General features: G+C 41.2%; 1 protein-coding gene across 1 annotated transcript; it reads left to right on the top strand.

Annotated features, from left to right (window-relative positions):
* Nucleotides 1-30,860: 30,860 nt before the first annotated feature.
* On the top strand, nt 30,861-65,461 carry GRAMD2B (GRAM domain containing 2B; the record flags this gene model as incomplete). Its single annotated transcript, XM_082013227.1, is given in 16 exon segments — nt 30,861-30,928; nt 32,394-32,454; nt 32,458-32,522; nt 46,525-46,647; nt 48,725-48,812; nt 49,125-49,191; nt 50,152-50,255; nt 55,134-55,229; nt 56,185-56,256; nt 56,377-56,457; nt 57,157-57,268; nt 58,997-59,119; nt 59,314-59,401; nt 59,844-59,945; nt 61,658-61,751; nt 65,420-65,461. Coding segments are annotated over 16 exon segments (1,386 nt in total).
* Between the last annotated feature and the right edge of the window lie 6,628 nt (nt 65,462-72,089).

Here is a 72,089-nt window from a genome sequence, read left to right as displayed (position 1 = left end):
GCACTCCTTGCTAATATCAACCAGCATTGTCTGTACCTTTAGGATTGTATCACCTCTCCTATTTATCCAGCTTGAAGTGAGGCTGCATTCAGCTACGCAATCTCAATGTTTCCAGCAGAATATTATTGCAAGATTAACAATCTGCTATTTTACAGCCAGAGATTCAGTGTGTCAACATGTTCTACCACTGTCATACTCCTTCAACCTTTAGCACTAAGGGGAACAAGGAAGGTAATAAATAATAATCAGAATAAGTGCATCTGTGTATATGAAATCTAAGATGGACATTCCATATTAAACAGGTGAAAAGCTTCACACTATGAGGTATAACCCTACAGGGGAAAAAGCAACAGAAGTCAGATCACCAAATTACTCCCAGATATCTCTCAGCCACCTCTATGTCCTCCTGTTCACGTTTCTGTCCACCGTGCTGGCAAATTAAGTACTGCTATTACTGGGCCCTCTCTAAGTGCAAGCTTGGCAACCGTCTCCACACCAGCTTTGACCCACTGTCAGATTACCACATTATCTGCATCTGCAAGCTTATATCATAGGCAGTCTGGATTAGCATTTGTCATTTTAACAAGTGTATTCCAGAAAGCAGACAAACTATGGATTACACAGTTATCACAAAGGGTTTGTGACTGACCATAAATTTCCTACAATACACAAAAAGACGACTTCTTTCTAAATCCAGATTCCAGAGCTAAATCTCCTTTGATTACACTTTTTTCCCCATCGTATTCAGGACATATTCAACTCTCACATTCTGCGGTCAAATCAGATTACGATCTCGTATGCGTTACTCTCCATGATTCATTTCAGATGTGTGAATAATATACCAAACACCTAATATTTTAAAGTTCTTGCACATGAATTGGATGACGAGAAATACCCTCCCAGAGGACCAGGGAGGAAAAAAAAGCACCAGACAAATAAACCCTGCAAGGTGATGAAGCTAAAACAGAGCACAAGACTCAGCCATTCTGCAGCTAAAGTAGCCTTCTCAGAACTATACACTTGCCTAAGTGTTTCCTTTCCACCCTTTTTCTCTTTTTTTGAAGGCTCAAGCTATTAATTCACAGAAGTTAGCTTTTATTCACCACAACCACTAAGCAATGTTTGTATTATTCACCATAACTTTTATAGCTTCCCTTATAATTAACAAACCACAAACATTCACATCACAAATGAACCTCAGCTGATTTAGTAGGATCTCACTAGTACTCACTCATATCAGGTGGACACACATTCTACTCTGTTATCCAATAACCTCAGATGTAGAAAATGCAATATTGTCACAGAATGTAGACAACGGTGAGTAAAGAGCAGCATAATAAACATTTTTTAAATACAAAAATATGTATGAGACTTCCTTTGATTTGTAAGTTTCTTACTTTCTGTCATTTCGCATTAAAACTAGCAAATAACTCACAAGTAAATTGCCAAGCACCTGTTTTGACATCTGGCTGCTTTCAGATCTCAACTTGCTCATTTGTTGCATCATTTTTGGCTCAACCCCTTAAAGTAGCTTTTACTTCTATTCTTGCAAAGATAAACTACATCATTTTATGAGAACCAGAAGGACTAATAGATCACAGGAAAAAGTTTTGTTTGGATGACCATTGCTGAAAAGCTGTGTTAACTATTAGTAAGTACACTGCAGAGATAATCAAGAACATTTTCAAATGGGGAATATGTTTAAAGGATGCTCTTTAACTGAAATGTTATTAGAATAGTTTTTAGAACAAATAATAAATGGATTATTAAATACTGTGAATTCACCCCAAGTTGCAGAAAATTTATGCACTAGATTTTTGCAGTACTGTTTTCAAAACTGACTGCAGGACCCACAGATTATCATTTGTATTAGCAAATGGGAAGGGGTAGCTGCAGCACCAGCTTCAGAGCTGCAGGTGTGGGGTCCCTGAACTGGCTCAGGGGGAAGCAAAAAGCAAACAGCCCCCAGCCCAGGCCGGCAGGGTGCCAGGACCCACTAGGGGGTGATGGCCTCCCACATATTTAGCGACTTTGTATTGGAACTTAAAAAAAAATAAGAATGGGAAAATATACGGGGGGGGGGGGTGGTGGTTAAGAAGAAAATAGTATAAAGCTTCATGAGAATTATTCTATCAGCTTTCTCTGTATCACCTGTGTGAGTAGTACTGTCCCTATCACATCTTTTTCTTGAGGCAACGTTAGATCAGAAAATTAAACTTTGCCCTAGTGTTACAAGCTTGGAGAAGTGCTTTCTTTCTTTACCTGTTGTTCCCTAAAATCATTCAAGGCTTGGGCTGCTCTAGTGATAATGTATATTATTCAACCTAATACTAAATCATAACATGGGAAAGACCTCTGATTTTATTAATGCAAGAAACAGTCAACATGTTTGAAAATAATTTACATAGAAAATATAATTTAGATTGTAGGCAACAGAACCAGATCTTTTGTTTCCTGAACTTTTTCCAGTTTATACACTGATAAATGTCACAAGTTCACTGCACACAAGAGAAAGACTATTTTTTCCAGATGGCCTATTCTATTTTGTCTTCATTTCCAAGTAATAGTCTATGCCCTTCTATAGCCCTGGAAGGCATTCTGGGGTGTGGGGCTCGTGAGAAGATAGTCTTTTCAGAAAATTTTGGTGTAAAGATGGCAGCTGAACCACAAAAGAGTAATTTTCTCCTGGAAAAAGAGAATTACATGGGGGGGGATGTATAAGAGTTATACACACATAGGATAACGAGGGAAGGAATAATGGGTTGAGTCGTGGGAAAACTTTACTGCAGCGGGGAGGGAGAAAAGTGTGGAAAGTATTAAGCCAATAAAGCACAGCAGACTGCATCAGAAAAGGTTAAGAGTCGTAATAAAAACAGTGGAGATTTAAGCATTTACAGTTTCAATAGAATTTAGAAAAAAGGTGTCTTATTACTGAAGACCTAAGTAAAGTTAGAGGAGAAGAATTCAAGACAGCAATTGCAGATGGTCAGTAAAGAATCACATTACAATCTACCTTTCCTAGCTTCTAACAGAAAGCTCAGAAACAAGTATGAACTCAAAAGTTAGGTTGAGCATATCTTAGGAAAAGAACAAATCCAGTGTTTGCCTGAACAACAATACACAGAACGCAATCTGTGGATGCAAACTGCTATTATACATGCAAACTTACCATCACACCCCAAGAACCTAATATAAAACAGTGAGTTTTAACAGCATTTTTAAGGACATGGCATTAACATTACATTAGAATAGTTGACATAAAACCAAACTTCTTGAACTAAGCAACAATTCTGATTATAAATCAAAGCTGATTCTAAGTATGACTGCAGAGATTTAATTTAATCTTTTAGATATAAAACTGATAAAAATGTTAAAGGTTACCAACAAAAGTAGCAAGTGAGCAAAACAAAAAGTATTTGTGGTATTTTCTGTCTTTCTTTAACACAAATAATTTACTGCCAGATTAAATCACTCAGAAATCAAATTAATAGGTAATATTTATTATAATTTAAAATTGCTAGTAATTAAAAATAATGTTAGGAATTTAAAGCTAGATGTTATAAAGCCTAGTAGTATTGTTTCCAATTTTACTGCAACACTGGAGTATGCCTCCTGTTTAAGCAGAAATAGACTTTGTTCACTTACAGTACTACTGTATTATTAATAACAAATTGATAGCTTGGCATAGTGAACTGACCTGCAAATCTATACCTAGGTGTACACATAAAAGATTGTTCTGGACACATCAACAACTATTTGGGCTTCTTATGCTATTAGCTTACTAGGTAGCTTTTGATATTTTTGGTTTACTAAAAAGGTATTTTTCAATACAGCATAATACAGAGTAACAGTCTGGATGGAAATTCTAACTACTCTAATTTCAAATTACAACCTATGTAACCACTGCAAGGTACAAAATGTTGGTTGCATAATGCCAGATTTAGTACAGACTTTAAAAGTGCCTCCTTATATTTTCAAACATGTTTCTGCACATACTAATGATTAATAAAAATGTTTTTTTTCCAAGTAGCCAACTTTGTTGCATTAGTCCTTTTTACTCTTTGTTTACTCTAATTCAAGGTATAGGAAAAATTGCCATAAGAACATTAAAACAGACATGTAAAGGAGGTTGCTGAAATCCTAACCCCAGTTACCACCATCCAAGGAATGCATGCAGAGATGAGCAGACCAAAATTACCATGGTTCGGCTCCTTTAAGAATGTTGCCTACTGCAAATTGAGCCAAACAATAGCTTTATGTAATTCATTGGGAGCATTAGTGACCCCAAGGATACAGTCCTGTACGGCTGGTCAAATTGAAGAGCTGAAGTTTTGAAGGCTCTCCGTACCTCGCTTACCCAAGTGACATGGGTGGCTTGAATAGGCTTCTCTAACACTCAGCATTAACTGGTAACAGAGACTAGATCAAAATCAGCCGAGTTCCTTTAACCTTCCCCAAATGCACTCACATCTTCAAGTTTCACTTAATGTAACTGTAAAAGCTGATCTACTGTTATTCAACTCCCAAGGGTGGCATTAACTTCATTAGGTGCTGTTTGTACAATGTTTTAAGCTCCTCATTAGAACATGCACGGACGTATTTTAGACTACTAAGGCTCTATTGTTATAACCTATCACTGCGTAATTGCCATTTCTTTGTTAGTAGCTGATGTGGTGCAGAACTCTCTTAAATGGTAAATACTGGCACAACAATCAGTTTTCATTAATCTGTACTTTAAAGTAAATCTTCCCATTCGGGTGCAGACTATGCCTACTAGCTTCAGGCAAAAAAGATTTAAAAAAGAAAAAAGAAAGAAAACTACACATGTGACCAACACATTTGCAGAAGAGTGCTGCAGTCTCCTTCCTTCTCTGCGGCCCCGCTATACAGCCTGACCTGCTGGACTGGAAGTGCAGAAGGAGCAGCAGCAGCAAGGCTCTACAGCTACCGCTGAGATGAGACTCCAGCTCAGCCCGCCGGTGTTTTCAGTAGCAGCTTTCACGGACACCCTTCAGCTCAGGTATTTCCCAGTCTCCCCTCAGGCTAGACGAGAAGCAACGCCAGAGGCCTGGACAGACAGCTCCTCTCTCACAAGTGCACAGCCACAAGCGCTCAATGGTGTTAGCGCAGCTTGTCCTCACGGTGGCAGGAGGGACAGATGTAGCCAGTCACCTCGGCAAATGCAGCAGCTCATGCTTCTAGGCAGGACGAGTACATCCAGCAACTCACGCACGACACCTCGGAGTGTTTTGGAAAGAAAGTAGCTGAGCAAATCAAGGGAAAAACAAAAGCAAAATCAAAACAATGCCCAGGTTGCAAGCAGGAAGTTTGCTCCTGAAACAGTTTTCTGAACAATGGAATTTCTATGCTCTTCTTTGCCTTTCACGAAGGAAAGATGTGAGGCTTACATCACTTCAATCGTGTACATAGCTAAATACAATATAATCTTCATGGGAAAAGAGATGCACCTAAACCTTAGTTCCCTTTTTGCCCTGATGTAACCAAGGTGGAAGGGAATTAAAATAAAATAGGGTTAGAAAATAGGTTTGTGAATTTGTAGCAAGTTGTAACTATAAGAACATTATGCACCAGCAATGCTGCTCGAGAACCCACCTAACCCTTCCCATCTTGATTTAATTATCAAGGAGTTAAGTGTAACATTGTGATCATGTGTCGTGGTTTAGCCCCAGCCGGCAACTAAGCACCACGCAGCTGCTCGCTCACTCTCCCTCCCACAGTGGGATGGGGGAGAGAATTAGGAAAAACCTCGTGGGTTGAGATAAACACGGTTTTAATAGGACAGAAAGAAAGAAGGGAACAATAATGATAATACCAACAAAGGAATGTACAAGAACAAGTGAGGCCCAATACAGAAATTGCTCACCACCCCGTGATCGACAGCCCGTCCCCGAGCAGCGATTTCCGCCCCCCGGCCAACTCCAGTTTATGTACTGGGCATGACGTCGGATGGTAGGGAATATCTCTTTGGCCAGTCTGGGTCAGCTGTCCTGGCTGTGTCCCCTCCCAGCTCCCCGTGCACCCCCAGCCTGCTCGCTGCAGGCCAGCACAAGAAGCTGGACTGTCCTTGACGGCTCAGCAACAATCCAAAACATCAGCACATTATCAACAGTTCCTCATCCCAAATCCAAAACACAGTCTCACACTGGCTTCTGTGAAGAAAACCACCTCTATCCTCGCTGAAACCAGGACAGTATCCACCCCTTATTCCATACCATTTACGTCATGCCCAGGTCCTATACTTTTCAATACATTCCAATTATTCATTATTACTCTTCCTGTCTTTTAATATATACACACAGATATCACTTTCTTAGTCCATGGGCCATCACTTTAAAATGTCTATGGAGTTCAGTCAGTCCATGACTCTGGGCTTCATCCATCATAGCAGTCTCTCAGGGCAGGGGAGATGGTATGTGGTGTTGGATTGTCATCTGGCACGGTCCATGTCCATGATCTGCAGGTCGAAGATGTCGATCTCGAGGGATTTGTTGGGCGCAAGCTGCTGAAGCCAGTTCTGGTTTCATCACTGCTGCACGTTGCTTGGTTTCAGTGAAGCTCATTCTTCATCAGTCTGGGTGATTCTTACTATAATACCATTGATATGGTAGATAGCAGCCATAGTAGTAATGTCATACTGAACAATTAACATAATACAATTCAAATCATTGACTGTTTTCACCCAAAATCAAGTCTCCTTGAGGTACACATCGGACTTCCCCATCCTTCCGCATTACCCACCAAGTGCACCCAGGTCCCTGGGCAAAGGCAATCCCACGAACGGGTTTGCCTTTTCCTAATGCAGGAGTAACCCAGACTGTCTTCCCCAGCATGTTTCTCACATGCACCACAGGGACTTTATCCCCTTCTACAGTACGTAGAAGTTTTGATTGGGCAGGGCCGGCTCTATTAGTAGATCCCCTAGTGTTGACTAACCAGGTGGCTTTGGCTAAATGTTTATCCCAATGTTTGAATGTCCCGTCACCCATTGCTCTCAGTGTAGTCTTTAACAGTCCGTTGTATCGTTCAATTTTTCCGGAAGCTGGTGCATGATAGGGGATATGATACACCCACTCAATGCCGTGCTCTTTGGCCCAGGTGTCTATGAGGTTGTTTCGGAAATGAGTCCCATTGTCTGACTCAATTCTTTTGGGGGTGCCATGTCACCATAAGACTTGCTTTTCAAGGCCCAGGATAGTGTTTCGGGCGGTGGCATGGGGCACAGGGTATGTTTCCAGCCATCCGGTGGTTGCTTCCACCATGGTAAGCACATAGCGCTTGCCTTGGCGAGTTTGTGGAAGTGTGATATAGTCAATCTGCCAGGCCTCCCCATACTTATATTTCAATCATCGTCCTTCATACCAGAGAGGCTTTAACCGCTTGGCTTGTTTGATCGCAGCACACGTTTCACATTCATGGATAACCTGTGCAATAGCATCCATGGTCAGGTCCACCCCTCGATCCCGAGCCCATCTATATGTTGCATCTCTTCCCTGATGGCCTGAGGTGTCATGGGCCCACCGAGCTATAAATAATTCACCCTTATGTTGCCAGTCCAGATCCACCTGAGCCACTTCAATCTTAGCAGCCTGATCCACCTGATGGTTGTTTTGATGTTCTTCGGTGGCCCGACTCTTGGGTACGTGAGCATCTACGTGACGTACTTTTATGACGAGATTCTCTAGTCGGGCAGCAATATCTTGCCACAATTCAGCAGCCCAGATGGGCTTGCCTCTGCGTTGCCAGTTGCTCTGCTTCCATTGCTGCAGCCACCCCCATAGAGCATTTGCCACCATCCATGAGTCAGTATAAAGACAGAGTACTGGCCATTTTTCTCGTTCAGCAATATCTAAAGCCAGCTGGATGGCTTTCACCTCCGCAAACTGACTTGATTCACCTTGTCCTTCAGCCACTTCTGCAACTCGTCGTATAGGGCTCCATACAGCAGCTTTCCACCTTCGATGTTTGCCTACAATACGACAGGACCCATCAGTAAACAGGGCATATTGCCTTTCGTTCTCTGGCAGTTCATTATATGGTGGAGCCTCTTCAGCACGCGCCACCTCCTCTTCCGGTGATATTCCAAAATCTTTGCCTTCTGGCCAGTCCATGATCACTTCCAAGATTCCCGGGCGATTAAGATTTCCTATTCGAGCCCGCTGTGTAATAAGCGCGACCCACTTACTCCACGTAGCATCAGTCGCATGATGTGTAGAGGGGACCCTCCCTTTGAACATCCAGCCCAGCACCGGCAGTCGGGGTGCCAGGAGGAGCTGTGCTTCAGTACCAACCACTTCTGAGGCAGCTCGAACTCCTTCATATGCCGCCAATATCTCCTTTTCAGTTGGAGTATAGCGGGACTCAGATCCCCTATATCCTCGACTCCAAAACCCTAGAGGTCGACCTCGAGTCTCTCCTGGTGCCTTCTGCCAGAGACTCCAGGTAGGACCATTCTCCCCGGCTGCCGTGTAGAGCACATTTTTAACATCTTGTCCTGCCCGGACTGGCCCGAGGGCTACGGCATGAACTATCTCCTGTTTGATTTGTTCGAAGGCTTGTCGTTGCTCAGGGCCCCATTTAAAATCGTTCTTCTTCCGGGTCACTTGGTAAAGAGGGCTTACAATCAGACTGTAATTTGGAATATGCATTCTCCAGAAACCCACAACACCCAGAAATGCTTGTGTTTCTTTTTTGCTAGTTGGTGGAAACATAGCTGTTATTTTGTTGATCACATCCGTTGGGATCTGTTGACGTCCATCTTGCCATTTTATTCCTAAAAACTGGATCTCTTGTGCAGGTCCCTTGACTTTACTTTGTTTTATAGCAAAACCAGCTTTCAGAAGGACTTGAATTATTTTCTTCCCTTTCTCGAAAACTTCTTCTGCTGTGTTGCCCCATACGATGATGTCATCAATGTATTGCAGATGCTCTGGAGCTTCACCCTGTTCCAGTGCAGTTTGTATCAGCCCATGGCAAATGGTAGGGCTGTGTTTCCACCCCTGGGGAAGTCGATTCCAGGTGTATTGGACACCCGTCCAAGTGAAAGCAAACTGTGGCCTACACTCTGCCGCCAAAGGGATCGAGAAAAATGCGTTAGCAATATCAATGGTGGCGTACCACTTGGCTGCCTTTGACTCCAGTTCATATTGAAGTTCTAGCATGTCCGGCACGGCAGCGCTCAATGGCGGCGTGACTTCATTCAGGCCACGATAGTCTACTGTCAGTCTCCACTCTCCATTAGACTTTCGCACTGGCCATATGGGGCTGTTAAAGGGTGAGCGAGTCTTGCTGATCACTCCTTGGCTCTCCAGCCGACGAATCAGCTCATGGATGGGGATCAGGGAGTCTCTGTTGGTGCGATATTGCCGTCGGTGCACTGTTGTGGTAGCGATCGGCACCTGTTGTTCTTTGACCCTGAGCAACCCCACAACAGAAGGGTCCTCTGAGAGACCAGGCAAGGTGGACAGCTGTTTAATTTCTTCCGTCTCCAAGGCAGCTATACCAAAAGCCCACCGGTACCCTTTTGGGTCCTTGAAATACCCTCTGCTGAGGTAGTCTATGCCCAGGGTGCATGGAGCCTCCGGGCCAGTCACAATGGGGTGCTTCTGCCACTCATTCCCAGTTAGGCTCACTTCGGCCTCCAGCACAGTCAGCTGTTGGGATCCCCCTGTCACTCCGGAAATACAGATGGGTTCTGCCCCTATATGGCTTGATGGCATCAGGGTACATTGTGCACCGGTGTCAACTAAAGCCTTATATTCCTGTGGGTCTGATGTGCCAGGCCATCTAATCCACACAGTCCAATAAACTCGGTTGTCCCTCTCCTCCGCCTGGCTGGAGGCAGGGCCCCTCTAATCCTGCTCATAGTACTCGTTACCCACTTCTTGTAAATAGGAATCAGAAGTCCCTTCAAGAGGATCAGAGGTGAGATCAGCTCTTCTATTTTTTCTGGGAAGCTGCCCACTGGAAAGTGGAGCAACGATTTTCCTCGAGGAACCTGAACCCCCTTTTGTAATTGTTTTTCCTTGCAGCTCGCGTACTCGTGCCTCTAGGGTCGAGGTAGGTTTTCCATCCCACCTCCTCATGTCCTCTCCGTAGTCACGCAATTGAAACCACAGGGTGGCTCGTGGTGTGTATCCTCTATATCTTCTCTCTTGAACAGAAGAGCGCTTACTCCTAATGGCTGAGACACTGGTCCGTATGGGTGGAGGGTAGGGCATATCCTCTTTGAATTGCCGGAACTCCCGGGACAGTTTCTCTATAGCAGAGACGCAGGCCCGTAGGGAGGAAGAGAGACTTTCTTCGTATTGCCGGAGTTGGCCAGCCAATTCATCCACCGTTGGTCTCTCTCCGTCCTTCCAGGCCATTACTGCTAATGAGTTGGCATATGATGATGGTGCACTCCGTACAAACTTCCGCCACATAGGTTGCGTGCAATTGACTTCATCTGGATCTTTGGATGATTGTCCATTGTCCAAGTCACCATAAATCACTTCCAGCACCGCTAGCTCCCTCAGGTACTGGATACCTTTCTCCATGGTGGTCCACTTGCCTGGGTGACATAGAACATCTTCCTTGAAGGGATACCTTTCCTTCACACCTGACAGGAGTCGTCTCCAGAGGCTGAGGACTTGTGCACCTTTTCCAATTGCTTTGTCAATACCCCCTTCCCTAGAAAGGGATCCCAGCTGCTTGGCTTCCCTACCCTCTAATTCCAGGCTACTGGCCCCATTATCCCAGCATCGGAGCAGCCAGGTGACAATGTGCTCACCTGGATGACAGCTGAAATCCTTTCGCATATCTCGCAATTCACTCAGAGATAGAGATCGGGTAGTTACCGTCTCTTTTATAAGTTCTTCCTCTTCCTCCTCTTCAAGTGATGACTCGCTCTCTTCCCTCTTCCGTGCTTGTGATGGCCCTGCTTCAGAGCACTCTGCCTCCTCACTCTCTTCCTCTGGCTCCTTCTTAGCAGAATCTTCCTCCTCCCTTATTAAACGAGCTGACTTCCGCTTCCAAGATTTCTTCTTTTGTACAGGGGCAACTGATACCGGGATGGGCTGGTTCTCTGGTTCAGCTGCAACAGTCTGAGTAGCTACAGTGCCCGCCGTGGGGGTTGGAGTAGTGGCAGTGCCCGCCGTGGGGGTTGGAGTAGTGACAGTGCCTGCCACAGGGGTTGGAGCAGTCACAGTGCCTGCCACATTGCCATCAGACCCAGAGAGCCTCTCTCCCCTTTGCACAGTGTTAAATAGGGTTCGGTAGGCATGGGCCAGGCCCCAGCACATGGCAATGATTTGTGTCTCCTTGGAGCTGCCAGGCTGACAGCATACTTCTTCCAGATATTCTGCTAGTTTATCAGGATTCTGCACTTGTTCGGGAGTTGAAGCTCCAAAACACCGGAGGTGCCCACCGCCCCAGGCATTTGCCCATGCTGTTCCACACACCCTGTCATTCATAACTATCCAGCCTTGGGGCAGATCTCCAGGTGATATTCTTAAATTGCTTGCCAACCTTAGACAAAACTGAAACAATGTTCCCCAGAAGTAGCAATAGAGGTATTTTAACTACCCAAGGGTGTTCAAAATACTGAAAAATTATTGTGATGAAGGAGGAAATGTTATGATAGAGGGTAGCAAAGGTACCACTCTGCATTTCCTCCATAAAAAACCTTTCAGAGGCAGAAGTATAATTGCTAATCGTCTCCACAAGACTGTAGCCAAAATACAGTAACGGCTTTAGTACAGAGCTCAGATGATACCACATTAAGCTCAAGGTCACTGCTCTAAAAACAAAATTCACAGGCGAGACATTACTAATCATTGCAGAGTACAGCAGCCCGCAGAAACCAACACCGATCCTTAACATGTACAGCAAAGACGAGAGCATGATGCAAATCAAATAAACTGATATTGTGACCTGCAACCATTATTATCTCAAGCCTCGAGCCCCACGTTGGGCGCCAAAAAGGACTGTCGTGGTTTAGCCCCAGCCGGCAACTAAGCACCACGCAGCTGCTCGCTCACTCTCCCTCCCACAGTGGGATGGGGGAGAGAATTAGGAAAAACCTCGTGGGTTGAGATAAACACGGTTTAATAGGACAGAAAGAAAGAAGGGAACAATAATGATAATACCAACAAAGGAATGTACAAGAACAAGTGAGGCCCAATACAGAAATTGCTCACCACCCCGTGATCGACAGCCCGTCCCCGAGCAGCGATTTCCGCCCCCCGGCCAACTCCAGTTTATGTACTGGGCATGACGTCGGATGGTAGGGAATATCTCTTTGGCCAGTCTGGGTCAGCTGTCCCGGCTGTGTCCCCTCCCAGCTCCCCGTGCACCCCCAGCCTGCTCGCTGCAGGCCAGCACAAGAAGCTGGACTGTCCTTGTCGGCTCAGCAACAACCCAAAACATCAGCACATTATCAACAGTTCCTCATCCCAAATCCAAAACACAGTCTCACACTAGCTTCTGTGAAGAAAACCAGCTCTATCCTTGCTGAAACCAGGACATCATGGTATTATGTTTTGTTCTAATAACAAGTAGTCAGAAAGAAGGAACACCTTAGTCAGTTCTACGGTCCGGTGGGTGGGTAATTATTCATTCTATAGTCCTGTCTTAAAACAAAGGACTGTGGGGTGAATGATTGCATATTGGACCGATAGCCCGTGAAGATGTATTTAGTGTTGCCAAGTTTAAATGAACTTACAGGGAAAGGTAATTCCGGCAGGGGGAGATCGCGACCACCAACTCAGAGACCACCCACTCAAGAAACCCTCCGACTCAAAAGATTAAGGAAGTAAAATCCCAAGAAATTATAGTGAGCATGTGTGGTCATTTACATGGTAGGCGAGGAATACTTAACCAATCATTGTATGGACATTTGATGAATATGTATTAATCTTGCCTATAAATGTTCGATTTTTGAACTGATCGATGAACACGATTTAGGAGGATCTATCCCCCGTGTTCCCGGCGCCGTGATTAAAGAATGCCTGCCCTTTAACACTACATTGGTGTTACGAGGTTTATTCCCGATTTCGGTGACACTGACAAGGCTCCTTGTACTTGTCATACCTGGGCGAAAAGAGTTTTGCTTTTAACACCGTTGCACAGAGAACGACAGCAGATTAAAACAGATGTTTGCATATGCAGGGATAGAAATTTATCTCTGAAAAGGCATTCAAAAGGAAAAAGTAAAAAAAAAAAAAAAGTATGTTTATTTCACTTTCAGGAAGCACTGTACCGTGCAATCACGTAAGATTAAACTTGCCTCTCCAACTCTTCCTCCTATTGTTTGTGTTAAACACAATAAAAATGCATGGTAAGAGGTGGGAAGGGAATGTAACAGCTGGGCCCATATTGTGATCAGGACTACATCAGAGCAGTAAATTGCCACTTTTCTCCTAAAGAACAGAAAAACAGGTTTGAAGTGCTTAAATTTCCTGGATCTGTTTACTTTCCTCATGGGCTAGTCTAATCACATCCTGAGAAAATCAAAGCAACCAAATCCATGACTTGTTCAGACTGTCTTTATGGATTACTGCAGGCAAGTTTCTATCAAGTGAGGTTTTTTTCCATGCTTCCCACCTACAAATTAAGTTCACTTGTTGCAGCACAGGGTTGCCTGACAGTGATCCTATTAGAAGTCTGATGAAGCTTCTGTTCACCTAGGTGGGGTTTTGTATAATGTCTCAAATGCCCTTCCCGTTTTAACAATTTGCTACACTGACATATTACAGCTGGCCTTGTTGGAGTTTTATTCCTATTACCACCTTGCTGTTGTACTGACAACTGTATTACCAGCTGCTACCTCACTGACATTATTACTGTCTCATGCATCTTCCTGGTGCCGCTACACTAGGTAAACATTGCTGGATTTTCCTATTTTATTCACTAATGCCTTTGGCCGTGGGAGCCCTCAAAAGGGGTTGTCACCGCACAGTCAGCAATGGTATTCTGTGCAGACCAGCACCTCATTTACCAAGTGAAGTGTTTCATAAAGCCGCGGTCTAGATAGAAGACAGATAGCATAAGATCACCTCAGAGATGACAGTACTATGGGTAAGCTGAAATTCAACTGCTTGCTGAATTTATTTCTTCCTTTCTATGTCAGCAGCCACTAGCTTGGTAAGATATTGTCACTTCTCACTCTTGGCAACATTGTACTCAAGGCATGGCTGTAATCCTCACCATTACTACAGAAAGTTAGACAAATTCATCAGATTTAAAAACTTGTTGGGTTGGGGTTTTTTTAATCTTCTTACACTTCAGAGAAGAGAGAGGAGAGGGGAGAGGGAAAATTTACATTTTTTAATGCTTGGACTGGTAGCACTTGTCTACTGCAAGCCTCTAGACATCCCTTCAAGAATGAGAAATGCAGCCATTTACAAAGATTAATTTCTTTACCTTTTTAAAGCATATCCTGCAAACATCCATAACGCAAATTAGGCCATTCACTCAATTAAGCATCACCCTGCAAAAATCAGATGCTAGCAGCTTATTTGCTTCACATGGCTATACTCTCTTGTTTGCTACCACAGACTCTATACTCTTGTTCTCACGCAAGCCATTCAGGCCAGGCATTATTAATAGCAGGCATCCTTCAATCAACCAGAAGATGTGGTTTTTTGTTGTTATTAACAAACTAGTCTCTCCCTCACACAGGGCAACAAACACAGACACTTTTTGTCGTATATTTATCAGCTTCTGTTGCTCAAGCATTAAAGGTGTACATACACTAAATTTTTAGACTTTAGGGTTTCCTGCTATTACAAGAAAATTTTACAAAACCCCATCTTCCAAATCAGAGTTGCCTTTTATAACCCCACCACATCAGACTCTCTTCTCCACCTCAATGGCTTTTTTCCAAGTTCATTGGGTGTGGGTTTGTTTTTTAAAAAATTCTTTCTTGTCTGGAAGTAGAGGTTCCCAAATACAGATATGCCCAAGTACTCCAAGTGGGTAACTGTCAGCTATGTGGGTCCAGAAGTTGAGCATAAGGGAGCTCCAGGAGGAGGAAGGTGAACATTCACACACTGGAGTACACACAACAATATCTACTGAGGTGACCACCATGCCAGAGAGCAAAAAAGACACAGTTTAAGTCCATGTACCTACAACAAGATTACTGAAGAGAAAAACGGTCATTGGCTTCCACAATCATGGACATCACACCGTTCAGTTCATTCCTGCGTACCTCTAGATGGCATTCTTCTATGCTACATTTTCATCTACCTCTCTGCACCTCACCAGATGAAGAAGTTTTCTATCTCCTTGCTCTGTAAATGTGTTTGTGATTCTACCAGTTCTGCTCTCATCCAGCATTCAGAGCAGCACAGGAGGACACAGAGCAACCCTAGGTATCTGCCTGTAGCACCCCACATGCTCAACAAAGTACTGGTGTAAGTTTAATCAGAAACAGGCACAGCTCAAACCTCACTGCATACAAACTAAGTATCTCACTGTTGCAGACTAAGCATAGGGTGGAAAAGATCAAACACAGGTTCAAAAAAAAAACCAAGAAATCTAAGATTAGAAAGAGGAACAGACTACAGGAAACTAGGTATAAAACTTACCTAACAATGTCCAAATCAATTTTATAGTGAACTAGATCTGATCCATATTTCATTCTGGAATTATCTGTGGAAAGGTGCACTTTTAAAATCTACAATTCAGAGACAAAATACTAGTTTTTGCACAGGCTTGGTCGAGGCAGCAAAAAAGAAAACAAAAACTGGAGGCAATCATAGCCATGAAAGACAATGTCAGCTCTGAATCAGAGCAGCTGTTTCTTTATACACCACTGAAAACAAAAATTATGCAAGCCAAAACCATAAAGCAAGAACTCAGTGCTTTAGGCTACTAGTTAAATGTTGCCCCCCTCCCCCCAATTATTCTAGGGATTGTAACAGACTAATTACACACAGTCTTATTCCAGTTTACAGGCCTGTAAATTCTGAGAGTCAGAACAAACTGATGAAACACTCCCTTATCCATTCACCTGCTCTTTATTATAAAATCTATAAGGTTTTCTGGCTGCACTCCAGCCAAGATGTAAACTCTTACAAGATTGTACATAAAAAAGTTCACTACCATCTCAAATCACTAGAATGACATTCTGCCACAAGTACAGCGGCTGGTTTATTGTTGATTTGATTCATTCTTGGATGGTAATAAAATTGATTGTTCAGAATATATTTCCAGCCATCTCTTTAACTGTTTTGTTTAATAATGTCTCCCTTTATCATGACTTCAACTTGCCATCTTTATGCAGTTTCTTAGTAGTTACCTATCACAAGGCACAAAGGCTTTCCTAGCATAAATGAAAGCTCTCGCTTTGAATACCCAGAATTCATCACTTTTTTCTTCCTATTCTATAATGTGAGATCATTTTAAGTAAAGACATAGGGACTTAAAATAGGTGCAATACAATGGCATTGCTAATATATTTCCTGGTATCTCTGTCCTCAGAAGAAATACTTCAGGAATTGAGAAAGCAAAAAATAAATTACCATTTCTTTTCCTGGAGTAACTTACTTTGAAAAAAAAAATCACAGCAGTCATGAGGGTAAAAGAAAAAAAGAGAATTGTAAATTTTTCAGGACAAATTCTAATCTTTCAGTGATGGCCACTGCAGACCAAGAATAAAATTGAATGAGGTTCAAGGACACCAACCACTTTTTTTTTTTCCCCTCTGTCTGCTTATCAGAAACAATTGCAACAGTGCTAGACTACACAAGATACAGTCTAGCAGGTGAGTGATAACAGAGTGTCAGTGACAAAGGTCAGAATTAAAGGGCATAGTTTAATAATTGAGAAAAATAAGGATACACTTGGCCAAATATGCCAAAGTATTTGAAGAAAGGTAGATTACAGGAAGAAAAACAAGAAATAAAGGGGGAAAACTGTTTTAAGTACATGAGACAGCAAGAGACAAGAGTCAAAAAACATATTCAAGCTTCCAAGCCACTAGCTAACATTTTTTTCAGAACATGAAGAACAATTCTCTGAGGAGAAGTCCGTGTACAGCAGATAGCCACAGCATCAGGAGTATCAACTTCTCCACACACCTGATCCATCACATCAGAAAGAGAAAAGATACTGGTATCCGTTAACTACTGCTAAGAGATCTGAAGCAAGCTGCTAAGAAAACCAAGTACTGTATCTGCAACATGCCTCTATAGGTGGAAATTTATGTATAGGTGAAATTTCTGTAGGTATCTAAACCTCTCCTGGAAAATTTTATGGATACCAGGAATCAGAAAGACAGGAAGTGATTGACTGCTTTAAAAATTTGTGTAGCAATTACAAGCTAGAAGGTTTGCATATGCTTGCATCACAATAGGCCAATACCAAGGTTGATCATACAGCTTAGGTTCCCTTCCAATAAAAATGGCATGAATTTTATCTTTTATACAGGCACCATCTGGTCAGCCCTTTGGGGCTCCTAACTGCAAACTTCCATCTCCTCCTTTTCCAGCCCCAAAACAATCTCCAAGACATCTCAAGATCACAGTTGTGCAGAGGCACTAGAAGCCAATAGTAAACTCATTTTGTCTAAGCCTGATAATAAGGAGAGGAAAGCTCCATCCCTTGGGCATATAATGACATCACTACCACCAGTGTACCTCTCTGCTCCCACCAGAAATGTATCTTGTAAGCCTGTTCCCCTTCTTTCCCTCAATCCGGGAAGTTACTACTGCAACACTCAGGAAAGGTGAGTCCTCTTAATAAGCAGCAGCAGTAGGACTCTCCGGGCACTGTCACACAAGCCTGTTTTGCTTCACACGGCCGTACATAATGCCGGTGTCACTGCAACAAAGTTCATATGGTGGACTTTGCAGTGTTAGGTTTATGGTTGGATTTGATGATTTTAAAGGTCTTTCCCAACCTAAATGATTCTATGATTCTATGTAGTCAGGCCTGAGCTAGTCCTGAACTAGCTCAGGAGGACTAGTTCTAAACTAGCTCAGTAATATCAGCTGTGTAGCCACAAGAGCATTAACTCACCAGCTAAGTAGCTGACCCAGTTAGTATAGCACTAGCATGGGCAAACCTAGAAGCCCTTCAGTACAGGCATATGCAATGTGGTCATACAACTGCAGTCTGGAAAACATAGACTTATCCTGTCACAGCACATTACACACTGCAGTAGTTTAGAGGGGGGCACGAGAGAGCTTAACTGTTCTGTGGACAACAGCGAAGATGCATAAAATTTAAGGAAAGAAATCATGTCATGGTTACTCCTTGCTAAAATGTTCCTGCAATTACCCATTCAGGGGAAAAATGAAATTGCTCTCTCTGTCCTTGCTCTTTAACGTACAGAAGGAACACAGTTACCATTCTGACTTCTAATGGAGGGTTTTCATTACATTTGACTATACAAATAGCTTGTTTTCAAAGATAAATACTTCATATTAATGATTTACAAGATCACCATGTCACTTAAGTTTTCTAATCAGTTTTAAGGATGTTTGTTTTTATAAAGAATAAAGACTTCCTATCATAAGTGGATAGATGTGAACAAGAGAACAGAGCCAAGGCCAATTCTCCTTGTTACTAGAGGCGGAAAATAACTTTTGTTTACTCCATTTGTTGAAGGTTAAATCAGTTGTTTTACAGAGGAGGAATAAAGTACAGGGACTTTGCATAGCTAGCCAGCCCTGTGTTTGTAGTCTATGATCACATCAGATCAAGCAGCATCAGAGTAACAAAAAGGGCTAGATAGCAGGAAACCAAAGATGTATAGCATGCTATGCTACACTGAAGGAGGCATTAATTCAGAACATTTAACTTGGGAAAAACAAAAGTCCAACTCAATTTCCAAGCAGCTTAAACACTGCTCCAAAGTAAGACTGTTCAATTTGTTCCATTTCACAGGGAATACCTAAGATGATGAAGAGTGTGCATTACATTCCTTTTCTACCTTTTTTCTTTCAAGATTTATCACATTTATTTGGAATTTTCACTTCCAAGGAAACTGCTGTTTCGTCTCTACCTTTACTTCTTAGATATTACGCTAATCCTGTATTTTAATAGTTACTGTTTCTCCTGTTGTTTCTGACATTTACAGATTTCATGACAGTTTGTTTAATACTAATAACAAAATAAATTTTATATTTCAAAAAGCAAAGACCAGGTATTTAGTCATGTAAAGAAACCAGGGACAAAAAAACCAAACACAAAACCTGGAGAAAGACATCACAGTTTGACCAGATGCCTTTGAGCTTACAAGTAAAACATGGGAACAGTCCACAGGCTTTTGTATTGTTTCACAATCCATTTATAGATGCTGAGAACAGAAAAGAGAGTGCTACATTCCACATATTTGTTCAGTCTGATAGACAAACTCTTATTAGGGTCTAGAGCACAAGTCTTACAAGCAGCAGCTGAGGGAACTGGGTTGTTTAGCCTGGAGACAAGGAGGCTGAGGGGAGACCTTATCGCTCTCTGTAACTACCTGAAAGGAGGCTGTAGTGAGGTGGGTGTTGGTCTGTCCTCCCAAGTAACAGGCAACAGGACAAGAGGAAGCTGCCTCAGGTTGCACCAGGAGAGGTTTAGATTGGATATTAGGAAAAATTTCTTTACTGAAAGGGTTCTCAAGCACTGGAACAGGCTGCCCAGGGAAGGGGAAGTCATCCCTGGAGGTATTTAAAAGACATGTAGATGTGGCGCTTAGGGACATGGTTTAGTGGTGGACTTGGCAGTGCTAGGTTAACAGTTGGACTCGATGATCTTAAAAGTCTTTTCCAACCTAAATAATTCTATGATTACCATGCAGGCCCTAAATGAAGAAACAGAATTTCTGGAGGGGATTTACAATGTAAAGAAACATCGCTTATCATTTCCTTGATGAGCCTAATCATTATAGTCATCTTCAACAAACAGAAAACTGTTTAAGTTTGTAGTTAATGTTTTCCAATTCCTATGGAAAAAATGGTTTGGCAAACTGGTTTTGTTCAGTTGGGTTTTAGTGCATTGAGAATTAAAAGATTATCTGTATTTCAGCTGAACTGTAATGACTTTATAGCAGCTACATGCACGCATGTGCAATTTGTCACTGGAGAAGTGCAATATAATAATTTTGACATGTCAGAATGGGTGGATATAGTCATTTATGAAAGATATACATTTATGTTATTCAAACTTGGGTAATTAGAGACAGGAAGGTAATTCACAAAGTAGAATTTCTGACAGATCATGTTACAGTTTTTGGTACAAACGTGTCAATGAAACATCATTTGGATTAGAGTTCTTGTTTCACATTCCTTTTTTTTCTTAATTCATCAAAACAAATTATGGCTATTAATAATGACATTCCAAAGACACAGTGCACCTAGGTTTAATGTGTTTTGTCTCCAAGCATATCTATGAAGTGCTGCAGATAAAAAAGAAAACCACCTTATGATGTCACATCAGTATGTTACTTATTAACTGATTTTAAAAACTAGCCTGAGCTGGAGTCACACCAAGACTGCACTTCCTATAGCAGTAAAAGGCTGTGTGCTTGAAGGATCGCTCTGGAACAGACCCTACCTAACTCTGCAGTTAACTCCAGTAAAATGATAAGAAAAGGGAATTCCTTGGAGGACTCAGTTTTTCATTTTGAAAGACAGAACAGCTTCCAAAAGTCAAGTAATGACACCCCAGTCAGCCCTACCGAGAGTTTCGGATCAGCATTTATAAGGTAAATCCTGATGTGTGCGAGTATTCTGCATGTACTTGATGCCGGGGGAGGACAGGGCAGCAACACAGGAGGGCACTGGGGCAAACACACCAGTGAAGATACCCTGATGAGGATGCTTAATATGAGAAGGCAATGCATGTAGAGATGATAATTTCACTCATGTTACTGACTGCGCTGGGAAGGGGAGCACTACTGTAAGGGAAACATTTGTAAGGGAGGACAGGAGGGTGGTGTTCTCTTTCCATATCTATTATACTGAAGTAGGGCTTTGAATGTGTATAGCACTGTACACTAACAAACTCAAGTCTTAAAATGACCTTAAAATGAGGTCATCCAATAGTATCTACGATATTTGAGTGGATCTCTGTACAAAACAAATCTAAGCTTTGTTAAAACATGGAATTTAACAAAATAGCTTCATCTGTGTTTTGGCATATATGAAACCTTACAATGCTTATTAAATTATGTTTCAAGAGAAATGCTACCATAATCACAAGGAGTATTTATGGAAGTTGAATGCTTGCATGAACGAATACTGCTGAAGGGTTCACTGATAAAACAATCACAAACAATTTGAAGGGGGAAATCTGTTTTCTTACTTTGGAAGGGTGGACTTGTTGGATTGCAGACTCACTGCAATGAAGAGTTCTGGATAAATCATGCACATTTTAGACAGCACAGGCAAATGAGGGAAGGCAGTGTCAGGTGGTTGCTGGAACTTACCACTTATCCTTCGTCATCTACTGCAGGAGAGAGACAAGTAAACATCCATAGTATTTATGTCAACCCATTATGAATAAAATAACTTTAAAAGCTATTCAAAGTACCTTTAGACATTTATGTGTTCTTAACCAACTTGAAAGTTCTTTACCAAGCACTGTCCTTAATATCTGCTCAGTGCCCAGCCATCCTTGAAGAATGATTTGGAAGGAGTGCCTCTACATAGTCTTTATGTGGCTGAATTATATTTCTTTGTAGTTGTGGACAAATTCTTTATATGGGGTGATGGCTAATATCACTAAATGGGTCACATGTATAAATAAGTCTGCTGGCCTCATTTTTCCTCTTTTGAAATGTTGTTAGGGCTTTTTAATATTGTATCTGCATAATGTCCTTTCTTACAACTCAAATGTCAGAGAGATAATGTCCAACACTTTGAACAGAGAATAAGGCATTAGAAATTCTAAATTTTAATTAGAGCGCTCAGGGGCTCTTACTTAGAACTAATCCCTCAGAGCCTGTTTTTTAAAATAACATCCACAAGTGGTTTTCTATGTCTCTCGATCTCATTTTCCAATTAGACATTGGACATGACTACATACAGTGGTATATGGAGGGTTCAACACACGTAGGCGGTGTTTAACCACTTCTAATTTGGGCAAAAGAAAGTTTGCGCTCTTTTTTCTGTCCAGCCTGGAACACTGGGCAGACAGATATAACTACTTTTTTATTTACCACTAGATAACCAGTACACAAAAAGCTACCATATATGCTCTGATACCAACGTGATCGGCCCTTACAAAGAACAGAGTCCTTTGCCTCAGATTTCTCAATAATCAACCTGCCTGCCAAGTAGCAAGTGGCAGGGGCAGGCCTTCTACAAATGCAGGTTACTCAACTGCTGTTGAGTAAGAAGGATATATATATATAATGTAAGAAGGATAATATAATCATAAAGCCCTGCTGTGAATCTATACCTTTATCAATAGCAAGGATGGAATAGCAGGCTGCAAGTACTAGGCTATCTACTAAGAAGAATGAGTGATTGCACACAATGAGCTAGTAGACAGACTGAGCTCTCACCAAACTTGCTTTTCATGTGTTTGTCACTGTCATGATACACTTATCCAAAATGAGCCACATGAGAAATCAGGGGAAATGCTTTTGGGAAAAAGAAATGCAGGCTTTGCATTTTTAGGTACTATTTTCAATACAGTCCTATTTATTTAGGGCATATATCCCATATATGAACATTCATCCAAAATGAAAATTTACTGTGTTAATGATTGCTCTTGTTCATCCTAATTATTCATGCCTGAGGACAAAAACTGACTATATGCTTAAGTTTTTATATACCTCAGTTTTCACCTCACTGTAATTGGCACCATGTGGATGAGCACAAATTTGCCAGAAGCCAAGGGGTTATTACCATTTCAGACAGGGGAGCTCACAGTTTATCACCATGGCAGCATGTTATTCCTGACACAGAGCGGAACTGATTTCAGAAGCAAATTAAAGACTCTGGAGCTATCGCTGAGGTGTCAGCCATGCATAATAGCTGCTACAACTGGAGATTTGTATTGATAAAAGTATTGGCCGCATGTGTATGCAGCATTTTATCAGCATAGTGTATAGAGTTGTTCTGACATTAGAACAAAACATTTCCCAGTAGTCCAGAGCAAAATATTGGCAAAAACAACAGGGATCTCAACCTCCTCTTTTGAGCCCATACCTATAATGTGAGTCAATACCCTACATCCAGATCTCCTAAACACTAGAAAAATCTTAAGTCTTGTGATTTTGACCAATCTTCAGAATGACCCTGAAAAAAAAAAATACTGAACACAAGAGAGTGAGATTTTTAAGCGATTTAGATCAGGACTACTGACCACCAGCTCTGTGAATGTTATACTGCTACATGTATTAGCATCAACCCTAGCAAAAATCAAATGCCGGTTCCTTATCAAATGCTTGTAAAAAAAATAAAAAGGAAGAAGATTCAGCATTTGCCAGTAACATTGATATTAGGTAAAAATTACACATTAAAAAATAAATTTAAAATAAAAACAAGAGAAAAGTACAGTATGGAGAGGTATGTTTTCTAAAAGCAAAGTCATGGAAATCGGAGTCAAAAGGGTCCTCAACAATAATCCTGGCTTGGCAGGTCATTTGGTGCATTGCAATGTGTAAATCAATTAAATACAATACTTGTGTTTTCCATCTGTGATCTGGTATTAATACTTACTATCTTGCGCATACAGCAGAATAACAGAAAAATTGTAACAGTTTGTAACATAAACTGTAAAGATTGTTTTGTTGCAGTTCATTTTTTGTTTGGACACAAGAAAAGGATCTGTACCTTCAGGTTTTCTCTCTCTAAAGATTTTTGGACGGTAATGTGAACTTTTTTTAAGGAAATTAACTTCTGCATTGAAATTATACCCCTCAGAAACATCCAGTGCACTGCTGTAAGGCTGAGGCCTAGTTCAGACTAATCCAAGCAGTCATGTTAAAGAGATAAGCACATACCTATCGTCTTCTCAGAGGTGTGTTGTTTTTATAGATCAATTATGAGCACCTGAAACACTGGCAACCACTTCACTGCTCAATGCCTTGCACCTGGGATTTAGCATTCATCCTATGTGGCCCTCCTTGCCTTACAAGATATATCTACTTTTTTTTACCCCATAGCTCCTAGTTCTAAATTAAGCAAAACAGTAAGTCTGTGCAGCTCAGTAGAACAGCTTATTATTCACAACCTCATCTAATGTAAAGACCGTGAGAGAACTGATAGCATGATTCTTTCTTTCATGTTATCCTGCATCCCTCACTTTAACATTCCTCTCCCCAGAGTAAGAACAATCCTTTCCTAAGTTCCTGGAAAGTCTGGGCACTATTTTTTCTTATGGAAGATTCCATTTATCCTCAAAGAAGCTTTGCTGATTTTCACTTTCGTGCATACCTAACATACTAAACTGCTGCTGTTCAGAGACTGCCAGGTGATTAAAGTTTCTCTCAACAAAATTATCACCTTATTTAGATATACCATGAATGTTTGTATGCATGCATATTTGCTTCAAAGATGTAGCCATATGTATTCCTTTACGATACACAGATTCAATAATTACATACATGCATGCACATTATTCATTAGACACGTAATCTGTTTGATGTCTTAAGCATACTGGGGCACCTGGATTGAAATTTTTGACCACGTAATCTGTATACAGAGATGTCACATTTAGATGTCACCCAGGATTTCCTTTGGACTTTTACAAACAGAGGATGACAAATCAAGCTAAGCTGATCCACCAGGGTAGAACAAGCAATATTTGTATTTATCTTTTGCTGTCTAGCTGGCCAATATATTAAATGATGGTTATAAATGCAGAAAAATTGATCTCACTGTCATGGGATTTGGTACTTTCACAATAGATGACAAGATCTATGCATCACAGCATCCTAGCAATGCCATCCATGAGGCATCCAGGGCAATACATTGCTTGGGAAATATGCCATGACTGCTTTTTTTCTCATGAACTAAGAGGAGACATTGACCTGTGTTTCTCATCAAAGTGCCAACTGGCTCAATGCCATCTCATAGGTAGCAGGACTGAACTATTACATGTCACAAGGTTGCTTTTTTCAGAATATAGGAAAGTTGCCATAAGCAATCTGGAGAGATGAATGTTTCTTTACTTCACCAGTTCCACTGTGTTTTGTCATTAACCCTCTTTCCCATACTGTTGTGTTGATCAGTATGACACACAGTAAGACGCATCAGTAAGACGCGTCTTACTGATGACAGTATGCAGTGTGTCTTCCGTGACTCTACACAGTAAGTTGTGTGAAGATCATTGGTGTCAAAGTGGCCCTAAATGTGCTGATGGAGTATATATACAATGTGTTATACATTCATTATGAGAGGGGCTGACACCCCATTACTAATACCCCAGAAGTTTTGTGTGAGAATTTCTCTCCTTTTTCTTGCTGGGTGCTAAAGTACATTATAGTCTATTTCATACAACTGCTTCAGCATTTAACCATAACAAACAGCCTCACGGTGCCTCACCATTTGTGGTCAGAAATGCTCTAAATAGTTTTCAGTCCAGCTTATTCCATATGTCCTATGCACCTCCCTGCCCAAAGGGGAGTTCAACCAATACAGCAAGCTGGGGTCCTTTAAACAAAAAACAGGAACGGATAGGCAGGTATGACTTCTAGCAGACTGCTCACAAGAAACCAATCATCTGATATAGGTCTCTATAAGGCAATCTCACACTTTTAAAAACAAACAAATTACTTAACTCTTAATCCAGGCAAGGAATAGGGATCAATTGTCCAAAACTGCTTTTTACACCTTACAAAATTGGACCGCTCACTGTGTTCTGGCCCTACAGACTGTTTAGGACCTTAGTATACTCCATTTATTTTGTGCATATTTCAAGTATGCTGAGTGACTTGCAGATGTTTCTGAACATTCCTGCTTGAGGCAGGAGTATCACCAACACCAGATCAGATCAGGTATGGATTTGTCTAGGTGGGTCTTGCAACCTCCAAAGACAGAGTCTACAACCTCCCTGAGCAACCTCTCCCAACGCTGCACCACTCTTCTAGTGCATTTTTTTTTTTCTTTTTTAGTCCACACCTCCCAAGGTGTAAGCCATTTCACTCTGGCTTGTGGCTGACTTGCATATATTCTTGGAATCAAAATCTTTCACTGTTTCAGCATCTTTCCAGATGTCTGTTAGTTTGTGTCTCATACTATCACAACCCCTGTTTCTATAATATCTAACGTAAAGTCTGCTTTCCTATCGTATTTCAACAGAGTAATATAAGGATTTATTTAGTGGGTCTTTTATTACTTCACGGCTTCCAAGGCATTTGAGTAGCTTTCACAGAATCCTACCAATGCAGAATATCATGGAGAAAACTAAAGACAAGACATATAATGACTTATAATCCAAAAGTACCTGTATTCAGGTACTGTTAAGACTGTATCTCTTTGTACCTTTTCACACCTGCAAAGGAGTACAGAAGAATTCTCTGCTGAGAAGAAATGTGCTCAAAGTATACAGAATGCCAGAAATCACTGTACTCATTTTCTGCTTTGTTCCTTCCCAAGAAGTTCCCTCACATTTAGGCATGCTGATACTCACCATGTAAGATGAGAAATACTTTATGAACAGCCTTGATGACTGTACTGAAATAAAGCCCCAAGATACGTAAATACTGTTGATTAAGACAGTCTCTAACCCTGTTTATTTTCAGCTAGATTATCTTTTTTTATCATTTATAGGCAACATCCTGTCCAAGAATCTGTTAGGCATGGGTAGCAGTCCTACAGCTTTTTGTACTGACCATTCCAGTGTGTCTCATTGGGCTCCTTTACTCTTCCTTTCCTCATGTCATTCAAGACAGGATTCATAATTATTCTGATAAATTGAAGAAACAGTCTGAAAAAGACAAGAGTGAAACTCAAAATGGATATGTAGAAGGTTATACTTAGTCAAATCTAACAATCAGGAGAACATTTCAGTAGTCCTTTATAAAAGCTTCACCAGGTCATAGTGGTTCAACAATTAAACCTGAGCCAGCCTCACACTGCTGTGAAACACATAAACACTTTACCACAAAATACAAACAATGGTAGTATACATAGTACAGACAAAGTAATCTTTTAATCTTGCCTCTATTCAGCCTTTGTAAGACCTCTCGTGTCCAGCTTGGGGCACTGCACTTCCAAAAATATCTGAATCTCTTACAGACAGTTCATAGGAAAAAAAGAACTCCAAAACCACAATTTATACCTTTTATCTGAGGCTAAAGAGAAGAAGAAAATGGGGGAAAATGGGACACAGTTTTTCACTGTTCTTCATATTGAATAAATTAAGAAGCAATGGCTTTCAATTTCATCAAGAAGAAGGATTCAGGATCACGTTAGAGATTAAGGAGGTCTTCCCCTAGATGATAACAAACACTGGAATTGATTGCCTGAATACACTGCTGACTTTTAAGAACAACTTAGACAAGTGTCTTGTCAGGAATGCCACAGGAATAGCAGGCCTTGCCTTGTGATAGGGAATGAACTTCATGACTTGGCAAGTCTCTCCTCATTCTGCTTTTCTGTGATTTCATAAGTTATGTTAAATCTTTTTTTTACAATGAAAGTTTTTCCTATTATTTCATCTCTAGTTTTTCATGCTTTGCTGTGTTATACATAATATCGAAGGTCGTCATTATCCAAAACCCTCAACCCTCTCTGAGGCTTAATATAGTCTCTTCAGAGCAGGAACATGTCAATTTTTGCTTACATGGCATCACTAGTACTGCAGACATTAAGCAGTAATCAGTAATTTTATAGTACACTAATTTCTCTTTCTCTCCCTAATCTGCACTTCAGCAATTAGAGAAAAACACAGTCCAGATTTTCATACAATGGGTCTCTGTTGGTGATAGCTTGGCCTTCACGTCCTTGCTTTAATGTATCTGTATACATGAGCAATTGTAACTGCATAGTAAAAGGTCCTTTATGCTTTTTTCGCATAGGTAAGACTTGCCACAGCACATCAAAATAAAAGAATAAGGTTTTCAAGTATATTCCACCCACATGAGCAGCTGCACATGTGATTGTTTAATATAAGGCACTCCTCACTACATATTACGGAGAATCCTGGCGTTCAGGACCTTTTTCACTCGGGAGTGTGTCTTCTCTCTCCAGAGTTGCTGCACCATACACAGTTTGACAAAGCTTGGCCACAGAGTTTCTTTTTCAAGTCTTCCACAAACCACAAACTATAGTTGTTGCTTATTACTTCCACTGTCATTAACAGATAATAATGAAATGCACTAAGGAGGCACATTTTGAAAATTTGCCAGAACAGAAGTGCTGACAAAAGTTAAGATATCATGACATGGAACAAAGTATTTAGTAAGGATTCATTTTTAGTGTCTAGGCTGCAGGCACCAAATTATTTGAATGTAAGTTTCTTCTACAGTAAATAACTTGACTAATTAAAGCAAAGCACTTTGCATACCTTGAGAATGGTGCCAGACAAAATTAAAACAGAGATTGAGCTCCAGGGACCAAGCAGCTCCTTTCCCATTCTTCCACCACTATGGTAGAGGCAGGAACCTCTGGAGAGGAGTGAACAAAACAGTCAGGGGTAGCGTTTATTGCCTGTAGCTAAATCTGCCAGAGACTGAAAATCTAAGCACTCAAAAGGCAGCTAATTTTATTTGTTCAAATATCTAAAAATCAGATTCTCACCTACTGTAAACCAGCATTGTTCTGCTGGAGTGGGTAGAGCTACACAAGAGTTAATCACCAGTCTGCCTTCAGCCTTAAAATTGGGACTAAGGTAGCAACTGATACCTTTCTAGTGCAATGGAAAGCCTCTAAAAATGAGATGAAGGGTCAGCAGTCACTTTTCCTACTGACGCCAGCCATACTGTACATGCCTTGGTAGTGCATACTGACATGAGAACAATTCCCAGGGAACCCAAAACCTCACGCACGTTACTGCACCCCAGGAAAGGATGCTGGGTCCAAACAGATACAGGATGCCAAACCTGCCTCCCCTGGCTTTTCCAGTTCCAGCTCTGCTTGCAGCCCAGACAGATGAAATGGGGCATATTCTGTTATTCCTGAGATGAATGGGATGCTGCTATATACCCACAGCTTGCATATGGCATAAGGGGTGGGGAGAGACTCAGCAATGCAGTGCCAAACCTGCTCAGATGCTCCATAGGGAAGCGTAAGGCAGCAATCAAAGTTTCACAGGTGCAGGACCTAACAGGTCTGAGTAATCTTTCTTGTAAATTACATCTCATTTCTTTTCCATATGTGCCTTGGTTTTCATGTTAAACACATAAACATTAGTTAATGGTGCCTCCCAGAATACAGCCATTTTAAATGTCTTCCTTTCTATGCAGCTTGGCACACAGTCTTTAAGTTTTCTTGGACTGGAGCAAATTAAACCCACCTGGTCTAGCTAAGCAATCTCACATTTTCTGCAGGATCTGCATGCCCAAGCAGCTATCTTTTCACCATTAACACCTCCTTATTTTTACTGATTTCCTGAATACATTGCAATAATACCCAATACTTTGTTGTTACACCTTCAAAATACTGCATAAATATCAAACATTCCTAAGAATGCCACTGGAAGGTGACTGATCTGCTTTGTACATCTTTTAATCTGAAATGCACATTACTATCTATCTCCTACCCTGATGTCCACTAAGAGAGACCACTCTCCTGTACATATGCTCCCTTTACCTCCCGAGACCAGTCTGGCAGTTAGGAAGAAAATTTTATAGTCTATTATTAATTCTGTTACTATATTGTAACACATTACACCATGGAAATAGACCTTTTTCTAGAGATGTTACTTTGAACTTTCATCCCAAGGTTGGTTGTCCTTTGATAGCGTCGTTATAGCCATGGACTCCATCTTTTCTTTGTCAAAATACTGGTTCACCAAACTGAACACCAGCTGGGATATTAGCCAAGTAACAAAAACATTTTTCATATGCACATTGGCAGTTTCTGCCTGCCATGTGAGATGACTTGTGCCAAATGCTGCCATTTAAACATTTCTGAGGGCACCCAACTTCTCCGACAGCCCCATCAGCGCAAGCTGTGGGAAAACTCTGCTCACTCTGTTTTTTGTGCAGCATTAGGCCATTTCCTGTGCAAGCAAACCAGCCTGGGGTGCTGCTGAAGAAAAAGGAAATAAAAAAAATACCTGAGGCAGCCACAAATGGAAAATACCAGCTCATCACCACAGAAGTTCATGTTAGTACAGCTGTCTGGAGGCCAGCATCGGTATTTGGACTACTGCCTGCTTCACAGACACTGGGGAAACGGGGCTGACAGAAACCTGCAGAAGGCCGTTTTCTGCGAGTTACTGCCGGCCTGCAAACTCTCTCCAGGCTGGGCCGGACAGCCCTGCGGGCCGCGCCATACACGGCCCGGCCCAGCTGCCTTCACCTCAGGGCCCCGGCCCCCGGTCACCGCCACCGCCCCTCCTCGGACAGTGTGTGTGCGTGTGAAACCGCATCTCCTGTACCCCTGTATAAAACATTAAGGACACCTTTTGTTCCAGCCCGCGGGAGGCAGCGTCCCAGGCGAATACATCCTGACTGAATAATTTAAGACGCGGAACGGCCGTCCAGGGCCACCTTGGCCACTTCGCGGCCACGAGCGGGGCCGACCTCCCCGCCGCGGCCCGGGGCGGGGCAGGAGCAGCCCCCAGTCGGGCGGAACTGGTTTTTAGCTGCTTCCCGCCGCGGGCCCGCGCTCCGGCCGGCGCAGGGCGGCGGCGGGGCCCGCCTCGGGGCGGGGCGGCCCAGCCCGCCGCTTTGAGGGCCGTACGGCGGTGGGTTGTGTGGTGCTGAGCGGTGCCGATGGTGCTCATGACCGAGCAGCGGTGCGATGCGGAGGAGCCGAAGGTTGTGCGGGCCGCCGGTAGGCGGGAAAACAGGGGCGTCCTGCGGCTGTGAGTACTGCCCGGAGCGGGAGGGGCGGCCGCCCGCGGGGAGCCGGCGCAGCCCTGCGGGGACTGCGGCTCCTGCCCGGGCTGCCCCGCGGGGGAGAAGCGGTCGCGGAGAGTTGAGTCGGCGGAGTCGCGGCGGCGGCCGGGCCCTGTGAGGCGGCTGCGGGCGGGGGCGTCGGGCTGGGCGGCGTAGTGGGGGCTTCGCTGTTCGGGATGTTGGCTCCGGTTTGAAGTTGATAGGGAAGAGTCGCCGAGGGGTCTCTGCGTCTAGGCTTAAATTAGGCACGAACATCTCCGCTCAGCTGAGAACTGCGCTCTTCAGGAGGAGGCCCCGAGCACAGTGAAGTACTCCGAAGCCGTACTTTTAGGAGCAAGGCGTATAAATACTGCTTCTAGCAACTTCATGCCACAGCATGGAAATCCTTCTCTGCCGAGGCACAGAAATACAGCAGCTGTGCTTTATCGCTTACAATAATACGCATGGGCTCCAGTGGGAAGCTGGGTGCCAAGAAAAGCCAGAACTTTGCTGGAAGTTCACAAACTTTATGATACGGGCAAGATGCAGTAAAATGGGAGTTAAGTCAGTCTTCAGTCCCAGACAGAGATGGGACTCTGCCTTGGCATGGTTCCCCACCGCACTCCTCACCCAGCGTGGCCGTACTCATACCTGGCCTCCCTCTGATTTTAACCTGAGAGGTGCTGTAAAAATGGAGCAGATGAAGAGGATAAAAACACTTAATGTTCTGTGAGAGGAAAAGGAGGCCTTGCTGGCTGGTAAAGGCTGCTTAGCCTAACTGATGGAAGGTAGGGAAGTCGGAGACTTTCCCCTTCCATGGACAGGAGGACTCCCTGCACTCCCCCGAAGCCACTGACCTTCCCAGCCACTAATGGTGGCAGGGGACATCAGGGATTAAAGGCTGCATCTCCTGCATTGGTCTTTGGATTCCTGTGGAGGTCTCAAGTTGCTTAGGTGCTTGCATGCTATGGTAATGGTCATCACGTGAAAATCTTTCTGGAATCAAGCAGCTGTCTGGTTCCATACCGGGCTCTCAATTCATGTGGGACTTGGCAGTCCCAAGGATGCTGTTTGAGAAGTTAAGCATCTGTGAAAGAAGAACTAAAAAATCTGGGGCTTTCTCCTCGAAAGAAAAAAAAAAAGTTATGTTTTCCTGATCTGGGATAATTCCCCTCCCCAAAGAACTTTTCACAAAGACCTTATCTTAAACAGCCTCCAGGAGAAAGGAGAACAAGTTATCGGCAACTAGCTCGCTCTTTGGCAAGAAACTCAGAGGAGGTCTGTGGGGTTTTTTGTTGTGGGGTTTTTTTTTCCAACTGTTGTATCTCTGGTCTCTAAGCAGGTGTATTCCCAAAGTATATATTGCAGTCAAATCTGTTGCCAGAAATAACTTGCTTGTTAGAGAGCACTGGGAATCAAAGTGCCTTCTAAGTGTCCTTTATCCTGTATGGTGTAGTCACATCAGTGACTTCACATTGCAAATGAGCCGTAATTCCCCAACTTTCTCTAGAGCCTTCTGACTTCAAGCCTTGAGTCCTGATCCCCCATGCAGAATTATGCCAATGAGCTTAACGAAGTTCTTCAGGTATGCAAGATCTGTATCTGATTTTTCTCTTGAGAATGGGACTAGGAGTCCAAGAAAGTGTATAGAACGCTTGATGTCAGAGACGTTGCACATGTGCCGACTAACTGACCCCCTGTTTTGTCCTGATGTGTTTAATCTTTCAGTGCTGAATCATGTAAAGTTGTAGAGCTGAGGTCAGTCTTAGACAGTGTGATAAATGGAGAAGTCTCACTCGCTATGACTCTCCTTTTTTTAGCTGTCAATTTTTGCTGTTCAGTAAAAGGTGGGTGTCATGCAGGGGAAAGCTAGGCAGTCTCTTTTGCTGCAAGCTGAAGTTGTTCAGCAATACTAGCCAGGGCAGCAGGAGGGTGGAAGGACTGGGGTAGGCAAAAAAGTTGGAATTCTTTGTCTTAAACTAGAAAACTTGTTAAGCGTTTGCTGGCTGGAAACAAAGTTGTAATTTATTTGCCAATCACATTTAACTGGTAGCTGGATCTTTCTGAGAAACACCCGCATTCATTTGAGTTAACCTCAAAACCAAGTAACTTTGGTTTGACTAACTTGAAGCTATAGGGGGAGTTGTGCAGCTGAAGAGCAAGAACAGAATCTTGGTTTTGATCTTGCTACAAGTTGGATTGCTGAAGATTTGTTTTTAGAAAAGTTTGTAAGTAAGTGTGTGTGGTTGTGGTGAACTTGCATTCCCTTCATACACTTCCAGGGAACAGTATGCAACCAACAGAGCTCATGCTGACCTCTATTTGAAACAAAGTCTAGCAGAGTTATGGACTTGGGGAATCTTCTAGTGTTTTCCAGAGCTCGAGGGAGAGAGATTTATGTGTGTACTGTAATCTGTACTTCCTGGAGGTATGCTTACAGTGTTTTTCAGTTTAGAGATAGACTTTATAGCTCAATACCCTTCTGCTGCTACCATAAAGATGTTGTATTGGGTTTGCATGGCAAGGTTTTGGTAGCAGGGGACTACAGGGGTGGCTTCTGTGAAAAGCTGCTAGAAGCTTCCCCTGTATCTGATAGAGCCAACACCAGCCAGCTCCAAGACAGATCCGCTGCTGGCCAAGGCTGAGCCCATAAATGACAGTGGTAGTGCCTCTGAGAGAAGAGTTAAGAAGGGGGAAAAAGAAACGGCAGCAGCAACTGTAGCCAGAGAGAGGAGTTGGGAATATGTGAGAGGAACAACTCTACAGACACCAAGGTCAGAGCGGCAGGAGGGGCTCCAGGTGCTGGAGCAGAGATTCCCCGGCAGCCCCTGGGGAAGCCCACGGGGAGGCCGGCTGTGCCCCTGCAGCCGTGGAACTCCACAGGGGAGCAGATCTGCACCCGCACCCGGGGAGGGCCCCACACTGGAGCAGGGGGATGCCTGAAGGAGGCTGTGACCCCATGAGAAGCCCATACTGTAGCAGGCTCCTGCTAGGACCTGTGGCCCCATGCAGAGAGGAGCCCAGGCTGGAGCAGGTTTGCTGGCAAAACTTGTGACCCCGTGGGGGACCCACACTGGAGCAGTCTGTTCCTGAAGGACAGCACACCATGGAAGGGACCCAGGCTGGAGCAATTCATGAAGAACTGCAGCCTGTGGGAAGGACTTACGTTGGAGAAGTTCATGGAGGGCTGTCTCCCGTGGGCGGGACCCCACACTGGAGCAGCAGCAGAGTGTGAGAAGTCTTCCCCTGAGGAGGAAGGAGCAGCACAGACAACATGTGATGAACTGACCATAAAACCCATTCCCTGTCCCCTGCTGCAGGAAGGGAGAAGGCAGAGAATTCAGGAGTAAAGTTAAGCCCGGGAAGAAGGGAGGGGTGGGGGAAGGTGTTTTAAAACTTAATTTTTATTTCTCATTACTCTGCTCTGATCTCATTGGTAATAAATTAATTTTCCCCAAGTCAAGTCTGTTTTGCCTGTGACGGTAATCGGTGGGTGATCTCTCCCTGTCCTTATCTCGATGCATGAGCCTTTTGTTATGTTTTCTCTCCCCTGTCCAGCTGAGGAGGGGAGGAATAGAGTGGCTTTGGTGCGTTTCTGGCATCCGTCCAGGGCCAACCCACCACAGGTGTCCCTGCGGCATAGGTGCTTCTGAAGGATTGAAGATGTAGAAGTTTTGGGGTGGGTTTTTTTGTTGTTGTTGGGTTGGGTTTTTTAAATTATTTCAAGATTAGGTGTTAGAAAATTACATTTATCTGCGAGTGATTTAGGAGGCTTTATACAGAAAGAGTTAAGTACGTTCATACAGATTTAGAAAATGGGCTTCTCTGGCATGTTTAGCAATAGTTATATCTTTGCAAAGTTTGCAGTGCATCTCTGGGATTGTACAACCCTAGAGGTAATACTGTGTGCAACATGGGCACTGTTATTATGCTTACCCACAATAGTGATGTACCAAAAGTTTGCCATTACATGGAGTTCCTCCCAAGCAAATAAAGAGTTCCTGGACAGAAAACACCTTGTCAGTGCTGATCCCTGACCATTACATCCTGATGTGGCCGCAGAGCAAAAAGGAGTTAACTCTTGCATTGTGTTTAGAGGATATTTATTTTTCTGACTTGAAAGCGAGAGATGTGTTACATTTTTGGTGGCGCTGGACCTGCTTCAGAAGCTGTCAGCCCCACTGCAGGAACAGCTGGTGGAACAGATGTTGTATCACTGAAAACAGAGTGTGGTACGTTACAGACAAATGGCAGAGGTGTAGTACTGAGCAGTTCATATTCCATGTCGGCATCCTTCTGCTTTCACACACACTTGCTTCTGTTGAAGTCAGTATAGCATTTTCTGGTTTCCATAGATAGTATTTGGCCTAGTACCATTAAATCTGTCTGTATTAGGGCAATGTGCTGCGTTACTATATGGTAAGATACCACTAACATTAAGTGATGTATTCTGTCCCCTTCCAGTTACAACATCAGGTAATGTCCACTTACTGAGCGTAATTTAAGGAAATGAGGAGGGTAGACCTTCAGACTCTGAAACGTATGGAAAGTTTTAGATTTTTTTTTTTTTTTTTTTTTTTTAGCAAAAATACATTACGGTTACAGGGGGAAATATGCTACTGAAAGCATTGGAAAATGCTTAGAGGAAAATTATGTGCTTCTGGGAAAAGAAAGAATGGAATTTTTATGGTTTGTTTGTCTGACATGTTATGCTGCCCTAACAGATGTTTCCTAATAACTGTTTGTCAATGGATAAGTTAAAAGAGAATTGACTGACCTGTGCAAAATCACAACTCGCTAACCTTTTTCTTAACCTCTCTGGAGAGAAATGCAAAACACAGTGGAAAAAGGGAGGTTACGTATTACTGATTCAGAGTTTTATTTCAGATTTGATCCAGGTTAACTCATTTCCAGCAGCCAAACCTACTGTCTGGGTTTTTTTGTGAAGGGAAAAGAGCATAGGTATATGGCTACATTATTCTTGTTCTGTACTTCCAGTGGATGGAGGCATTAAAAGATACTAAGTATAATATTTTTTAGTTCTTCCCTGGTAGTTCTTCCTTATTTTTATAGCTAAAGTTGTAATGCGTGATCTGAAAAGGATAGGCTTGCAAAGTGAAACGTTTAAGTTTGAGGTGTGACAGAAGAGGTTTCCAATCTGGATGAGCTCTTTTTGTTCCTTATGATGGTTTTCAATTGCTCCTATTTTTTCCTTTTTTCCTGTCATTCTTACTTTGTTCACTGTATATATGTGCTTAAGTTATAAAAGCAGGTTTTTTTTAAAAATAATTATGCCACGTGTAAATGCACGCCATGAATCTAAACAGCCTTTTCTTTGTACCAAGGTGCCTCATTGGCTAACCTGAAATACTCCCAAATGTGCTGCCCTTCCCGGTTATATGCAGTCTATGAGAAAGTTGTTGTTAGGCAACATAATACTACAGATAAGCTTTGGTCAGGAGCATTTGTTGCTGGTATTTGACTAGGTGATGCATAAACATAGTATCAGATTATTGCTTCTTACCACCATCTCCATAAATGTTGCAGTCATGTGGTTAGAAATTATGTGTTCATCTAATGATACCACTGCTGGGACTAATGATCTTCATGCTCTGTACATAGCTGTTGCCAAGTCCATATACATATATATGCTTTCCACTTAACCTTTTTAGACTTGTGTTACTGTTACACCTTACATTTGGTCTAGCAATCTTTACAGACGTCTTTTTTAGTACTTATTTAACTAAAATTCATAGGTAGCTGTCTGGATCCAGCTAGGTGGATCAGCAAAAGTCTCTTCAAATATTGTAATTACAGAGTAAATAATTTCACAGGATCATAGATTAGAATCACAGAATAGTTTGGGTTGGAATGGACCTTTAAAGGTCATCTAGTCCAATTCCCCTGCAGTAAGCAGGGACATCTTCAAGTAGACCAGGTTGTTCAGAGCCCCCTCCAACCTGACCTTGAATGTTGCCAGGGATGGGGCATCTCCCATCTCTTTGGGCAAGCTGCTCCAGTGCTTCAGCACCCTTACTGGGAAAAATTTCTTCCTTATGTGTACACTAAATCTGCCCTCTTTTAGTTTAAAACCATTACCCCTTGTCGTATTGCAACAGGCTCTGCTAAAAACTCTGTCCCCATCTTTCTTAGAAGCCCCTTTAAGTACTGGAAAGCTGCAGTAAGGTCTTCCCAGAACCTTCTCTTCCCCAGGCTGAACAACCCCAACTCTCTCTGCAGATAATAGGAATACGGTATGACAAGTTTTTGTTCCCTGTTTCTCCACTTTTCTTGAAAAGAAACTTCTTGCTTTATCTAGAAGATCTCTGAACTACCCAAAATTACAGAAAGTTGGGGGGGGGGAGGTTGGGATTTTTTGCCAGAAACCTGTAAACAAATATTTCAAATATCCATTTTTCTTTCCAGGTAATGCAAGGGTCAGTGGGAGATTCCAGGAGGACATGGGCAACTGCTTCTTGCCAGCCCACTGTATAGGGCCATTGTCTCCTCTTTGTAAAACGTCATAATGTGCTGTCTCTTGCTGGGATGATTGTTACAGTAATGGAATTATGTACTGGGAGGTGGAACACCTGAATAACAGGGAGAACCAGGGGCTGTAGGAGTATGTACAAGGAGAACACAAGTTGCTCTTCTTAATTCCCTGGTAACTGAGCCTCAGTGCTGTACTGAAGTATTCACTTCCTTTAACTAAACTTCTGTTTGGCACTGACTGGCTTCTGCCTCCATCCTTGAAAAATAACACACTGAGGTGAGGGAGGTTAATAAGCTTCCAGAAAGAGTGTCAGGAAATAATGTGCAGATTGCAGATAGGCAGCAGAGAAACTCAGAAGGGTAGAGGATGTAGAGGCAGACTGAAACTTCCTTTTCTTTGGGTAGGTGGGGGAAGCCTTCTAGTTGCCTTACTATGGAAACAACAGTTTCTGACATTCCCCCCAAAAAACAACCATACCTAGGCAGGTCTGTACAAAGATCCATTCCTGTAGGTGCCTCAGTGGTTTAGCCCTTTGGGAATCCCTAGTCTAGGCTGTTGATGAAAGATAGTCCACCTAGACAAAAGACTCTTGATGGTAATTTTGTAGGTACCATTTATGCTACACTAGTTCAAGAAGAGCCATTTAGGTTTCTTCAGCCTTTTTCTGGACAAGAAGCAAGGTGATAGTACAAAAGTCCAGTAAATAACAAAATTATGTATGTGCCCATTTGGTTCTGTGAAATTCTACAATACATGTAAGTAGGAGAGGATGGGTGTTGCCATGGAGGACTGTGTGTGTCTAGTGGAAAGGCTCATATTGAAGAAGGAGGCTTAAAGTGCATCCAGACTCAGTGTCCTGGTGACACAGAAAATAGAAAGTCAAGCTGGCCCTAGCAGAGATCTGCCCACCATGTGTCACATCTGATTCTAGTAAACATATCTTGTTCTAAAACTTTGGAAGGAAAATGGTTCCTTGTATACAGTGTCACAGTCAAAGGTACTGTTGTAATTAGTGTCACTTAGACCAATTGTTGGAAGCTAGTATTTCTTACTGTGAAATAATAGCTCTTGTATTAGATTATCTACATTATTCTGGTCTTTTCCATGAACACAGTGGTGGTTCTGTAAGAAAAATCGTAGGTTGCAAAGATAATTATGGGAAATTCAGCATTGCTAGACTCCTGGTGAGCAGTGAGACTCAAAGTGATTTCACTTTGATCTGCTTCCATCCTTGATGGAAGGTGTGATGAAATAGGGTAGATCGACACAATTAGATGTTCATTTTCATCTCAGTGTTTTGCATTAGGCCTTGTTGTGCACTTCTTGCTGGGGAACCTACAAAAAACATTGTACTTGGGCATCCCTTGAAATACCTACTTTAAATTTTCTCTATTCAATTAGTGTTGCCTTTTGAACAAGAGAAATCTCATTAATGGTTACAGATTATTGGTTGTCAATGCTAGTTCTCAAAGAAACTGCTGTATGATCAAACCCAGCCATCCTTCTTTTTGTGTATAACCTGCCTGAAGAACTAGAATTATTTTTTCCCATGTACATTAATTAAAACACTTTGTGTGCAGCATATTGAGTTGTTATTTCTAGAAGTACCATAAAACAGAAGCTTCTGATCAAGTGATGCATGGCAACTTCATTTTTTAACTTTATTCCTTCCTCTGCTGCTTAAGAAAAGCAAAAGTGTTGGTAAGTTTGCTTTCAAACCTCTGCTATCGTTTCTAACTGTTCTGCATTCTTAATAGCAGTTGTTAATATAATTCCTGGTGTCTGCTTTTTTTTTTCCTTTAATCCTAATTCAGTCTGATGTAACTACTTACTTTTTTCAAAAACACAATTAATGCTGGAAAACTGGCAGACAAATATTGTATCATGTGGAGGCATGTTGCTCTGGAGTTCATCCTCCAAAAAACTGCGGTGTACCTTCAGGTAATGAGGCCAAACCTTTATGGTTTTGCTCTGGTGATCAGGCCTCATTTGTAAAGATGGTTGTGTGGTTCCAGAGAGTTGTGTTGTTTCTGCCTGAGTTACGGAGTAAATCTAATTGATAGATGGCTATGAGGTCAAACTGAACGCATGGATTGTGTATAGATGCAGTATTTATTTTGTATTGAATTCAGTGTGGAACAATTGGTAGACCTGACACTTAAGTGCCTTTGCCCTCTTTACTGCAACAAGTCGTAGATCAGGAATTCTTCTTTTCCCCTTTTCCTCTGGAAAGGGGAAGCTTTCCTCTGGAAGCTAAAGATAAAAATGTGACCTGATACAAGGCTGCACGCTTCCTTTTCAGTACGAGTGTGATCCTGTTTGTGTCTTGTTGTGGGTTAGAAGATAAGGTAGGCTAGAACAGAGAGATTGGAAAACCTTTCCTCCTAAATGCTGCCAGTGAGTTGGAGAATGAAAAGAACATATGCTCCAGTCCAAAGTAGATGTGAATGGATCTTTCCTACGGTCTCTTGCTTCACATTTTTTTCAGAAATGTGTCTGTCGAAGATTTGTGTTGTGTGCTGGATTTGGCCGTGCCTATGTTGAGACTCCCATGAAAACTGCATCATGGGAATCATGTGGAGTTGCATGAAAATACATATGAGAGGGCTTTTGCTTTTTGAAGTGGATATCTGAAACGGAAACTCTTGAAAAGACAAGAGAGCTAAACGGCTTATGTTCCTCTTCTAGTGTTAACTTAATAAAATACCTTGTTACACTGTCTCATGTTTCAGAGCACAGGGAATTCTTCTGTGTTTTTTTTTTTCCTGTGGAACTTGATATCAGTCTGGTTTTGATTAGAGAGGGAATACAGACAGTTAATAATAGATGGTATCTAGAGCAGAGAATTTACATACCTGCTAATGACGTCTGTGGTGTCACAGTGATCTTGCTGATGTCCAAGTGTTAAGGTAGTGTGAAACTTGATCTGGTTATTACGTGAAATGTCTATTCAGTTGAGAAAAAAGACTGACTTTCTCAGTCCTTAACAGTGTTCAGTATTAACTCAAAAAATTTCATTCATCCTTTTAATAAAGATATGCAACACAGATGTATGAAACTACTCACAGGTGAGTAATTGTGTTCCAAGAGATAGCTGTGAAATAGAACACAGTAAATACTTCTAAAATTAATTACCTTGATACGTAAAATAAGATTCACAATTTTTAAAGGTCTTTAATAATTGGTTTGGTTCCTCTTTCAGTGCTAGCTGATGTCAAGATTCCACCTGTGCCTGCAGACCTGTTTAATCCTAGAAATGCATAGAGAAACATGTGATGTTATGGATATGTGCCCATCCATATGTATATGACATTCAATTAATGTGCAGCTGTATAACTTTGCCTCCATTATACTGTGTTTGACTGTGATCTCATAAGAAGAGAATTAGCCTGCTCCTGAGGTAGTCAAATCTCAGTCTGGTTCATACCTATTCATCTTAACAAGCTGACCCTTTCCCTCATGCAGGGTTTCACATCACTGCTCCTTCATTAATGCTTTGCTGCTCTCTGCATTTGGTGTAAATATATCTGCTGGCTGTATATCTGTAACACAAAATACACAAGAAATACTGTACTTCAGAATCAGCTGCTTTACTTCTTTCACTTTTCAGCCTTAAGTGTAGGCTGTGTACTAAGTAGATGAAACTATACAATAACGAAATGCATACATTATGGCTATCCTTAACGTCTACTATAGCAGCTGTTAAGCAGCTCTGTGCTCCTTTGTGATTAGGGTAACTGTAGCTCATTTTTAGCGTGTTTTGATAGTTTTGGAGTTTCAATGATAGTCAATGTTTGGCTTTCCACAAAAAAAGTGATACTTGGTCTCAGGAGTAGATTAAATCATAACACTCTTCTGAGCCATGTCTTTTTAGGACATGTATTTTCTCCCATAAACAGGGCCATATGCCACGTCACACTCAAGCACAGCTGTAGAGCTGCTGGAGGCATTTTGCTTTTGAGTGGCCAACCTTTGTAGAAACAGACAAGATCTAAATCCTGAACTTGAGCACTTCTGTTACATTATCCAATACAGACACCACTCTAATCTGCTATGAATAGGACAGCAGGAGAGTTTACAATGGAAAAGGTATTTTCTTCAGTCCAGGGGTGAAATAATTCAACTGTGTAAGGTATGAAAGCAAGGTCATCAGATAAAGCACTCCAGATTCTGATTACATATCCAAAAAAGGTTTGTTCAGACTGGTGTGGCATAGAAAAGATGTTTAATGGAATGATGGGACATACCTTCTGAAAGAAGACTTGAGGCATTAGGCCTAGCAAAAGGAAGATTGAGATGATTGCTCCTTCAGGGCATGATAGGTCAAGGAAAGTCTGTGCTGAGGAGGAGGCCTCTGGCTTGCGGCATGCTTAGCACAATGTCCTTTCAAGCATCAGCACATTTCATCTTACCCCCTTGCAGTCATATCTGCTTGAAGCATGTTGCCAGTATGTCTCCTGGATGCTCCCTAGATAGATCTCTTCATCCTGCTCCATCTCCTCTGCTTTTAAGCCTGCCAAAGTCTGTCATCTTGATTTGGGATCCTGAAAGGTTTTGAGCTGCTCCCTTTGGCTTTTAGTTTCTGAAAGAGTAACCAATTCCTTTATCCGAATAGAGGCATGCCTGGGAGTAAGAATAGCTTAAATAGCACTATCTCTTGGTATTTGGGCCACTCACACTACTTTGATTCCTTTGTCAGATCCTTTCTGTTTGCTAACAGCTACCCCGTAAATCCAATAGCTACCCAGCAGAACCAAAAGATACAGAATGTCATTGTATTTGTCACGGATATTTACACATACATTGTACCAAGCATGGCTGTGGGCAATAGGGGAGAAATTACTCTGCACTCTATTGGTTGATCATTTGCAATAATACAACAGTATAACTGCTGTTGCAGAATTAATCCTTTTTTGTATAAAAGGGACGAAGCAGGACACCAGGACTTCTAAGGTAGCTTGACGATCCAGTATGTATGCTCCATCGGCAGAGGGAATGTTGCAGAAATGCTGACTCATATTAAATCCCAGGGAAACATAGATTTGGCTGCAGTTTTGCAAGTAACTGAAGTTGTACCTAACATCTTTGGTTACTTGAGATGCCTTTTTCATCCTACATAACTGATTTGGAGTTTGTGGACTGGGGGGACTGGTTTGTTGCAACTTACTGTGGCTTCTGAGCTTTTTAGACCTGCTGTCATGCAGACCAAGTAGTATGGGTGTCCTTTGGGGCAAATCTGAGGAAGCTTTGTATAAAGCTGTTTGTGTGGTTGTGAGGAATTAGACAGTAACCACTGCATAGTTCTGGAGTTCTTGATATCTCTTACATATGCCTAAGAAGTCTTCATGTCTGGTAAGACTATACTGGGGCTGTCAAAGACAATGGTTGTTCTTTAAAGCTCACTTTCAAACTGTGGTCTATTAACATGTCTCTCTCTCTCTCATTATTTCTGTTCAGTGCTTCTTATTCAAACTACTTTTGAAGGGTGGGAAAAAGTTTGTATTTTAGATTACTGTCTTTAATTTTTTTCCTCTTGAAAAATCCACATTAATATGACACAGCATAACTTTCACAGGAAGTCTGAATTTTTCACATCCTGGAGATTAGTGCGAAACAAGAAGACCTTTTGAAGTTCAGAAAACTTTCTGCAGTACCAGGAACTTGACACACCTGACTGTCAGAAAGTTTTTGTTTCACAGAAACCATTCAAATCGGAAGAGATTAAGTTCCTCTGACTTCAAAAACACATTGAGAAATAATGTACTTCTGAACACTTCATTAGAATGAAACTTAGTCCACTGCCTTGGTTATGTATTTTGTAGCACTTTCCCTTTTCTGTGATTTAATCTTAAATTACTCATTTTCATATTGGTGTATATTTAAAAAAGGAAAAGCAACTTTTCTTGCAAAACGTTTGAGTGCTTGCAACTAATGTTTATTTTAACTTGCTTAAATACAAGATATGATCCCATTGTAAGCACAAGCCTTGGCTTTGAAAATACTCCCTATGACAACTGTTCTTTATTTGGAAACTAGAAACATTTTTTTTCTTTTTGCTTTTATTTTAAATAGGCTTGGTAGTAGTACCAAATACACAATATGTGTTCAATTTGAAAAATTTTTATTTTCATCTCAACAAAGTCCTGGTGTTGCAAAGTTTACGTGCACTGCCCTGATATTTGCAAATGCAGTTCACCTATATGCAACTATTGCTAACAGTTGTAATGAGCATCACTTTGTTTCTTAAGTGCACTTGATCCAGTTTTTTATAATGGATTGCTGATGTTTGTGCTCTTTTTATAAAGCATTTATGAATCCTGACATGAAAATCTAAGGAGTGCTTTAATTTGCTTGTGACTTCATGAATGACATTGTACTGGTTTTAGGTCATACCTGTGATCTTTCCTTCTCCAGAAGATTCTTCTGATACTTTGAAGATACCTACTAGGAACTTAGCTGCTGTGTGGGGCTTTAGTTATCAGAAGTGTAAGGACAAATCCTTATTTAGTTTTTCATTACATGAAGGGAGCATATGGGAGGTAGGGTGAAGGATAGACATAGCAAAACCGTATCAGCTAGTAGGAATACACCCAATTGCTACTGTCAGTGATGTGTTACACGTGTGAGTGTAACTGCAGAAAGTTTTCTGAACTTCAAAAGGTCTTCTTGTTTGGCACTAATCATGCCTGAGATATTTGGGGGGAAACTTGCTATATTTGGGTACATTCTCCCTGTTCCCAGCTGCAGAAGATGATCCTGGCGAAGTGACCAGACTGGCGTGAGATACCGCAGCATTTCCACATGCAACAGTCAGCAGGATTATCGTGTCAAGATGCCCTAGCTCTCTGCTATCTGAAAACAACTACAGGGAATGAGCTCAGACAGTAGGGTTCAGGAATAACAGTGGTTAATAGGGAAGACAGGTGGGATAGAACAAGCTTATAGGTTTAACTGCAAAGATTAATTTATGGGTGAGGCAAAAGGGGATATGAGTGTTAAGTAAATAAAGCGTTTAAGGGCAACAAAACATCTAACCATGCTGACAGATGCAAGTGAACACTAAAACCTGTGTTATAGGTATTTCTGAAACCAGTTTTTAGTACTGATATGGGTATGGTAAAGGCTGCTTTGATCAGTTGATAGCATTGCTCTGTAAGGCTGCCCAAGGCAATGATGGACACCAGTCAGGCTCCAGGCTTAAGCAACTACATTTTAAAAATACTGCTGTGTCATGTAGTCTTATTCACTTGGGAGTTTCCGTGCTGTGCTGCTCTTTTGAAATGCAGGTGTGATTGAACGTGACAATTTTGCCCCACCCTGTTCCTCATCCCATTCATGTCTGGTATTCTCTGTCCTCCCTTGAAGCCCAAGAGTTTGGGGAACAGAAAAATTGCAGATGGCAAGAATGTGACTTAAGACATTTGCAGGATTTGCAAACTTCTGGAATACACGCTCCCCTGTGCTCGCAGGGAGCACCTTGCGTTGGCAGTTCTCTCTGCTTAAAATCTCAAACAGCATAAAACCTCTTATTTGGGTTTTTCAGGCAAAAGATTGGGTTCCACCTGAATCTCTTGGATTGCCCATTTAATTCTAGTTTATGTTGGCTGAAAATAAAAGCTGGTGCCTTGTGATCAGGCAGGGCTGATCTAGGAGTCAAGCCATGGGGAAACAATTGGGGTTTTCCTTATTTACTTTATTAGTGCTGTGACCCTTTCAAGCATACACTGTGTGACTTAGGAAGTGTCAATTCAGTGCCTCTGTGGTTGGGAGCGGTAAGGGTTGAGGAAGGATTAGAGAGGGGAATAGTTGCTGTATGTAAATGTAAGACCCACTGAGAACAAGTCCCAGCACCAGAAAGGCAAAGTTCCTTGACTTTTGTCCTGTGACATAAACTGTAAGTTTAGCTGCAAGGTAGGATGCCACCTCATTAGATCTCATTAAGATGTTGTAAAGTCTATCTTCTGATCCTATTCACCAAAGTGTAATCAAAGCAGTGGATCTTCTTATGCCCTTCCTAAAAGAAGAGAGATTAAATTAGTCTGGGAACCTCTTGTCAACAAAACTTTTGTCTTAGTAAGAAAAGAAACTGTTTATTGTAAAGAGACTGTCACATGATGGCAGTGGCTGTATTGTTGCCATAAAATTGCAGAAATTAAACATTATACTGGAAAGCTTCTGTAAATGGGATCATTCAGGCCAGGCATTAAATTAACAGGCAACATAGTTTGGCTTTCTTCTTTAATACTAAGAGCATTCTGTAGTTTTTCTGAGGTTTTAGTTTTACAAAGGAAGGGGTGTGTGTATATTTGTCATGTCTTATTTTAAAGTATTGTCAGTGTTCAGACCCTGCTATTTATGACAATTTTTTTTCCTCTAAATTTTCTGAGTTAGCATTTTATTAGAAAATTATGAAAAGGGAAGCCAGGAAAAGGCTCTGCTGCACATCTCTTAGCCCTCAGACTCTAGTTCCTTAACATAAATTTCTGAGGCAGTGGCATGTGCTGTGAAAAGGGAATGCACTGTGGTGGCAGTGCTGCTTTTGTAAAATAATACTAGATACTTTGAGAGGGCCCTTTATTGTGTAAATCGTGCAGGTGGGCTCTCACAGAATAGGTAAGTGAGAGGTAAAATAGGACCCAGCTTCCTCTTGCAACATTAAGCCACAAGTACTGTGCTAAGTTCTGTCATGCAGGATATTTTTCTCCCAACTTGCCAATGAAATTAATTTCCATTAGTCATCAGATCTGTGTGCAGAACGTGGAATGCATTTTTCCTAAACGAGACAGTCTCTTTGGAATGGAAGCTAGAGCTATTTCAGCTTCTGAGTGCTGAAATATCCATGGCAGTATTTCAATTTTCCTCTCTTCATTGCTGAAATTCCAGTATTGAAGCTCAGAATACTGTTCAGATGCATGATACTGCCGAGTTAGTAGATGAAGACTTTCTAGGACCTTACTATAAAAGTTACGTGATAATTTTGTTCTTGAATATGTGCTTGTCAACACGTTGTAGTGGCATTTGATATCAGTATGAATCCTGCAATATACAGTTCTGTCTCTCTTCTATTATTATTTATTTATTTTCCCCTCTGCAGTTCAGATGGAGAAAATGGAACAGATGAAAAAAGAAAGGCAGGAAAATCACCAACTGCGTTGCTGCAGACCCCTACCAGTGACATGGAATATTTTGATGACCGGAAAAAAGTTGATGTCGCTAGGTGATGTCAGAAATGCTGTCTGCTGTCTTTTAGTCGAGTAATAAGAATGATTGCAGCCTATGGAAGAAGCTATGCTAAGAAGCAAGATCTGTCAGACATCCTAGTTGTGGGTTAGTTTGCACTCTATGCAAGTAAACAGGAATCAAAGCCACCTTCTAGGCATTGCTCTGTTACCCACCACAAGCAGTCAGAATAGTGGGAATTTAGACTTTGGGCTTGCTTAGCTTCCCTGTTCTATGAAAAAAATACATTGCAGTGTTCGGTGCCACTGCTAGTTACACCCCTTTCAGAGTCAATTTGACAGGCAGTCAAACTGAGCTGCAGTTTGAGTCAGGAGCTGTTCCCAGAACACTTTCATGCTGGAATATGGATTGTCCATGGTAAAATTATGACATCAGATATTGTAATGTATATTGCATCAGATTATTGTAATGTCTCTGCAAAAACATTCATTCTTTCTTTGTTGGAGAACTGAAATGCATTTGAAACTCTTCTAAAACAAAATAATACTAAAATCCCACTTGGAGGGCTTGAATACAAATTTTGCATCCTTTTCACTTTGTCAACTGGGCCGCCAATGCAAAAGTCAACAGTCAACCTGACACTGTGGTTTTGGTCACAATGCAGATACTTAAAAAACATCACTTTATTTCCTGAAGCACCTTTGAGGAGGAGGTATTTGAAGAAATATGCGATTACTTTTTTTTTTTCCCCAAAACTCTCCTTACAGTCTTACCTCTCCCATACAAGGTAATTGACTGTGTGCTGATGAGGGATTGGCATAAATTTTTTGTAAGGCTCACTGTTCATTTCAGTTTGACCAGTACTTTAGATAGGCACACAAATATATGTATACAGGTATTTTAGAATTTTCTTCTGTGAGGAACCACCTTGAGATATGCAGCCTGTCCCTCTGCTATCTAAATCAGTCCTGCTGATTTAGGATATCTCTTTACTGATGTAGCTCTACCTCCATTACACTTGGAGGTTCTCTTCCTCTCATCCTTACAGTTTTTACTGGAAATCCTGAACCTCTCAAGTTTAGGAAAGTAGAAACTTCTTGTGCAGGATAAGGTGCAGTAGTTGAAACTTTTGTAGCACCTTTCTTTCCCCATTGAATCTTTAGCGCAACATTGTTCAGGTCGTTCAGTATAGGAGTCCTGTGTTGTATTTTTCCTTCTGCTCTTCAGTCTGCATCTGAAGGCCTCTAAAAAAGAGCTACCTTATTTTATATCCTGTTGATAGGCTTTTGTTCTGTGCTAAATAGCATTCAGGGGTAATGTTCTCTTCCTGATTTATGAAACACTGTTATCCCACCTCTTTGTTTTTCTGAACAGTTCATGCCATTAATTTCTCCTGTATAAAACAAACAAAACTTCTTTTCCCAGCCATCTGCAGAGACTTTTCTCTGTACTTGTTCTACTCTAGAGTTGCTGGGTTTTTGGCTGGTTTTCTTTTTCCGATATGAATGGCTACAGCTGTGCAGGTACAACGTCCTATACAACTGGCATTCAGAGTTTTCTTTCATTTCCTCTAGGATTACTGTCTATCATAATGATTTCATTCACTATACTACACAGTTCATAGCTGTCCTCTGGCTCATGCATCTCTGTTTCTTCTCTGTTGCACTTTCCAAATGAGCACACATTTTGTAGTACAAGTTTGTGACTTTCAGTACACTACCTTGCACTCTCAGCTATTAAGTTTTATCTTCCTTTATCTTGCATTAGTAAGTAACATGCTTAGTAGTATTTCACACGTTGCCAAGAAACAAACAAACATGGAGCTAAGCACTGTGATAATTCATTAAGTTGTAAAAATGTCTTAAACGTTTTTTACTTCCTTGCAACTAGTAATGTAGAATATTCTTTCTAAATTAAAAGAATACCTTCAGTGAGGGCTGGCATGGTATAAGAATAAGATATACTCCTCTTTATTGCTGCATAATCCTTGATGAATCAGATAATAGTTATTAAAGGATTAATATGTTTCATGGAAAAGAACATCCTGTTGATAACTTGCCAAAACTAATGAACTGAGGCCAAGCTTATATGGGATGCCTTTTTTTAATCTTCAGGACAAAGAGCAGCACAGATAGTCCACTCCTGACAATGGATATCAAGAGTGACTCCAAGATTGAAAGGAAAAAACGTGCCTCAAATCAGGTAGGGCAGAAGATGGATTTGTTTGTTTACATATAGTAAGAGTAAATACCTAACTACCATGAGAGTCCCCTTGTTGAGCAATATTATAGTTCATGGTTGTATAAGGAGATGGGTTCCTTTTCATCAGTACATTAGAGTCTGGGTAAAGCAGGATACAGACTTAATAGTCACATAGCAAAAATGAGGATTTATTGTAAAACAAGTGTGAAAAATGAGAAGGTATCGGGAGGACAGGAAGTGGAATGGGTCACTTGATTGTAAGACTATCTAATAAGGTATGTGTCTCTGGGTGTGGGGCTTTTTGTTTTTTAGCTGAAGGCAAATGCACACTTTCATAAGCTGTTTCTAGATGTTCCCATGGATGAGCCACTGAAACAAAGTGAGTATTAACCCCCTTGTCATTGCTGGCTGTGGATCTAAGATAATGTTGTTACCTGTCAACTGTGATAATACACAAGACGGACTACCTAAATTCTAAAAACCTTGAACTCCAGCTGCCTAGAGCTACAAGGTCTTCATCTGCATGCAGTGGGCTTTTTTGTTTTAAACTTGCAAAACTTAAATCTTCAGATGTTGGGCATCTTTAGGAATTGTAGCCTGCTTTGCACATCTTAGCAGATCAACCAAGTGCAACATTTTCTGGTACTGAAGCTTCCTTACTAAAGGCACTGCTTAATTGAGACAGTCAACTAAGTCAAGTGACTAGCTTGAGTGTTTTCTGTTGATGATGGTTTAAGATTTAAAAACAGTGGTAGGAGAAGGACTTAACATGCTTAAGGATTCTGTTGTAGTTATAACAAATGAATTCTATGTAGATATGTATAACAAATGTTTCTTGAAAGGAATAAGAGGAAGGTGGTTCACGAGTGAGAAATGGCTGTGAAGTAAAAGCAGTATTACTTTACATGTGTTTTACCTTTGTTGGTCATCCGGTCCAGACAACTGCCAGGAAGCTAGAAGTCTAAAGCAAAAACCTTTCATTGAGCTCTTGACCTTTACATAATAGAATTACCTGAAAGATATTCAGAAAGTTCATAGGAAGCTAGGTGGTACTCTCACAGCAAGGATTCTTGGCCTCTGGGAGCCAGTTGCATGTTATTATGCATTTCAGTCTTTAACCTTCAGATATTTTGAGTCTAAACTTAGGCCTGTGAATTTTTCTGAGCCTGTCAACATTAGTTAAACTTACTGAATATTTCAAGGTTTGGCAATGTTTATCAAAAGGTATAAGCGTAAACATATTATGGCTTTGAAAAAAGAGCAAAGCAAAAGCCAAACTAGTAACAGTTGGCTTGGGTTGTGGTTACCTTAAAGATTATAGAGTATCTATTTGTTTCAGGCTTTACCTGTGCTCTGCAAAAAGAAATTCTGTACCAAGGAAAGTTATTCCTTTCTGAAAACTGGATTTGCTTCCATTCCAAGGTTTTTGGTAAAGACACTAAGGTTAGTAAAATCTTTATGTACAGAACAGTAATGCTATTCCTTAACAAGTTGTTCATCACTAGAAGTTCCCCTTATTATGCAAGGCTAGAATACTACTAATACTTCTAAGTGCTATTGAATACAATCACTGTGCAGAAGTGCTGCCCAAAAGTCACTCTAGAACTGGAGCACTATTATTATTAAAGCTCAAGTCTCTCTCTTACGGACTTCCTGTCTGAAAAAATAGGTGAAAGGAAAGGACCTGATGTGCAGCAGTGAAGGCATTGCCAAGCCCATGTAGCACAAACTGTATAAAAATGTCTCTCTTGGGGTGAGTATGGAAAAGAGGAAGAAGAGGAAGGGAGGCTGAAAATTATAAGGACTACAAGACTGTAGTGGGGGAATGGGAGAGAAGGAGCAAGCATATTATGACGATTAAAGAAAAAGAACTAAAACTGGCTTCTGAGTTGAGTGGCAAAGGTCTTTGAGGGATTCTTTTAGCAGATTCTTTACCCTGTTCTGTGTAAACACAGAATGGGGAAAGAAAAACCAGTTTGCTAGGTTTTTTACTTGTGAGTCTAGTATGAAGAGCAGAAATAGGACTTGAACAGTCAGGAAGGTCCTTATTTACTCTTGATGCAGATATGACCTGCTTACGGCTTGGGCCCCTTGTGAACGATATGCATACAGATAAAAATAAAGCCTTTCCAAAAAGATTTGCTTTCTGATTCTGTTAATTTGGAGCTTTTGGAGTGGTTTTCTTTGTTTACATAAACTCTGCTTTGTTTTTGAGCTTTTATTAGGAAACAGCTCTATTTTCTGCAAGGATTTCTTTGGCTTCTTTCTCAAGCACTTCATTGAACACGTTTCCTGGTTAGTTCCGGACCTTTTGTCAGTGAATTGGGTGCTGAAACCAGTTTAGGAGTTGACAGTATCTCATTTCTCTGCTGTCAACCATTTTGGTGGAACCCCATCTATCTTGGAAAGGGCGTTTAAGAAAGGGGATTGGATTTAAAGAATGCTTAAAATCATTAAAAAAATGTTGTTCATACTGACCTTATGGGTTATTTTGTTTTACTGTTTGACCCAAGAAGCTGAGTTATTGTTGATTCCTAGTTAATGGATTCTGTTAGTCATTGGCAGTACACCAATGCTGATGGTGTGTATGTTGGTGAAAGCCATGTGGCAAGGAAATCAAAATTAACAACTGGTTGGACACTGTCATTCATAATTAGTAACAGCTATTTTGGCAATTGGTTACACTAAAATTGAAGCTGCTGTACTAGCAATGTCCTGTTCATCACAATTGGATGTTCACACCCAGAGGTTAGTGGCCAACACCTCATGTGAAACTCATGAGGTTCAACAAGGCCAAGGGCAGGGTCCTGCACCTGGGCTGGGGAAACCCCGCTATCAATACAGGCATTGAGAGCAGCCCTGCCGAGAAGGACTTGGGGCGACTGGTAGATGAAAAGCTGGACATGAGGTGGCTATGTGTGCTCCCAGCGCAGGCGGCCAACCCTATCCTGGGCTGCATCCAAAGCAGCGTGGCCAGCAGGTCGAGGGAGCTGATTCTGCCCCTCTGCTCTGCTGAGACCCCACCTGCAGTGCAGCATCCAGCTCTGGAGCCTTCAGCATGGGAAAGACATGGACCTCTTGGGGCAGGTCCAGAAGAGGGCCACAAAAATGATTGAGGGATGGAACACCTGTCTTATGAGGAAAGGCTCAGAGACTTGGCATTGTTCAGCCTGGGGAAGAGGAGGCTCCAGGGACACCTTACTGCATCTTTCCAGTCCTTAAAGGGGGCTTAGAAGAAAGATGAGGACAGACTTTTTAGCAGGAACTGCTGCAATATGACAATGGGTAATGGTTTTAAACTAAAAGAGGGTAGATTGAGACTAAACGAAGGAAGAAATTTTTGACGATCAGGGTGCTGAAGCACTGGAGCAGCTTGTCCACAGAGATGGGAGAGGCCCCGTCCCTGGAAACATTCCAGGTCAGGTTGGACAGGGCTCTGAGCAGCCTGGTCTAGTTGAAGATGTCCCTGCTCATTGCAGCACGGTTGGACTAGATATCCTTTAAAGGTCCCTTTCAACCCAAAGATTCTGTGATTCTATGAACAAGTGTGACTACTTCAAACTGTTGGACAGCTTTCTAAATTCAAACTAAGCTAAATATATTAAAAAAAATCTAATAGAACTCTACCAAGTAGATAGACCTGGAAAAAAAGATGCAGAAGGTTAATGACGTAGTACTAGGAAATTAGCTTTGTCAACAGGGTTTTAATTGCATGAATGTATACATATTTATGTATAAGATGAAAAGAGAAAACGTATTACAAGATAACATAGAGCAGACAGTATTTGTAAATGTGGCTATAGTGATAGTCTAAATTATTTAATTCTGGGTCATTGTTTTCAGAAAACATTGCGGGGAAAATTAAGAGTTAGGGAGATAGGTCTGATCATTTACTTCCGGCTGTCTTCCCCTACCCCTGCAATGCATACTTAAAGTATTGTTCAGTCGCACACAGAAGGCACAACTTTTCTAGGAATATCATCAACAAAAAAGCAGGAAAATCAGGCATATAATGAAAAAATGATGTAATGGGAGGGGGAGGAGGAAATCAAGCCTGACAGGAAGAGGAACATTCTTATAAGTCAGATCCACTGACAAAGTTTCCAAGACACAAAACCTGTATTTCTTAAAATTTGTAAAACAATTTAAGCCTAGTGATAAAGTGTTCTATTGTGAGAAGTAGCAGGTCTACACATTCTAATAATTTTTTCAACATGAATTATTCTGCCTGTAGAATTTTTTTGATTGAAAGCTTTGGTGGAGGGAATAGCCATGCAAGTCACGAGATTGGAGTCTGCAGTGTAAACACTGTGCATATTCAAAAATAAAAGATTGCTTCTGCAGGATTTCATAGGCTTTGAAACACATCACCATCTCTCTAGGTAGCTCTGTTTTGGATATATATATATTGGCCATGCGTCTTTCCCGGATCTAATCATTATCTTATGCATTTTAGTTGCTTTCCAAGTAGCCTGCAGGTAAACCTTGTTTCCTGAAATAATTATTACTCCAGATTGAAATAAAGTACTTTGCAGTGATTTTACCATTTTAATCGGATGCTGGGCTAACAGTACGGTAAATAAGTACTTAATGCCACTTAAGTACACTTCAGTCTTGATTACAGTAATGTTATCCATCAAAATAGCATGCAGTAGAATGACATTAACATCTCTGATTTGAAGTTCTTTGAGGTGAACTGCACCTATTAGAAAAATTCCAAGCTGCTTTTTTTTATCATTACTGTTAGCAGAATTACTGCTGAAAAATCTTCTGGTTTTGTTTTGTTTTGATATTTTGTTTTGGTTTGTTTTTTTTTAAGTTATGCAGCATCTGTTCTGACTGCCCAAGGATTATGGGGTTTTGCTATCAAACACGCATCATAGTTGCTCTCTTCTCCCCACTCCCAGAAAAAGCTTGTTTCAAAAGTGTTACAAAAACTTTGTGAAATGATGCAATGTCCATTTTAAGAAGAAAAGGTATAATGGAGGACCTGTTTAATTACCCATTTTTAAAAGACATGGCTTCTGAAGCAGGACAAAGAGTTGACATGTTAAAAATATGAGTAGAACAAATGATGACCAGATTTACACACTCTGAGACCTAGGCCTAGGACTAAAAATAATTAAAATTACATGCTTTGGGTTGTTCCAGGTTTTTTCTGCTAGCACACTTTTTTAATGAAACTAAGCACTGAGTAAAGAGCAATTTTCTGGCCCTTAGATGAAAAGCAGATACTTGACTAGCCATGCTTCAACAGCGGCTGGCAATCTTGCACCCAGAATAACGTACACAAATACGTTTTTGCTCCCTGAAACAATTTTTCATTTCATGACTTAATGTTGCTGTTCCGAACAAAAGTTAACAAGGTTTTACAAAACTGTGCACAGAGTAACTTCATTGTCCTTCTGCACTGATGTGTTTTCAATTCAGTGATGTGATGGCTCATTGAACGATCTTTGGACACTTTTAATCTTGCTTCCACACTTCTCAGGTAGTTGTGACAGTGTGTGCCAAAGGAATTTTTAACAGGAGCTGTATTTTAATCATATCTATCCAGGATTATCATATTTGCCTAACTCCTAAGGCTTTTCAACTGAAAGTCAAACCAGGTATTTGGTCCTTTGTAATATGGAGTTTACAAGAAGAGCCCATACAGAATATCTGAAGTGAAATACTCTGAAACTTACCAGGCATTAAGCTAATGGGGTTGGATGTTAACACAGAGCAGGAAGGAAAATTGAGAACTTTTCAATGTAAATGTAGACCATCTGGGTGGCACACACAGGAATCAGTTTAAGTCGGTGGGTGTGTGTATCGGATCTTTCAACATTACTGAAGGGCTAGCTATTTACTTAGCTGCTTGCTGCAGACTAAAGGATCTGTAAATTGTGAGAAGATGTTTATGTTCATTCTTCAACAAGCCTCTCTTGTTTGATGTGTTCTGAAATGTTTTGTTTATAAACAAAGAAGCCTAGCTTTAAGACTGGTTTGTTCTGCAGACCTAGATTGAACTAAGCCTGTAGTCTTGTAAGAGCTGGAAGGGATCAGGAAAGGAAGACACAAACAAAAGCCTGCTTTGGCATCTGATAAAAAGAGAAGTAAAAATACTTAAGAAATAGTAATAATCTGTAAACCGTACCTGTTCCATATGAAATATTAATTATAATATAAATTATGTAATCAGGGATGAGTGAAGAAATCTTTAAATGAAGAGTGTTGAAGGTCTGGTTTATCACAGTTGGTAGGCTGGCTTCTTGTGAATGAGCATGCAGATTTGTGCTTGCATATTGGGACTCTAACACTATGTTGATACTGTTTCAGATTAGTATACCCGTGCTCTCGGTGACACTTTTGAAGAAAACAAAAACTGCCCTTCTTGTGCCAAATGCTCTGATCATAGCAACAATCACAGATAGGGTAAGTAATGGTAGAGAACAAAGCTATTGGACTCTGCCTGCTTTCTTTTTCTTTTTTTTTTTTTTTTTGCTCCCTACTTACTGCCATTCATGAGGGATTCTTGAAGGTGCCAAGCGGCCACTTAAACAGGAATTGGTGACATGTGGGCATTTAGACTTAGGACCCTGGAGGGTCTGGTTTCTTAGGGGATGATTCTAGCTGCTTCTGCTTCTTCTCTTGTGACAGGCAAGGACAATTTATTTTTTTTTCCCTCTCACTAACTCCCTGTCTTTTTTCTTTGGATCTTCAGTAAACAAAGCTATGTAGGACTTGATGAGAAAATAAGAAACAGAATCTCTGGTTGCCACCTGCTCTCTGTAATCTATCATTCCCTGATCTTTAAGACTTTTGTGTAGTAGCACTGGGGGAACGACTGGGTCAGGAAGTGCATGCACAGAGGGTTTACCTGCTTTGTTGGCAGCTCTGACAGCATCCTTTCACTTACTTGAGTCTCTTACCTGACCAGCAATACCTTAGATGTGCAAAATACAGTTGCTTACAGTGATACTCAGGAATAGTAATTGCATCAGTCAGTAGAAAATGTGATTATCCTAAGAGCAGCTTTCGAACCACCTCATTTTCATTGCACAAATATTTTGTGGATGCAAGAGACTGTACAAAAAATGAGTTTTGTTTTTAAAGGAGTAGGTAAAGCATAGTATGCAAAGTCTTTTCAAAAAAAAGAACAGGTCTGGATTCCTGCAGCAGAACGTGGTAGCTTTTATGTGCCTGTTCTGTGTTCCTTGTGATTAACCTCAGGTCATAGGGTTAGAAGGAGTGGAGGTTTTTCCTGCTATACAAAAGGTCATGAAAATAGTTACTTGATCAGCAAAACCACCTGTCAGTTTTATTTAGATAAAAGGAAGCTTGTACTGTATGCCTTTTCTCAAATAGTTTTGGAACTTTTGTTTTTCAGTACATGTTTGTCTCCTTACTCTCCAGAGATACTACCTACAAGCTATTAAAAACTATCTGTAGACATCTTGAGGTAAGTACTAATGGGAGTGAAAATGGTATGTAGCTGTGTGTTCATTGTTATTGTTTTTCTGATCTTAAACGCTAGGTAGTTTCTGAGTGTGCTCCTTGTTAACACTTGCTTTTTTTTCAGGATACAAGCATGGGTAACAGTCCAAATCCCTCTTCTGCAGAAAACAGCTTCACAGCTGATCGTCCTACAACTCTGCCCTTGGTAAATGGCTTAGATGTTTGTTCTTTTTTTGCATGGCACCTTTCATTGCAAGCTCTACTTGCAGTGTCTGAAGAAAGGAAACTGAAGGGAATCATGACATCTGTTTCTAAAACTTCCATGAGTTTTTTTAACATTAGGAAGCAGTGGGAATGATTAGCATACATATAATTTCATCTGATCACATGCAGCATATATACATGTGTATGCCTTGTATATATTCCAAGATCTGGAAGCTCTACATATTTCTTCTTAGCAGTCAGGTTTCACAGCACTCTCTACTGACTTAAAGTTGCTTCTTCCTCTGCCATGAACAGTTTTTGAAGTGTTTCTATTTGCAGTCCTTTCTCTCTGAGCCAGTTCAGACATCTGAAAAAGCTCTGTAGCCACATGTGTTGACCAGAGCCTAATTCCAGTAATGCCTGTCCTTGACTCTTCAGTTTGAATAATTTAACAGTCTTTGTTTTGCACACAGACTTAATCTCTTCACTTAAACAAAGACAGGGAATGAGGCCTGAATTGTGGTGATCATACAGGGCTTATTTTGCTAGCTTTATCTCAACATCTTGATATCAGAGGTTGTTCCTGGTCAGTTTTAAATCTGCAATTGTTGGTTCAGTTTCTAGAGGGAGGTCAGAGGAAATACAGTTGTTTAGATTTAGAACAGGGCCGAGCTTTCTTGTGACTCTTTCTCCCCATCAGGATTTCAATGAAGACTATTCTGATCTGGATGGAATAGTGCAGCAGCGGAGACAAGAGATGGAGGAGTCTAGCAGCACAGGGTCACAGACCCCAGAATTGGAATGCTTCCAGGGTGAGTGGGATCCTATGGCTCCAAGAAAATGAGAATGGCTTAGCTCTTGCTTTTGCTTCTGTAATCCCCTCCTGACGTGGAATCTACATTCTCCAGAGTCCTAGAGAATTGCGTGGTTTTTAAGGTCTTCCTCAAAGCAACAATAGTTGTGTTTCCATTATTGTAGCCCTTTGTAATCCAGACTCAGGCAATCACTTGGTCAAGCAGCAGATTTTCTTGTCACTACTGCCTCCAGTTGCTCATCCATATACTACTTGCCCCCTGCATCCCCCCATAGGTTATGCTAGCAGAGATAGAATGTAGGACATGTTCCTCCTTTAAAACAAAGAAAAACAAATAAACAAAACCCCCTCATCTACAGTAGTTCAAGTCGGTGTAACTTTTAATCTATACAAATAATATTCTGTAGCGCAGTGGCATTTGGTCATCTAAAATGTTATTTTTTACATCTTTTTGTGGGTTTGCTTTTTAAACCATTATTTTATTCTTTGTAGTTATTAAGACACTTGAAGATAACTGTCTAAAGTTGTTGGTTCTTAACACAGCTGTTTGTAATCTTATATGCCTCAAGTTCTTCACCTAATTAGCAGGAATACTGTGTAGAAACTCACTGCATAGAAGTTCATAAGTACAGGAGAATTTGTTTCATATAGCACATGCTGAATGTTACTAGCAAAACCTAGGGTATTATGCTGCTGTACAATTAATATATTAACATAGTAATGTGTTGCTATGCTGCTGTTACTCCAGGTTCCATCTTGCCTATAAAAGAATTTGTATAACAAGAAACTTTTAGCATTCCTTTTAAATAAAACACTATCTTTCTTTTTATAGCAATTTTCTGTCACGTTAGTTTTAATTAACTTTTTTTTTTTTGCTATGCGTATTTTGTTCAGTGGTATGATTTGGGGCTTTTTGCTTTCATTAGTCTTTGGTATTTACTCTGTGTGTATTTTTAACTTTTTGGTGGTGTTTGTGAAGCACTAACTAAATCTGGTGTTCGCACTTGCCACATGAATGCATCTGAATAATGATTTAACTTGCTGTCTTCCTTACAGCTAATAACTACTTCAAATGTTTCCATTGTCCTTTTCCACAAGGAAAAAACCAATATCTAGTTAAAGAATCAGAAAAAGAATTGGGGGGCAAGTAGTACATCTGTCACTTATGATTCTGTTTCTTGTGCCTCATTAGAACAGTCCAGGGTGTGCAAGTAAAACTGAGTGTGAGTGGATTTTTCTGTCCCATCTCTTTCAAGACATTGTCTGTATTTAAAAAACAGTCAGTAACGGGAGCCATAATCTCCTTTTTTAAAGTAACAATGCAGTATCTCCATTTGATGTTGCTATTGAAGTAATTTGGAATCATTACTCTAGCATATTCAGTCCTTTTGAGAGATTACTATTGTGTCTGTATAATCTTCAGTCTGGAAATTCAGTGATAACCTTTAAACTTTGCATAGGTTCCCATCTTTCAAAGGATCTGAAAATGTAAATACAGCATATATCATCCTCTTACAGACCAGGTGCTTCTTTATATTTTGTGATGATGTGGAATTACTATGGAAACTGTTCTAAGGCTACTAAACCAACTGTTGCTTTCTATCCAAGTCCAGAAATGCACCTTTTAAAATACTCCTCCTTCCTGTTACTCCTTGACCAACTTAAACTACCAATGGCTTCCTCTGACTTCATATTTCAGCTTTATTAAAAATCTTGCTTTTGACAGATTATCGTGTCGTTGAGTCACAGACTCACTTGAAAGTTTCCAAGACTGAGGCAAAGTCTGTCTGTTCAGATGCACACAGTAAACGTGGACCTGATGGAAAAGCCCGAAACAGTCCTCGAAATGGTAAGGGGTCAAGTGCAGATCTTCAGCTGGAGTTAGTTGAGATAAGTTCACATAATTATTCAAGTTCACATAATTTGGAAGATCTCTTTCATGTTTATCCCTCTGTTTATATTATCTGTTGCATGCTTCAAGACACCGTTTGTGTGCCGTGGTCTGCTTTGATCACAGTAACACTTGTTTTTTTTTCCTCACAGGCCATTCCGAAGCCTTCAGGTTCTTCCACAAAGTGAAGTCCCAGAAGCTCTTCTCTCTGAACCATGTACTTATATTTTACGCAGTTCTGTAAGTTAGCAATTAATACCAAGATTTTCAAAATACTAGGGTTTTCTTACGGTTACATAGATTAATATAATCTAAGCTTCACTTGAAAAAATTAAATTATTGGGAATTGTAGCCTTCATACTTTTCAGAAGTAGAAATGCTGGAGCAGGCTTGCTTAACAGGTGTTTTACTTTTAAAAGCAAAGGGTCTTTGGTTCAGGAAATGTTAAGAGTTTAACTACTTGCAAATTCATTTTACATGTCACTTAGCAAAGCCATACTCAAGGATGAGATTTCCATAATTGTCTGTGTTCCACCGATGGGTATTCCTGAGGTGTTTCTATGAGTGATATTTTTAGTATTCGACATGTACAAGTAACAGTTTCAATGGCTTTTAACATTAAATTTGGCAGATACCTTTAAAGTTTCCATTAACTGATGTAGCTTACTCTTCTTCCTTACAGTGTTTGTGTATTAATATTTTCTACCTTCTACATGAGATATAAAATCAGCATCCTGGAGGAGCGTCTTATTTCCATTACATCGTTTGATTCACATATTAAGGAGTAAGATACAGTCTGTAAAATTTGGGGGTTTCAAAATCTTTTTGTCATGCTTATCTAGTTTTTTCAGAAACCACTGTGATACTGTAGTGCCTTTGTGATACTTTGGTGTCCTATAGTCCTTGTATCTGTAATAGCCTCATCTCACAGCTTTCTGTTTAAGACTTTTAGTACAAATGTGATATATCATGGTGTACTACTGCCTTGAGAATGTTTCGGATAGCTGTGAGTAACTCCAGTGTAAACTGCTGAAGAAAGCAGTTGCTTTCCAGAGCAAGAATTCTGTGGAAAAAGTATAACTGTTGTCTTAACGTCATTTAAATAGCCTAAGATCACAGAAGCTACTTCCTATCTTTGGGCTAATACATCTGTCTTGCTTGTATAATGTTTTCTAAAGCTTTGGGCTGCCTATATACCCTTTAGCAACTGATATCCTGTCTTGCTAAAATTAAAAAAAATCCACACAAAAAGCCCCACATGTATTTGAAGAGGAAATAGAGAAAGAGGCCATAGTTCCATAGATAGTTCCATTCTGTAGCTAGAGTCATGGATGTCATCTGCCCTGCATATCTCTCTTTTAATCTCCATGTTGCATGAATAGGACATATGCAAACATCAAATGGAGAGGCAGTGCAGGGGCAAATACTACAGCAGTAAGTCACTGTAAGTCGTATCAGCTTCCTGCTCCTCTCTTTGAACAGAAGGCAGTTAACTGGATACTCCTGAGAACACTCATTAGTTTATTCAGCATTAAATTTTGCATTAAGTCTTCTCCCTTTCTTATAGCTGATTTTTTTCTGAGCTGCTCTGAAATATGTGGCTTCAAAAGTCATTTGTAAATCTCAGTGCAAAACCTGCAGCCACATGCAGCATGAGTGGGAATGCTGGCAGCTGGAGAAGCACCACCTGAAAAACAGAGCGGGGGGAAATAAAACTCAAGACAGAGCTGTACCCAGGCTGGGTGGAACTGTCTTCAGAGTGTTTCAAACATCTAGCAAGCTTGTGAATAAATGTGCTTGTTAATTCAGCTTTCTTTGATGACCCATCAATGACAAACAGGTCACTCTGACAGGGCATTTGTGGTCATACTGAACAATGGCCATGCTGCTTAGGATCCAGCTGCTCTCAGCTGTCTCCTGCAGAAAGCACTGTCAGAAGACAGAGCTAGGTTCTTTATTAAGAATGGAATGGGAAGGAAATGGTTCGTTAACAGGCTTGCATTTATATTTTACCAATAATGCAAGGAGAGGGGTAAACCTCTCCTCATGTCAAAAGCCATTTTCCCACTTCTGGCATGTTTTTATTAGCAGGAGACTGTGTCCCTCTTCTGAAGCACTCTTACATGAGAAAGTCTTGTTTTCCATTGCTCTGATCCCAAACAGTACAAGACACAAGATGATCTAATGTGCAGTTCTACAGTGACAACGGGTTGGACTTTTTGGTTTCCTCCAAGTCACAGGACATGGTATTTATGCAACATTTCAACTTATTTCCAGTGGAAATAACTGTAAAGTTTTCCATCTGGATTTCTGGAGAATGAGACCACATAAAGAATGTAGTCAAGAGCGCAGAAGTGAGTTAGGCGTTTGTTTCTGTAATCAAGTACAGTTCACAGTGTCACCACTGTGTTTTCCATCTACACGTGTGAACTACTACAGTTCTGTTTTCCTCTTTTTTTGTTTCTGTCACACTTACTTCTTCATTTTGGTTGACAGACATCCAGTGCGCCAAGGTTTGGGATCTCATCTGCAAATTAATGCTGATGCCCTTTGTGATGAGTTAACTGCTAATCTTATAAAATTGGAAAAGGTAACTTCCTATGATATAATGCAAATGCTGATACACTAATCAGGTTCTTGCTGAATTTCTGTAGTCTGTTATTTTGAAAAGCACCAAGTTACGCACCGATTTGATACCAGAAGTTGGCATGTTTTCACAGTTTTTTTGGCTATAAATTAGCACAAGTACAAGAATTGGTATGTGTAAATGTTCTGCCTTGAGCTGAGGCTTACAACCAGGAATACTAATAAACTGCACACTTCAGGGGTGATTACTACATGTAATGATCTCAGGTTTTTTGTCCATCAAGACTAAGGATTCTGAACTTGACCTTTATTACTATTTGATGAACTCTTCTGTCTGGGGCTTTTGTTTGAGTTTTGGTTCTTTTATTAAGAAAAACAATGCTAATTTTCATATTTAGTCAACCTTTTCATATGAAGTGCCTGGAATGCACCTGTTTTACTTAGTAACAAAAATGCTGCTGCACCAGCTGTGTAATTCTCTATACCTGACCTTTATTTTTTTATCATTCTCTAATTGCAAAACTAAATGCACTTGCTGGCTTAAATTAGAAACCAATGCAAACCAAGAGTGGCTGTGCAGACCTTATATCCACTTCAGGTGTTGTGGTAGCCTAATCTTGGGCAGCAGTCAGACACCCACCCAGCTGCTCGCACTCCTCCTTTCTTAGCAGGGCAGGGGGAGAAAATAAGATGAGAAAGCTCATAGGTCAAGATAAAGGCAGGGAGATTGCTTACCACTTACCATTGCAGGCAAAACAGACTCAACTCTGGGAAAATCAATTTAATACGGGGCCAGTTAAAATAGATTTGGGTAGCGAGAAACAAGGACAAACCATAGAACACTTTTCTACTCCACTGTCTCAGGGTTGACTTCACTTCTTCGCTCCTGAACTCCTCACCCCACTCCCTGCCCCCCAAATGGGGCTGGTTGGGTGGTTTACAGTCAGTACATAACAATTTTCTCTCTGCTGCTCCTTTCTTCCCCCATTTTCTCCCCGCTGCAGCGTGGGCTCCTCGAAGGGCTCCAGTTCTTCAGGAAGTAACTGCCTACCAGGCATGGGTTCTCCATGGGCTGCAGCGTGGACATAATCTCTGCCATGGAACACCTCCTCCCCCTCCTCCTCCTCCTCTGACCTTGGTGTTCCTTGTCCTGTTTCTCACACTTCTAATCTCCTCTCTCTGTTTTGGTGTTTTTCCCCTTTCTTAAATGCTCTTTCCCAGAGGCTCCATCACCATCTCAGCTGAGGGGCTCAGCTCTGTGGTGGGTCCGTTGGATGGTGCTGGAGCGGCTGTGTCCAGCATAGGGCAGCCCCATGCCTTTTCCCACAGCAGCTGCCCCTGCAGCCCTCTGTTCTATGTCCCACGCTTGCCCCTAAACCTCAACGACTGCACCCAATACAGGTGTATGAAATGTTATGTGTTGGGAACACATACACTGGCCAAGCATGAAAAAAGTATTAGTGGAGCGAAAAAAGTTACTTTTAATTCCTATGTGCTTAAGTCACATGGGATATTTTTGCCTCTTTCTAAAACTGACTGCATGCCAAGGTCTTTCAACACCCTTTTTTCCCCAAACCAAGTTTCTCAAATAGCATAAAGTTAGAATTATATAGGATCACTGTTTACCTGTGTGGTGTAGGTTTTACAAAGACTGCCAAAAAGGTTTCTTCCCCCACATCTCCACCCCCTTGGCTGTGGAAGTCTAGAGTAATGCTAGCATAACCCCTCTGTATGATCTGGACAATAACAATATGAATACGAGGGGGGAGTGCTTACTAGATGATTACCAGATACAGTCTTTAGCCAAATTAGGTCATTTAAGAGCTTACTGCTTTCCAGCTGTCTGGGACAGGCTGGCAAGATGGTTCATGGGAGACCTCACTTCATTTCGGTGGGCAGCCAGCCAGCCAGCCCTTTGCAGCAGGGCTAGGCACTTTCCCACTCCCTTATATAGTCTCTGATTGGAGACACAGAAAAAGGCAGCTGGATGGTTGGATCATTCAGCTATTCCCAGATAAGTGACTCTCTGTCCTGAATTAGAGTCTTAAGTCATGTGCTTTTTTCAGTTAGTGCCTACAAGATTGGATCCTTGAAGTCTTGCCTTGTATTTGCCAAATACTCAAGACACAATCAACTGCTGTGCACACAAGCTAAATAAGTATTGCTAAATGGGTAGCTACATATTGCCACATCCCGGTCCTCTCTAATCTAGATGAACAGTAATTAGAACAGGATGTTTGACCCTACTCTTCTACTGCAAAACTGGTAGAAATCTAATAGCTTTACGTTCTCTGAGCAAAGTTACTACCTACAGTTGCTTAACTGTTTCATATGCCTTAGGGAAAAGTGGTCATAATTGTCTGCAGCTTGCTTCAGCAGCAAAGGTAGCATAAAAGTTCCAGTGTAACTTGTCATCTTGCCCCTTGCTTCCTGGTATTGTAACCACAGTTACCACAGTGTTGTAAACGAGAGCACAGAAATTATCTAGGTTAAAAACTAAAAATTACTTTCCAGTTAAAAAAAACGTTCAATGCAAGAGTATGTTGCAATGGCTCTTTCAGTGTGACCTTGTGATTTTTACAGGCTGTACTTCATACTTGGAGCCCAGGAATTACCATGTCTTAGCAGAATTTTGCTTTGGTGTTTAAGTATATTTAACAGGTTGTTAAAAATGTACCATGACTATCAGAGGATAAAGCGTTAGTTTGGGGGAGGGAAAATGTGGCCTAATGTTACTCATTTCCTTAATCTGTTGTAGCTTGTTAAAAGGCAGTTCCTGTGTATGCATTAAGTAACTTTTATAAAATTAGGCACTTCTTACTGTTCTCCTTTCCCCAAAATGCCCCTCTTTCTAGCATCTGGGCTAGAAATCATGAGGTCGGATGAAAAAGTGGTGTCCTTGAACAGGAAGTACAGTGGCTCCTCAGATTAAAGCCTGAACGTAGCTGTGACTAAACCTTCTATAGCCAGTGACTGCTAGTTGCTAAGGTATAGACAACACGTGTGCCAGGGGATGTGACCCACTATGTTCTCCTCTCTCTGCTTCTAAGGACAAGGAGATGAAAGGTGGATAAATAGGCTGTGTAAAATAGGTCTGCACAAATCATCCTTGAGGATGCGACTGGCTGGTATTGCCTTTGGTGTAACTCAGGGACGATAACCCACAATCAGTACACTAAATCTGGCAAGTGGGAACATGTCTGCTAATGGTTAGAAGACCTTATTTTGCTGTGCACATGTCATAAGCCAGCTATACAAAACTATTTGAATTATCCACTTAAACCTAAAAGGTGCAACTTTGAAATTCAAAGGTTTTATTGGGGTTTGATCAAGTTCAAAATAATTGGGTTTCTTGTCTCTTTCTAGCGGTATTTTTTTTTTTTTAAAGTTATTTCTTCATACCTAATGAAGGGAAGAGTCTATAGGAGGAAATTGCAGGAGATACTCATAATATGAAAGCTAGGTGTGCTGCTGGCTGGTCATATCCGGATATTTCCTTTGACTCTACTGCAGGAAGCATTTAATAAAATGAATACTATTGATATGAATAGTGATGACAGATTTAACCTGCACAGAGAGAGTGTTATTATTGAAGAGTATGTCCTAAATTTATTTTTTTAAATGCAGTATAACACTTCCTGCCTCCCAATTATTTTTCTCTCTTTTTCTAAGATACAGAACAACTTACAAAAACTACTTGAAGATGGTGAATGAAAAGTCGATGTTCTGGGACTGCCTCAGGCCTCATTCTTCTCTCTTGACAAACAGTTCCAAAGGAGCTCTGCTGGCCAGAGTTCAAGCTTCTTTATCTTCAGTCCAAGCCAAGCTTAAACTACAGTAAAGCTCATGTCATAGTGCAGAAAGTCAGTTTATTCTTGAGCATGTATCTGTAGCTCTTGAAAACATACATATTTTGATCTATGTGTGTCTATATGTTTTCAAAATAAGGGGATTTTTCCTTCTCTGTTGTGCGTGAACTAATGGATTTTATAGCTTGCTTGATTCTAGACTTGCTTACACCAGTGCAAACCTGGTGCAACTCCTTTTACCTCAGCATTTGCTTTCTGCCCATTGTCATAGAAGTGTAAATGGGAAGAATTTCAGTCAGGACTCGTGTGCTGAAGTGTTGTGTGAATGAGCTAGTATCTGTATCAGCTATGGTTATGGATCAGTGCTGTGATCTTCATTTTTACTTCTTTGTGTCCTGGCATCCTGCAGTTCAGAAAGCGGACACCTCTGGATTTGGTTATGTGAAGTTTTGAATGTTTGAGGTGTGCTGAGTTCTCAGGTGCTGTGAAAAGGTCTCAATTCCACTTTCTGTGGCATTGCATCACTGCTGAGGGTAAGGTCTGTTTCTACTTGGCGTTCAATTTCCATTGAAGTCAAGCTTGAAATATGTATGGACTCGCCAACTTCCAATCAAGTTGCTTATGACTAGCAGTATGGGTGTGGCATATCTGCACAACTTGGAAAAACTGCTAGGTTTTTTGTCCACTCATACAGTCTCTGTCCATTAAGTTAATCAGCGTTAAGACCTGTAGTCAGCTTTCCTTGAAGCTGCATGGGGTTTTTGGTTTGCTGCGCAAGTGCAATTTGTGCTCTGGTTGTTGGAAATCTAGTCTTGGTATGTGACTCAAAGGACCAGATACTTCCACATAACAGAACTGATGAATTAATGATGCAGCAATACAAACAATCGGTAGAGTGAATGAAAAAGTGGACACCTGCTTTGTTATGTTATACTATTTTTTTTTTTTTTCCACAATGCCTAAGATGGGCTAACTGGGGATTTGTAGCTTTCTGATACACTAAGCAAGCTGGTTAGTTTTTAGAAAGCAATATTTAGGACAATAATAACTAGTATCTATAAAGTAACAGTATTGTTTATAATATGCTATGCATTTTATAACCATTTCTGTGAAATGTACCTACTTTGTTTAAATAAACCTTTTTAAAGCAAGTGACTCAGTTCTGTAATTTTGATGAACCTAATTCCATCCATCAGATCTAGTCAAACATGATACTCATGATGATGAGGCTCCATACCTCGCAGTGCAAAGTTTGTGCAAAAGCCAGTACCCAACACAAAGGGTTAGGAACAGCATCCTGCTGATGTGCTTCCTTTTACTCAGCTGTACTCAAGCGCTTCCCAGACTGCAGTGACAGAACAGTAGGAGCAGATTTGGCCCCCAGCATTTCGAGGAAATTTTACTAGTTTTCTCAAGTGATTCCTCTTTGAAGGATGTTGGAAATTTATTGTAATGTTGCGGCAGCTTAGAGAGCCTTATGTGCTCTCAAGTGCCTGCCTGGCTCAAGATTCCACCTGAGCACAGTCTGTCAGAAATCTGTGAGATTTGACTGTTCTCCCTATTGCAGCCTCTGCCCTTCCTTCCTCTGCTAGCATGAGATTATTTGAATACTTAGTATCTCTAGAAAACTACTGAAATAAGTTAGTTATTTTTCCCCCCACCCCCCCCCCCCCGCTTCCCCCTACTCCTCTTTGTCCACAGTTACACAGCTTATGCAATGTTTTGGACTCCGACCTCATCCTCTCCCTTCTTCTCTACTTCCCTATCTTTAATTCTGTATCAGTAACAGAAGTGGGTAATTCTGTTCATGGTTCAAAAATTGATGCCACAAATCACCTTTATCAAAGGAACTTCAAGGCAACTTGATTACATCCAGCAGCTGAACTGAACTACCCGATTACTCCATTACATCAGCATGTGCTTTGCTATAGGAAAATGAGAGGAGAGGGATAGTATTTGGCATGTGCCTTAAGTAACGCAGGCAGGCTAACACCTTATCATTAGCCATAAGTGAACAAATAATTACCGGAGTGAATGAATAATCGGAGGTGGACGTGTGCCCTTAGCCTGTTGCGGCAGCACTCCTGGGGAGGCGAGTCTGGACAAAGGGGTAACTGTCTCAAATGGAGGAGAAGCAAATTACACTCCAAAGAAAACTGGCGCCTAGTGCTTGGGGCTCTCTGGTCACGTCGGCTCAGGTTCTGGCAAGATGCATTGAAACTGCAGGTGTATGGAAGGCAACAGGGGCACATCACAGATGTTTTCGCTAGTCGTAGTTGGTGACCCAGTTACTTAACAGTCTTAGCCCAACTTTCTTCAGTTCATGTAAGTGTTTATTGTAAGGCGGGGAAAAAAACCCAACCAAACAAACAAACAGCTGCTTGATTTTATTTCTCAGAAAATTAATTTTGAGTAAACTCCCAAGATACTATGGTGATTGTGTGTGGGAGCCCCAGGCAAGATCCAATTTTTCCACATACATTCTGCCACTGACCAGCAAGTGGACTGGCCTGGCGAGACTAATTTAAAGTGTTTTTCTCCATCTCGCTGGTATCAGAGTGTACCAAATACCTAATAGTCATTGCGGGGGTGGTGGGGGGGAACATGGAAGCATATATAGGCAAGATTTTCTGCTGTTTTGGAATTATTCTATGTTCAAGCTTCTCTCAAGAGGAAGAGTCCTCCTTTTCAATTTCTCTCCCTTTCCATATTCCTAGCCGTTATTTTCTTGTGTATTTTCACAGAGAGCAGAAAGGAGGGGGAAAAGTAGTGTGGGTTTGGAGAGGCTGGTTGTGTTTAGGGGTTGTTGAATTAGTTTTATGGCAAATTAGTTGCCTGAACTGGCTTGGGCTGAGGGATATCAAGTTTATGATGCTGTAGGTGTGAAGGATGCGGCTAGCACTCGAAGAAGGGGAAGTAATATAAAGCCCCCTCTCAGCAGAACATGAAAGGGAGTAACTCCCATTAGCATTTGCAGAAAAGATGAACAGTTTTGTGTGTGTGTGTGTGTGTTTGAATTTAATCATGTCACTGCTTTCACCTGAACCTTCACTGCAGGTGTGTAGTAATGCTCTCCACTTCCTGCTGTGCCTGCACTTTCATTTCCAAGTTTCCAGCTAACAGTCAGCTGAAAAAAGCTAAATAAATCTCCAGGTTGGTGTTATCCAGGCCTTTGCAGGCTATTGCTCAGCTTGTTCAGCTGCAGCTGCTAGTGAGGTGTTACTCCCAAGAACATAGCAGGTTTTGCATTTACGGAGCAGGTGTGACGTGCAATAAAGGTCACGAAAAAGGTGGCTATTTAGGCAGAAAACTGAGCAAACAGTTCCTTTTGTGCTCAGTGCCTGTGTGTATGCTTCTGTAAACAGCAGAGGAATAACGTCATTTGGAAGGATTTTGCCAACACCTGCTTTCAGTTTGCCTGGTGAGACTGAGTGACATGCAAATTTGCTCAAGAGGGAAAATTGACTAATCTCATTTGACACTTCTAGGTTTATGGTTTGAACCCAGTGGAGCTTTCTGCTACACATGGTTGCATGTAATGAAACTTTACAAAAGGGATGGGGTTTTTTTTGCTTTCTTGGGTTATACAGTCAGTGTAATACAGTTTTATAATTGTAGAGCTTCTTGATAGCCTGTTGTTCCGCAAACAGCCACAACGAAATATATGCCAGTAAATTTCATTTAGTTGTCTCTTAAGTTATTCCCTGTTTATCAGCAGCTGTTGTGGTTTGACCCCAGCCACAACTAAGCATCACACAGCCCCTCGCTCACTCATGCCCAGCGAGATGGGGGAGAGAATCAGAACAGTAAAAGTGAGGAAACTCATGGTTTGAGATAAAGACAGTTCAATAGGTAAAGCAAAAGCCACACACAAGCAAAGCAAAACCAGGAATCCATTCCCCACTCCCCATGGGCAGGCAGGGATTCAGCCATCTCCAGGGAAGCAGGGCTGCATCACAAAGTATCAGCCAAATGCATATAATAAAACAATGTGCACTATATGCACCAAATCAGCAGCACTTGAGTTTATTCGTTGAGCTTCACAATGTTATGATGCCTGTCCAAAATACAGGCGTATAACTGGTACATATATAGTTGGTTTTTAGACCTTCTGGTTTTCCTCCTGGTGGCTTCTACTGACCCTCAAGTTACCATTTAGTCAAATTGGCCAGTGATACTGTGCCTACTCAGCTTAGATGAAATCTAAAATTATTTGGGTGACTGGGCCTATATCTTTGCAACACTGTGATTAGGAGCCCTTGTGTACACCTGCTGTTGGTAGGACCCTCAAAGGGGATGATCCCAAGAAGGAACTATTAGAAAAGTGCTCAGAGAGGATACCAGCAGGATTGGTATAATAGGTAGAAGCTTTTGTCTTTCTTCCATACCTGGTATCACCTTTATTATAATTTACAAAGAAATGTTCAGGCTGCAGCATCTTAGCAAGCAGACTTCAGGCAGAAATTCAAGGCAATTACATTAGCAAAGCCTTCCCCAAGCTTGTGTTTCTAATACAAAAATTACAAGAATATTCCAGCTATCCCTTACTGAATCACTTTACCATTTTTCCCCACAACGGGCAGTATTTCTGCCAGAAATCTTCCCTCTCCTGGAAGTTCCAAACACCTTTCCAAGAGTGGAACAGCTGGCAGGAGTAGCCACCCTGAGTTGGATGTCTGTTTACTAAGCAGACATCTGTACCAAAAAAACTGGAAATTAGCTCCTTGAAGAGGGTATCCTAGAAATTACTGCTCTCCACATATATTTCGTACTGACTAGGCTTTCTAGCTGCCAGCTCTGTGAATTCAGTCTAGATAGCTCTTCACCCCCTCCCCATTTTTTTCCCTTTTGTTCATTGTGTGTGGAGCCTGTGCCAATCTATTTTATTGTGTATGTGACCTTCTTGCCTTGCCAGTTTCTGTACTGAGTTCATTTGGATACTGCTTAAAAGATCATTATGTTCTCAAAGTTGAAAAAGTAACATAAAAGCTTTAAATAACAAAGAACAATCTCATGTCATGATGCGTGATGGTGTAGTAACTGCATCCTATTCTGGAGGTGTGACATTCTATATTAAGCATCATAACAAGGATATATTAGTTTTTGGCAAAGCAGCCAGTTTGGACTGTACAATAAAGGCCTCTTCAGCTGCTGCTCTCACTTACTGGTATTGATAAGATAATTTTCCACTGAGTAGGCATTTTAGCAGTGCTTAGCAGGAGATTAAAGGAAAATCATTCCAATGTGCTGTCAAGTACAAAATTAAAAAACAACTCTTCACACTATCTACAGATAGATAGATAAGGCCTCCTTCCAAGAAGAAACGGTAATGAGTAACTTTTAATTATAAACTTACATGCTGGACCTGGCACACAGGGCAAAATACAGCTCTGAAGCCTTCCCTCACTTATAGCTTGCTATCGTGGCAATGTGCACACGTGGCCACATTCTGGAGCAGAGGCAAGGTGGGAAGAAAGTCAGCTTGTATTAACAGCTGTTTCTACAACGTGTATAATAACCATGAACCTTTTCTCACAGATGAATCATGTGAAAAATCGATGTTTTATGACACTGGCTTACGACATTAGCATGAAGAGGTGTCCTAAGTTTTCCCCCAAAGCAATGCCGCTAACAGCACACATGAAAAAAATGGATAATCTACATCAATTGATTTGGAAATGATTGGCCTTCTAAAGGCTCTGGTCAATGGTAATGGCTGTAAGGAAGATGGCTGTTGAGCTGAAAGACTTGAACTCCTTGATTGTGGGAACATGTCTTCCACACTTCTCTTCCAAGTCCCTTCATACATTTCTGCTTCTGAAATCACTCTTTGACTGTCACAGTAACCCCTCTCATGAAAACAATTAATGATTTGGGGTCTAACTGAACTAAATGAAAGCACAAGAATTGGATTAGGGTTAGGACTAAAGAAACGAGGGTGGTCAGAGCTGGCTATTGGGAGCTCCCCTACTTAGCTACTCACTCCTTCTACTTATAGCCCATCCTCTGCCTCCATTTCCCTTCTCATGCTAGCGGAGGTAACCCAGATCCAAAAGCTGATCCGCTAACTAGTAACACACCCAAAAATAGTTTTCCACCAGAAAGATGAAGAATAGTCTTTAAGACAGCCCAGTATCAAAGACAGGCCTGTTGAGCAATGCCTGAAAGAGTATTTTAGGAGTTTTGCTGACATTATTACATTTTCCCTCTGTTGTTTTCTGTAATTTTATTCCATGGAAAGTGAAACAACATTGGAAACTGCATGAATATTCTGAGGCAATTTCTGTGTACACCTGCTCTGTACCTCTCTGCTTCCCCAAGAAGCCATGGGCACAGACAAGTGAGATGGTCCAAATGGGTCAGCGGTGATAACTCAGGCTTCCACGCAACTCTGGTTGCACTCCTCAACTGTAAGCACCAGAGAAAACTCTAAATATTATGACAATGGCGGATTATCAAAGAATAATGTATTAGTCTTATGATTTCTGGTTTTTTAGTTTGTGTTCCCTCAGTGAGCAGAGAGAGTTGCCTAG

Source organism: Phaethon aethereus (assembly GCF_964289735.1).
Source record: "Phaethon aethereus genome assembly, chromosome: Z".
Taxonomy (NCBI): Eukaryota; Metazoa; Chordata; class Aves; order Phaethontiformes; family Phaethontidae; genus Phaethon; species Phaethon aethereus.
This window is presented reverse-complemented; position numbering and strand designations above follow the sequence as displayed.